Source organism: Lagopus muta, chromosome 1, assembly GCF_023343835.1.
Source record: "Lagopus muta isolate bLagMut1 chromosome 1, bLagMut1 primary, whole genome shotgun sequence".
Lineage (NCBI taxonomy): Eukaryota > Metazoa > Chordata > Aves > Galliformes > Phasianidae > Lagopus > Lagopus muta.
The window spans coordinates 77,082,918-77,139,407 of NC_064433.1; the positions used below are offsets into that span (position 1 = coordinate 77,082,918).

General features: G+C 49.7%; 3 protein-coding genes and 1 non-coding gene across 14 annotated transcripts; all 4 read right to left on the reverse strand.

Moving 5' to 3' along the window:
- Positions 1-263: 263 nt before the first annotated feature.
- Positions 264-9,512, reverse strand: IFFO1 (intermediate filament family orphan 1). Of its 4 annotated transcripts, none has more exons than XM_048963756.1 (9): positions 8,737-9,512; positions 4,988-5,048; positions 4,810-4,905; positions 4,541-4,681; positions 3,467-3,627; positions 2,464-2,584; positions 1,785-1,877; positions 1,479-1,609; positions 264-1,254 (listed from the first exon to the last, which is right to left on the reverse strand). In XM_048963756.1, the coding sequence occupies exons 1-9, from the start codon at positions 9,450-9,452 to the stop codon at positions 1,152-1,154; spliced, it is 1,623 nt and encodes a 540-aa protein (XP_048819713.1). In that variant the 5' UTR covers positions 9,453-9,512; the 3' UTR covers positions 264-1,151. The 4 variants fall into 4 exon arrangements, with proteins under 4 accessions (XP_048819713.1, XP_048819693.1, XP_048819703.1 ...); XM_048963736.1 differs by having other exon boundaries at positions 3,467-3,651; XM_048963746.1 differs by having other exon boundaries at positions 1,785-1,880; positions 8,737-9,510.
- Positions 9,513-15,890: 6,378 nt separating this feature from the next.
- On the reverse strand, positions 15,891-21,536 carry NOP2 (NOP2 nucleolar protein). Of its 2 annotated transcripts, none has more exons than XM_048929182.1 (16): positions 21,369-21,536; positions 21,244-21,289; positions 21,101-21,165; positions 20,644-20,912; positions 20,316-20,356; positions 19,989-20,146; positions 19,085-19,284; positions 18,900-18,989; positions 18,732-18,819; positions 18,479-18,619; positions 18,179-18,318; positions 17,845-17,934; positions 17,426-17,548; positions 17,255-17,352; positions 17,033-17,163; positions 15,891-16,922 (listed from the first exon to the last, which is right to left on the reverse strand). In XM_048929182.1, the coding sequence occupies exons 1-16, from the start codon at positions 21,472-21,474 to the stop codon at positions 16,669-16,671; spliced, it is 2,040 nt and encodes a 679-aa protein (XP_048785139.1). In that variant the 5' UTR covers positions 21,475-21,536; the 3' UTR covers positions 15,891-16,668. The 2 variants fall into 2 exon arrangements, with proteins under 2 accessions (XP_048785139.1, XP_048785129.1); XM_048929172.1 differs by having other exon boundaries at positions 19,989-20,149.
- A 329-nt stretch (positions 21,537-21,865) lies between these two features.
- Positions 21,866-44,512, reverse strand: CHD4 (chromodomain helicase DNA binding protein 4). Of its 7 annotated transcripts, none has more exons than XM_048945878.1 (40): positions 44,441-44,512; positions 43,424-43,566; positions 41,368-41,495; positions 40,989-41,180; positions 40,489-40,607; positions 39,782-40,023; positions 39,571-39,698; positions 39,316-39,451; positions 38,735-38,916; positions 38,365-38,604; positions 37,296-37,499; positions 37,003-37,208; positions 36,587-36,718; positions 36,237-36,333; positions 35,668-35,859; positions 35,372-35,572; positions 34,397-34,534; positions 31,697-31,818; positions 31,400-31,573; positions 30,933-31,074; positions 30,125-30,256; positions 29,914-30,031; positions 29,581-29,705; positions 28,069-28,306; positions 27,737-27,909; positions 27,409-27,589; positions 27,223-27,333; positions 26,967-27,052; positions 26,743-26,876; positions 26,347-26,491; positions 25,990-26,155; positions 25,516-25,625; positions 25,214-25,346; positions 24,892-24,969; positions 24,632-24,769; positions 24,429-24,537; positions 23,979-24,111; positions 22,821-23,016; positions 22,571-22,714; positions 21,866-22,438 (listed from the first exon to the last, which is right to left on the reverse strand). In XM_048945878.1, exons 2-40 carry the CDS (start codon positions 43,518-43,520, stop codon positions 22,377-22,379), a joined length of 5,784 nt encoding a protein of 1,927 aa, XP_048801835.1. In that variant the 5' UTR covers positions 43,521-43,566; positions 44,441-44,512; the 3' UTR covers positions 21,866-22,376. The 7 variants fall into 7 exon arrangements, with proteins under 7 accessions (XP_048801835.1, XP_048801879.1, XP_048801830.1 ...); XM_048945922.1 differs by having other exon boundaries at positions 22,539-22,714; XM_048945873.1 differs by having other exon boundaries at positions 26,967-27,055.
- Positions 25,822-25,962, reverse strand: LOC125688529 (small Cajal body-specific RNA 11). Its single transcript, XR_007374787.1, has one exon. It is a non-coding gene; the product is annotated as a small Cajal body-specific RNA 11 (non-coding RNA).
- Positions 44,513-56,490: the final 11,978 nt, after the last annotated feature.

Sequence of the window (56,490 nt, forward strand, 5' to 3'; positions counted from 1 at the left end):
GTCAGAAACCAAGCTCTTAGACAGGAAGGTCTCTAGGCACAAACCACGTTCAGCTTAGTTTCCTCTAGGAACTGAAATTGTCCCAATATCACAGCGCTGCTTAGTCATTCCCCCATCAACTAATCTCAGCCTGTTAACCAAACTTTTTCTGCAGTTGGGTTTTTTTGATATTTTAAAATGCAAAGCAGGAGAAAGCTTGAGTGAGAATGCTGGCCTGCAGTGAAGGGGTGCAGACACATTGAAGGAAAGTGCCGTAGCGTCAGTGCAGATAAAACAATTGGGTTCACGTTTATTTTTAGCCCGGAGCTTGGCCCACGCAGTACCAGCATTACATGCAGCCCTTTGAGGGCCTGTAACTGCCAGAAGAGGAATCTCACCACCAGCACCTTCTGAGGGATGGAGCACCCTGCAGGCCACGCTGCAGCGGGCCTGGTGTGGGGATGGGCAGTGGAGCCCTGCTTCCAGCAGTATAGCCCAACACCTGCTGCAGCCCAGTGAGAGCCCACACCTGTAGGAGCTGTAGAAAAGGCATCAGTCCCGTTTAATGATTCCTGGTCTCTGTAACAAATGTGCTGCTGACGCGCAGCAAAGCAAAGTGCATGGTGAGCGGGACTTGGTCCCTGCTCCGAAGGAGGGGAGAGTGGTGGGGCCTGGCACAGCTCCAGGGCCACCCCAGTGCCTGGGGAGCAGCAAGGATGGGAAGAGCCCCAGGCTCGGTCCAGTTGGCACCAGGGTCAGGTCCAGTTTGCAGGGAGGTACAGCTCGAGTTCGACTTCTGCATGGCGTGAGGAGGGCCAGGGGCAGGTCGGATATGCCAGGACAGAGTCTGGAGGAGGTTGTGTTTGGAGGACCTAGGACAGCCCCTGGAGAACACTGCTGTGGCAAGTTTGGGACCATCCTGCCTGAACCATGGTTAAACCAAAGCAGGGGAGAGGAACAGAGAAGGGGCCGGAGGTGAGCAGCCCGGACAGGTTTACCTAGCCATTTGCAAGACACCTGGTAGCAGGGGATCTGCCAGATGCCCCGAGGTGGGGGTGGGCCTGGCAACAAATGGTTACCAGCTGCTCCACATCCCTGACAGTCTCTCCCAGCTGCAGCTCAGACACCTCTCAGCCAGGAGTGGGGCGCTGAGGGAACAGGGCCTCCCCTCATTATCTGATGGAAGCATCGCTAGGGGGGTCACGATCCGACTCCTCACTCTCCTCATTGGGGGCTGACTCGCTGGTGGAGGCTGGGGTGAAGGCAGGAGACTTCCTGTAGAGAAGAATAAAGGCAGCAGTCACGGCACTGCTGAGGGGAAGGACAGAACACATCTGGTGGGCAGGGGGAAGAAGCTAAAATACCCACCCTGTCTGGTCTGTGATCTGTCTCCTCCCCACATCACACCAGGACAGGGAGTACTGCTTCAGCTCCCACTCACCACCACACTGGCTCCAGGCCCTGCTCAGCACACAGGAGTCCTGGTCCTCCAAGCTCACCTGTCCCCAGACTGGGTGATGAGCCGCCGGCAGGTCTCCATCTGCACATCCAGACCTCGTTTCATGCTGCACATCTCCATGTACTCATGCAGGTGCCGGTTCATATCATTCTTGGCCGTGGCCAGCTCCAGCTGCCAAAGGAGAGCAATGTAGAGATGAGCCTAAAGCATACTGCAATGCAGAGCATGGGGCACAGCCAGATATGAGGCTGCCATCCCACTGCTAACAAAACAACTGCACAACAGTTGGTTTCTCCCACCTGCAGGAACCCACTCCCCCATTTCCCACCCTTCCTCCTTCCTGCACCTCTATTTGGTCGATGGTTTCCTGGTACTCCTTCTCACGGCTCTTGAACAACGACTCTGTGTCTTTGATCACCTTCTCCAGGCTGTCATCCTGCTGCTGAGGAGAACAGACAGCATGTTTAGAGGCAGAGAGGTATCCAACATGTGGAGCCAGAGGAAAGAGAGACAAATCAGAGAGAGAACTGGCAGCACTGAATTAAGAGGAAAAAGCTCACGAGCAGTATGGCCAGATGACAGACATGAGTCAGCCCTGCAAACACGAAGCAGAGAGATCTGAGATGTACCATACTGGACAGTCAGCACGACAGCCCAGAAAAATCCCAGAAAAACCCAATAACTTCAGAGAGAACAACTAATATCCTGCACATAGTGTTCAAGCACATGTTCCCAGAGGACCAACAAGGTCCAAAGGTGAAGACAGCAGAGCCTTTGGCCAGACTTTGTGGCCTCAGTTTGGGCAGTTGCTGCCCCAGCAGTGGGCAAGGGCCATGAGAGCCCAGGGTGGCCAGAAGAGCCAGCTGGGTCTGGGAAACACATGAGAATGGGCCCAGGAGGGAGGAAAGGACTCTGAAGCTCAGCCACTGAACAAACACCTCCCAGGGCTCAAGCAGAACTGAGCACCCCAAACATCAAGTGCAAGCCCCGGGCTGAAACCAGAGAAAGCATGGCTCCACTGTTACCTCCCCCTGCACCTCTGCAGCTGCAATGGCGTATCCAGAGAAATCCTCCCAGAGGAGCAGTGTCTCTTCTGTTTCCTCCCACGTGAGGCTGTCACAGTCATCTTCAAAATCATATTCCCTCCTAGGGGCAAGGGGACAAGCATGTCAGCACAATGCAGAAAAACTTTTGCCATGAGGACAGGCACAGCCCTGCCAAAGACCCTGCCCTGGCTTGCAGGGCACTACAGCCCTCTGATGTCTGTTCCTAGGTGAGCTCAGGCATGCCCCAAACCAACAGCTGATGGGGAGGGGGCCAGCTTTATGGTCAGAAGCCCCAAACTGAGGTAGTGACTCACAGAATCCAGGAGCAGTGGTGAGAAGAGGAACATGGCAGAGGGAAGATGGCTCAGCACTGCTCTTAGTGGCACAAGCCACCTGGGAGGGCATTACCATGCAAGTGAGAGCACAGTGGAACTGAAACAAGCCCTCTGGAGAAATACATCATCCCTCCTGTCCTTCAGAGGCTATGGGGTGGGAAGCAGGTTGGGAATACCCCAGGACAAGAGGGCAGGGCTACAGACAGCACTCAAGCACCAAAAGCAGCATCCTCCCCAAGGCCATGGAGGGCTCAGGTGCTGGTCAGTTTCTCCTCAGCATAGCCACAGAGCACAGGGCATAAAGAGCAGCCCTGAAGGAGCTGCCACCTCAGCATTGCCCAGAAAGGAAAAGCAGCAGACTTCTCCCACCCCTTACTCCCCATCCACCAGCCTGCACAGCCAGGGCAACCAAGGAGAAGACCGGTGCCTGGCAGGGTGGAGAAAGCCAGAATGACCCACACCATCAGAAGGCCTGGTCAGGAGGACAGCCCACAGATATGGCATTGTTTTATAGCTAACAGCACAAAGCCACAGCCTGCAGCCAGGCTGGCCACACATTCACTTGTGTGGCAGAGCTCAGCGCTCTGCTGCTTGAGGTGGTGTGGGGCTGCAAGGGGTCAGCTGGAGTGAGGCTAGGCCACACTCACAGCTGGTTCAGCATCCTCTGCATTTCCTCATTGATACTCATGGCTGTGGTCTCGTCCTCTTCTTCCTCATCAGGCTTTCTGGAGGCATCGCTCTCTGACAGTGAAGTATCTTCATCGCTGACCTGCTTCCGCTCCCGCTTCCGCCCCATCGAGGCTGGGACCTTAACGGGAGACAAGTGCAGAGACTACAGAAACGAGGCCGGGTCCGAGGTCAGGAGTAGGCAGTTGAGAGGAGATGGAGGGAGAAGGAATGACGGGGGACAGACGGACGGGGAATGAGAGAAAGAAAGAGAGGAAGGAAGAAAGAAAGAAAAGCGAGAGAGAGAGAGACGGGCTTATTATGATCAGGTTAAAGATGGTGCAATGGATAAAATATGGTTTTAGCGTTTTTCTAAAATTAAAACTAAGCAACTAAAGATGGACTCTATGAATCTGATGAAAAAAAACAATGTGATTTTATTGCAGAACTCAAATCACCCACCACCCCAGACCAGAGACAGAGGGAAACACAGAGACAGGAAAAAAGAGACAGTCTAAAAAAAGTGAAGTATGTCAATATTTACAGTCCAGCCTCATAGAAAGTTTATAATTTGTACAGTTTCTCAACTGAATGAAACTAACCAGTTGCTTCTGTAGGAAACAAATTAAGACAGAAATGCAGCAACATTCAGAAAGAGGAAAGAGACAGAGACAGAGAAGAGTGACAGAGAAGATGATGGAGAGGGGAAGGGGAAGGAAAGAGATGGAGTTAGAGACAGACACTGGAGCCACTTGTCTCCCTCCTGCAGCTGCTGCCCTACCGCTGTGGCATCCCAGGGCCCAATACTACACATCAGCAAGAGGTTGAAGGGACATGATGCCCAAAGCAACACTTGGAGCTTTCCACTCTGCCTTTTCACCTGATGCTTCCAAAGGGCATCATTCAAGAGGAGACAGAGAGCAAGGGACCATAAGGAGCAAAGGGCAGGTGATAAATTGCCTCTCCTAGAGGGGTTATGTTGCTGCCTCTTCTACCTCCTTTGGGAACTCTCCTCCCCAGAGCTAGCTGCTGAGACTGGGACGGGTGCATCTCACCTGAAACATCTTGATCATGTCCTCGCAGTTCCGCTGCTGTGCCACATCACATAGCTTGGCAGTGATATCAATGCGCCGGCAGATGTCCATGTCCACCTTCATGGCCTTCTCCTGGATCTTGGTGTCCAGCTCTGTGATGTTCTGAACCCACAGTGGCCAGCACAGTGCCACAGAAAGGGGATAAAGGAGGAGCATTAGGCAAGGCACATGACACCAAAGCTCCCTTGTTCCCTTGGTAAAATAACTGCCTCCCAGGGCTATGGACTCACATTGCTCATCAGTCCCTTGAAGACAACAAGCTCTGCCTTAAGTTGTTCCACCTTCATGGCCAGTTCCTCCTGGCATGCTTCAGCCTCCTGGGCTTCCTGCTCCAGGGCAGAGGAAGGTGCACACATTAGCCCCAGCAAGGGGCAACAGGGAGCAGGGGAAGAGTGCAAGAGTGCTCACCTCCTGCAGCTCTGTGACTCGGTCCTGAAGTTGGACACGAACTGTGTACTCCTCTTCCCACCTAGGGAGAGAAATGCACTGCTCAGATCTTGTGCCACAGGCTGCTGGAGAGAACAGACCAGCAGCTGCTCACTCCACAGCAACCCCAGAGGGAGCAAGGATGGCAGCAGTGCAGAAGGCAGAATGTGTCTGGGAATATATTGCCATTTGTTTCTAGTTGGCCACAACTGCTAAACGCCCATCAGCCCTCCTGGTCACAAACGCAGTCCCACAATGCTCTCTACCAACCTTGCTTGAGGCCAGCCATGTCTCCCTGCTTTGTGGTAGGGGGAGCTGGGGACACCAACACAGCCCTGCACAGCAGCTGCTCTGCATGCCCTGCAGCCCACCAGCTGCTTTGGCCACCCACAGCCCCTTGGTCTTGGGTTATGTTCAGCCACAACACGTAGGAACGGGCTTTGGGTTTCTCTGCATACAGCAGAGCTGCACCCATCTACATTGTATTTGTGCAGTTCAGGTCGCCCAGAAGCATGGAACTCTATCTAATATCACGTTACATGGCCGTGCTGTACACTTCAATGTGAAGGTCAGAATGAAAAATATTGTTTTGTCCTGCAAGGAAGCGTGACAGGTCATGCCTTTATATGCCAGCTTGCAGCATATTAGCCCACAGATAGATTGGAATGGATGGTGGGTGCTGCATTAGCCTATGCAGCTCTGCAGCAAGCCCACACCAGTCTGCCTGTGCAGTCTGTCCAGATACATCGCCCCACAGTGGACCACACCATATTTCCCAGCCATGAGCTCATCACCTTGGGTTATGCTGCGGTGTTGGCCCAGCCCCTGTTTGGCTGGGAGGCCACCAGCTGCACAGCCGTTTGCTAAATGTTTGCTAAATGATGATCGCAGAGAGCAAATGGGCTGGTACGTGCCCCACACCCATGGCTGTCCCACACAGTGCAGGACACTGCAGGACCACTGTGGTGCTGCTTCAGGCTCCTTGGAAAAGCAGAATGTCTCTGATAGAATAAAATTTGTCTGGAAAAGCAACAAGGGCCAGACCCTGCCTGTGCTGGGATCCCTGGTTTCTGTTTAAAGCTTGCAAGCACCACTGACTCCAGCTTTTAAGGTTGTACAAGGACATGTAGAACTTCTCTCGCTTACAAGTGTGAAAAATAAATCCCAATGACTGGGAAACCAGAGAGCTCCTGAAAAGCCCTCACTCTCATCATTTCAAGGTATGAAGATGATGCCATGATTTGGAGAGTCCTGAAGCAGGCATTTTTAAGCTCTTATAGCTGGCAATGCTTCTCCTTATTCAGACAAGGAGAAAGCGTGCAGTCCTATCGTTGTGGGTTTCATCCCACAGCTTCAGAGGGGGAAGCAAAAGGGTTTTGCACCCCTTTGTGGGAAGAAAAAGACGAAGAGCGGGAAGGAGAAAGTTAAAAGGTGGGATTTTCCTTATATGGGAACCTCTCAAAAAAGGCCTCTGTCCCTGGGGAGAAGATGCATTCCACCACTGAAAAAAACTGTCAGCGTCTTTCAGCATGGAGCTTACTCGCTCTGTTGGTCTCCACCTTCTTCTGGGCTCCGTACTGCCCAATCTGCCAAAGCTTTGGGAGAATTCATGCTACAAAAGACCAGTAGAGATCATGTAAATGCTGACTTAATGCCAAAAAGTAAGAAGGATTCACGCTGTAAAAGATAAATAAGCACATCCATCCCTTACAAACCTCATTCTCTCAGGCTCATCTCCTGCCTGGCTCCGTTTCCCTGCTCCATCCTGCAATGCACCACTCCTAATTATAACCTGGCTGCATCACTGCACCCAGCCTGGAGAAGCCAGCAGTCTGCCAGGCTGATGCCACCTGGACCAAAGCTTTGCTGTTTGACGCCAGCTTGCAGCCACCCCACCCTGTCACCACAACGATGCCTGTCCCTCCCATGCCACCAGTCTGCCCAGAGGGAGAGGGCAGAGAGCACATTTCAGCAGCAGGCAAAGCCAGCTCCCCCCTACTCTCCTTCCCCCCCCCCCGCTAACCTCAGGCCACCAAAGTTGGGGACGTGACAAGTTCCTTTGCCAGAGCCACCTCTGCTCTCACACAGCAAAGGGGACGTCAGTGCTGGCCCATGGTGCGGGTACAGCACGGAAACGGGATCCTCCTCTGCCATCCCCCATTTGGGACCCAGTGTAGGAGGGGGTCTGGGGGTGGGATCTGCTTTCTCCTGCCCCTAGTAACACTGTCCAAAAATAGATCCCCTCCAGTAACATTGGCCCGTGGCCTTCCTCACTGCCTGTCCCCAGCCAGCAGGATGCACCACAACCCACTCTCTCTTCTGCCCAGGCTTCAGCAGCACCAGCAGACTGCAGTCAGACACCCCAGCTAACATGCTCACAAACCCAAGAGGTGGTGGCATCCTAGTTGGGTATCTGACTACTGTCTCCCATCCTTCTTCAGAGCTCTCTGCTTTTCCCCTCCCAAAAGGTGGCCCCACTCTCTGCTCAGGTTGCCCTGACACGGCACTAGCTCCCTGCTATCTGATCTAAAAACACTGAGAAAGGAGAGTTGCCTGCCTTGCGGAAGGAACCCAAGCCGTGCTCAGTGAAAAGCCCTTAGGTGCACAGAAAAGCAGCGGCAATTAGGAAAAAAATGAGATGTCAACTCCCTTCTCATATGCCTCACTTGGTGCTTCAGAGCATCAGCTGTGCAGCAGGAGCATCTGCCCAGACAAAGCCTTACCAAGCCAGAAATGGAAGGTGTCATATTGGGTCCCAAGCCCCGACTTTAGCACCAGATCTCACAGCTCCAAGGCACAGGGCACTAGTATGCTTCAAGTGCAACATTTTGCTCCTTCAGTTATTTAACAACGTACTTTACAAGTGTCCTACAACTTCACAGAGTGATCTCTCTCATCCCAAGTCGGTGAGCAGCCAGCAACCCACCCGCACTGCCCCAGGCCTTGCTCCAGCTGCTGACTGGTCCCATCCTGTGTGCCGCTCTTCAGACAGCCTCACCAGCCAGCTTGGAGCAGAGTGCTCCAGGCAAGGCACAGAGGATGCTCAGCCACAAGATCAGCGCGCCGGCACTGTGCCCTGCTCCAGAAGCGTGCCGTGCTGCAGCTATGGTATTGCAGAACCCTGAAGAACAGGGTGCTCCTGTACCCATTGCCACCTGTGGCAGAGCCCTGGCAACGATTTCTGGGTTGCGAAAGTGAGGGAAGAAGGAGAGGGCCTGGGGAGCCAGACCCCTGCATGCTGCCAGCTCCTCAGCACATCTGCACACACCTAGAGACCTCCTGGTGCCCTGACCCGTTCCGCTTCCTCACCACTGCACCCTCACCTTTCTCACCCACTTGCCAGCTGCTCCTCTTTCCCCAGCGCTTCCAGATGCCTTCCCTTTCAAAACCCTGGCTCCCAGCATCCTGCTATTTCTTCACACTCTGAGCCCCAGCCTGGAAAAGCACTCCTGGTCCTCATGCCAGGCTGAGAAGCCAGAAGGCACAAGGTCAGCATCCCAAGAGGTCTCAAGAGGCAGAAGGTGAGCAACGGCCCGACTAGCGCAGGACTGGACCAGACCTCAACCACCGACCGTGTGAACCTGAGGAGACCCAAACGCAGAGGGCTGCTCTCTGGGAGCACAATGACTCTCCACGCTCACGCCTTCCAGGGTCCGCGCTTGCGAGGCGAAGCCCGAGGTCCCGCTGCCAGCGCTTCCCCACGCGGAGCCCGCGGCCCGTCCCCAGCTCACCTGCGCTTGTACTCGTCGCGCTCCCGCTTCACCTTGGCCAGCACGTTATAGAGGGCGCGGATCTCAGGGGTGATGGTATCGATCTGCACGCCCACCCCGTCCGGGTGGATCCACGAGACCCCCGGCCCCTGCACCAGCGTGGTCTCCGGCCCCGGGCCCAGCCGCCGGGCCTGCGAGAAGGACCAGATGGTGCCGGGCATGAAGCGGGAGTTGGCCGCGAAGGGCGGCGGCTGGGCGGGGGCGCCGGGGTGGCAGCCCGGGGAGCCCAGCGGGCGGGCGGGCCCGCAGAGCGCGGCGGGGCGGCCGGCGGCCAGCGCCAGCCCCAGCGGGCGGATGGGCCCCACCAGGCCGGTCTGCACCGCCTGGTCGCGGCGCGGGGGACCGCGGGCCCGGCCGCCCTCCTCCAGCGCCTGCTGCAGCTGCTTCTCCAGCTGCCGGTTGCGCCGCTCCAGCTCGTGGACCTTGGCCAGGAAGCAGCGGAACCGCAGGTTCAGCGTCTTCAGCACGCTGATGTTGGAACCCAGGTCATTGCGGAGGGCCATGGCGGCAGGCGGCGCGGGGAAGGGGCCGGCAGCGGCCGGCGGCGGCGGCGGCGGGGGGGGGCCGCGCTCGGCCGCGAAGGGCTCTGCGGGCCGCGGGGCGGGCGGCTCGGCGCCGGGCAGCCCCTGCTGCTCCTGCGGCAGTAAGAAGAGGTTGGGGCCGAAGAGCGGGTTCATGGCTGCGGCGGGCCGGGCGCGGGGCGCGGGGGGAGCCGGGGCCGCCGGCGCCAATCGGGGCTCGGCGGCAGCGGGGGCCGGGCCCGGCGGCGGGGGCGCGGCTTCCGCTGCGGATGGGATGCGGCGGGAGCGGGGCGGCCCCGGGCCGGGCGGATGCTGCCGCGTGCCCTCCTTCGAGCCGGCCCGGGGAAGGCGGCTCCCCGCCCGGCAGTGGCTCTCGGGGCTTCCCCTAAAGCGCTCTGCTGGAGCCTCTCGCTGCCCCGCCAGCAGCTCGCGCTCGAGAAGTCGCCGCCCCGCGAGGGTACGGGAGGTCGTGCGGGGGCGCCCGGGCTCTGAAACGCGCTGTCTTGTGACCTCCTTGTTGCTTACCGAGTGGAATTAGTTCTGCCCGCAGTCTGAGCCCTCCTCGGGTTTTCTGCAGTCTTCCCCCAGCCCCAGCTCAGGGCTTGGACGATGGTCCCTTACGCCAATAGCGGAGGGAGGAACACACGCCGTGACTTGGGGTCCTCACACCCCCGAGGATGGCCGGCTGCGCTAGCCCAGCCACACTCTTCGCAGCCAGGCCTAGCTGGCAGTCCATCCCAGAGGCACCGAGGGTGGCACTGCTGCTTGTGTCCCATCACCTGCCATCAGCTTCCTTCAGTGCTTCTCTTCACAGGACTGGTCTCTGCTGCCGAACTCCAGCTGCCTGCATGTGCAGGGCTCCTCTTACAGCTAGAACCAACGTGAGAATAGGCACTTATCGACAGATGTGCTGATGTTTTTTTACACCCACGGATTCTAAGGCCAAGAGAGGACCACTGCATTTTCTGATCCCATGCAAAATAAAATCAGTGCAAATTTCTGTTGCTCGCTCAGGTGCTGGTGGGTGACTGTGTCTGTAGTTGCTGACAGCAAGATAGAAAGAGATCAGCGCTCTGCTGTAATCCATCATAGGCAAATCGAGGTGGATTCCCCAGGTGGATAGTCACATATTGAATTCAAGTGCCCTGCCTTGCTTTAACTTTCACTACCCATTTGAGATGCTCCTGTTCTCCCAGCTCACAGAGCCTTTTACTGGCTAATGCATGCTCCTACGCAGGCACTTAATAGATGAAACCCATCACTCAGTTATTCAGAGTGGCTCCACGGCTTTCCAAAAGGCTGCTATTTCAAGGCACAGGTAAACACCAGTGTCTGTAATACCCCATACAACCCAGTCCTCCTTCCCTAGCATAACACTCTCCTTGCACCATGCTCTGCTGGAATAATTCAACGTAAACTCTCCAAGTCTTGCTGCTTCCAGGACATGTTACTGTAGCCCACTCCTAGAATTAATTGCTCCTATCCATTCCCAGAGTTGGGTGCTGCTGTGGGCACCATTCATACCAGCAAAGCCAGCAGCCCAGATCTGCGTGCAAATGGGGAGTCACTGAAACACTTCTGGATTCAGCCCCTGCAAGCGTATGCATCTGTGTGGTTATATGCAATGAGATCTAGTACTCCAGGACCTAAATTTTGTACCCATATTTCTGAAATGTGCAATGCAGTATTTCAGTCCCATCCTCTGGATGTAGCCTGCCCATCCCCACCTCTGCAGCACACATCACTGCCAGCAGCGACAGCCTATATTGCTGTATTGCTGTTAGATTCTCTTCTGTTTCCATTACTTCTTCAGTGTTGTCCTCAGCCTCCTCCCCAGAAGTCTGTTTTCCTTATTTTGCCAGTAAGCAGTGCTGCATTTCCGCTTAATTTAAGATCTTACAAGTATGACGCTGCTCCTGTCACACTGGTGGTCACGCACCAGCTCATCTCTTCTATTTTCCAGGTTTGTTTTGCAACTTCTGGCCTTGTTTCTAGCCTAAATAATTTCACAGCATGTGTCAGCTGTGTTACAGAACTGCTTACTCTTTTTTTTTTTTTCTTTTTTTTTTCTCTTCAAGCTGTTAAATACCACCCAGTAAGATTTGCATGTAATACAGTGGAATAGATACCAAGACATATTGCACCAGTTTTCTCTCATTCAGCTTTTAATTTATGACAGTGTTTTTATACCCCAGCTCTGTTTCCAACCCTCAGTCCAGTTTCTCAGTTCTGAGACAGGGTGGTTGGAACTTGATGATCCTTGAGGTCCCTTCCAACCCGAGCCATTCTATGATTCTTGCTTTCCTCTGCCCCAGCTCTTGCTTTGGCAAGTTGTGTTACCAGCAGTTTTCAGACATTCAAATACACTAACAGAGGGCTCCAAAACGTGATCTAGCAGTTATGTTTTCCAAAATTCTTAGCTTTATGGTCATAATTCCCAGTGTAACAAGGAAATGCAAGCCAGGTGACCAGCTACAGCCCTGTTCAGGCAGCCTTACAACAGAGCACAGGGGCAAACAGCCTGCCTCTATTCCCCAGCTAGCTGAATACGGAGTGCTTCTTCCATGGCTTTGTGTTGGTATTTCAGAGCCACCTCATGTTATCCATCTGAGCAGTGATAACTGCTATGGCTTATGTAAAGATCAGAATGGGAGCAAACCACCTAAGAAAAGTGCAAGTTTCTTTCATCTTCCCTCAGCTACAGAAAAAGCTCACAGGCAAGCAAAACAGGAGAAATTACACTTGCGAAGAGACTGGTTTTACTCAAGAGATGAAGACAACAAGCATTCTCATCTTTCAGAGGAACCTGACATGACTTGGAGATTCACTGTTATGCTGGGATCCAAACCAAGTCCTTTCTACCCCTGCCACTAGGTATCAAGACAGAGGGGCTGTCAAGCCAGGATGCTACATGCTAGTGTAGGGACTGCAGCACACAGCAACACATCAGAACAGGTTAGTGTCACTGCCAGAAGGACAGGCACTGCTTCATGGGATCACAGAGTGGCTTGGGCTGGAAGGGACCTTAAAGCCAATCTAGTTCCAACCCGTAGGCAGGTCTGCCACCCATCAGAGCAGGTTGCGTAGGGCTCCATCCAACCAAGCCCTGAACACCTCCAGGGGTGGGACACCCACAGCTCCACTGGGCAGCCTGTGCCAGTGCCTCCTTGCCCTCTGAGTAAAGAATTTCTTCCTAGTAGAATTCCCAGCCTCACTAAACAAAAGCCACCCTGTATCTGGGATGTTTTAAATCTTCATAAGCTTCCACAGCTCTCTACACCTTGGGTGACTTAGATAGGCCCTATGATGTTATTATTGCTGGAAAACAGCAAACATCTGTTTCCTGTTCATTTTCTCAGTGTTGCTCACAATTTTATGCACCATTGTATCATTTATTTCCCCATAGTCTCTTCTCCATGCTTAAAAAGACCCGCTCTCCCACTGCCCCTCTTGCAGAAGCCATCCCATAGTTTTGGATGTATCTGTTCTCCTCTGAACATATTTTAGTTCAACGATCTTTTTTTTTTTTTTTCTTTTTTCCCTTGATAGACGACATTTGAAATGCAGAACTGAAGAAGTGTTATTTTATACAAGGAGGTAATTTTCTCTGCTTTGCAATCTAATAATTCTTTTCATATCAGTGCCTAGCATTGATTAATTTTTCTGAAAAGCCTTGGGAAAGCCTAGGGTCCTGTATGTCAGACAATCCAGAGACTTCACCACATAAGCTTGAAGTGAGACAGGTGCATTCAGAGGCCTCATAATTTGCTGTGAAACAGGGAAAAGTAATTTCCACCTCTAAGGGTATCTGGCTAACAACCAGTCAGCACAAAATGTCCAAGGAAAAAAAACCCAAACAAACCTAGAAGAAACAGAGATGTAATAAATTAAAAGCTAACAAGAAGATAACAGAGGCTGTAACAAAGACCAGAACTCCCAAGACACTGACAGACTGAACCATTGCAGGTATCACACAAGTGCATCCTTGAAAAGGTTCAGCCAGAAACTTCGTTAACTGATAAGAAAACTAAGATCGTGAGGTTTTAGAGGAAAATTTATTATGGGATGTTTGAAAACTGTTGCACTTTGTAAAAATTACTGTATGATGTTAAGGAGCAAAACTTGCTATGGAATTTTGATAGGAAGGATCAAATCTGGGGAAAAGGGGGTATCAAGATAAACCAGGGAGAAATAAAAAGGAGTAAACGGAGAAGTGGAGTGAGTACCAGAGACTAGTCTCAAGGAAACTCTCTGTTTAGTATGCCTGTCCAGCTGAGCTATGCACCCAATTACCACCAGCCAGGCTATCTCCATAGTAAGCTATTTGTGCTACCTTGGCAAGCATGTGTGTTTGGAAAAAAAAAAGTCTAACTTCAAGCTGGAATAACCAGTAAGTAGAATCAAGGGCCTGAAGGTATTGGCAGACCACAAGTCTGATGACCAGCAACCAGAGATCCATGAAAGCGTGCATATACAAGGTCCACTAGCATGCTCAAGGTATGATAAGCCTGTAAAAACAGGATTGGGCCATATTTGCCATTTCCATTTTGAGCACTCTTTGTATTTTCCTGAGCACCTACCACAGCACTTGTTTCTTATTTCTGCTGATTTCTCCATGGCTGGTCATATCTATCACATGTGTGTGTATTTCTGAAGTTCATGCTCAGCCTCACTGCTTGCTGAATGTGTTAACAGTACCTAGCTCCTTTAGCTTGCTGCATTCATCTGTCCTTAACATCATGCAAAAAATACTGTAATGGAATAATGGAATTATAGAATCATAGAATGGGTTGAAATGGGCCTCAAAAATCACCCAGTTTGAACCCTCTACCATGGGCAGGGTTGCCACCCACCAAATCAGGCTGCCCAGGGCTGCATCTACCCTGGCCTTGAACACCTCCAAGGAGGGGGCATCCACAATTTCTCTGTGCCAGTACCTCACCACCCTCTGAGTAAGGAATTTCACCCTAACATCTAACATAAATCTTCCCTCTCTTAGTTAAAAATTGTTTTTCCTTGTCCTAGCTTTATAAAACAGTCTAAGTCAGTCTCCATCCTGCTTATAAGCTCCTTTTGAGCACTGGAAGGCTGCAATGAGGTCTCCCTGGAGCATTTTCCAGGCTGAACAAGCGCATCTCAGTCTTTCTTCATAGGAGGGGTGCTGCAGGCCTTTGATAATCTCTGTGGCCTCCTCTGGACCCACACCAACAGCCCGATGTTTTTCTTGTACTGGGGGCTCTAGGCCTGGATGCAGTATTCCAGATGGGGCCTCACAAGGGCAAAGCAGAGGGGGACAATCATCTCCCTCTCCCTTCTAGCCACCCCTCTTTTGATGTAGCCCATGATGCAATCAGCCTTCTAGGCTGCACATGCACACTGTTGGCTCGCACCAAGCTTTTCCTCTGCTAGACCCCCCAAGTCCTTCTCCACGGGGCTGTTCTCAATGAGTTCTTCTCCCAGTTTATGCACATATCTGGGATTGCCTTAACCCAAGTGCAACATCTTGCACTTGGCCTTGTTAAACCTCATTAGGTTCTTAAGTGCTCACTTTTTGAGCACTTTGATTGTGTCAGCTGCACCACTCATCTTGGTGTCTTCAGCAAACTTGCTGAGTGCACTCAATCCCACTGTCTATGTCACTGACAAAGATTTTGAAGACAACTAGTCCCAAGACAGACCCCTGAGGAACACCACTTGTCACTGACCTCCACCTGGGTGTAGAGCTATTGACTACAACCTTCTGGCTGTGACATTCAAACCAATTCCTTATCCACTGAATACTCCTATCCTTCAAATCCATATCTCCAATTTAGAGATAAGGATGTGGTGTGGGACCGTATCAGTGGCATTACAGAAATCCAGGTAGATGTAATCACTTTATTTCTTTTGTCCTTCAGTGCCATCACTCCATTGTAGAAGGCCAGGCCAATATTCCACAAGATCACAAACCTCAACCAGGGCATGGGCACTACAGCCCAGACTACCTCTAATCTTAATTTCTTTAAATGACTTCCTCTGCAATGGTGAGTACCAGGTCCAGTAACAGTCTCTGGCTGGTTTGTCCAATACTTGACGTTATCCTCAACAGACTCCAGGGGTCTCCTGGATTGCCTACAACTTGCCATGTTGCTTTTCAACCACCCAAATGTCTGCTGGGAATCCCCCCAACAGAATGAAGGCCTGCAAATGCAATGGTTTTTGTAACTAAAGCAAGAATGCCTCGTCAGCCTGTTCCCCTTATCAGGCAGCCTGTAGTAGACCCTGACTCCACATGTCCTTCATTGGTCTGGTCCCTAATTTTAACACAAAACCTCTCAACCTGATTGTGTCTCTCATAGACAGCTCTTCACAATCCATTCACTTCCTAGTCAGTCCCTCCTGCCCTATCCCTTCTTAAAACTTGCAGTACATCAAGCTAATAGTACATCAAGTTCTCCCACAGAGCACGGGGAGAAAAACCAAGGCAAAGCCCCTGTGAGGTGAGCTAGCAAGACAAGTGTAGACACAAAAGTGAGACCTCAAGTACCCCAGCACCAGAACACTGGTGGAGTGGACACTTGAGAACAAATCTTATTAGAAAGCTTACTTATAGTCTCTAGAAAAAATATTTATTCACTGGGGAGCAGAACCAAAGAAGAGAACACAAGGTCACATTCCGGGCTGCCACAGAAATAGACATTACTGCTTGCTTTGTCACAAGAAAAAGTAACCACATCTGAACAAGCAAAAAGAGTATGACTGCACAGCACCTGGAGCAGCAGGAATTGCAGCTGCAGTCTGGAAGGCCAAGAAACAGGAGATGAATGTAGGCCAATTAACAGAGCATCATAAAAAGTTGCCCAGGGAATTTATGCAGCCCCTCTTTAGGGATCTTCAAAACCCACCTGGACGTGTCCCTGCCTGAGCACACGAGTAGGACCAGATGAACCCAGAGGTCCACGCCAACCTGAGCCATGCTGTAGTCCTGTGACAAGCACAGGGAAGAAGAGAGGACAATCACACACTCACAGAAAGTGACAAACAACAGCAGTAAGAACGAACACTGAAAACATCAGGACATCAGAAGAGAGTGGAAGGGGGTTCAGTTGCAAAGCAGTAGGGGGACACTGGCAAAATTCTGTATTCAATACTCAAGGGAAAAAGACAAAGTTTGAGCAAAAATATAAAACTTTTAATAAGTGGTGTGTCAGTCCTTGATGCAGAGGAAGGAAAGGAGTAAAAGGGGCTATGGCTGTCCTGGGTGCTCAGTACTGCAGCGATTATATGCAAAGAGCAGGAAAAACAGCACAATACAGCACAGTACAACACAGCCAGGGCAGCCCTAGCCTTTGCTCCCTAAGGAGGGAAACAGCACCTGGAAAAGCAGTTCCTCTCACTGTCCATTCTGTTTCACCTTATGCTTCTTTCTGTTAGGGACTTGAGCACAGGACTTATGGGGAGAAAGCCGGACAGCCTTCAAGGGCCTCCTCTGACCCTGCAGAGTACGTCTATTCTTCAAAGCAGGCTGTGGCTTCTTCTGTGCTTGGGCAATTTTTGACGACTCAAGTTTCTTCTTTTTTGCCTGTGGCTCCATGACTGTCTCAGGGCCAGTGGACGGATTTGCTGCTTCTGCAGCAAGCTCTTCGTCTGAAACAAAAGACAAAAGTGCTGTAGGAGGAACCCATGTGTTTTTTGCATGGGAAGCAGCCTGTGAGAGCAGGCTCAGGCAGCTCAGCAGAGCTTCCATACTAGGTTACCTTTCTGCGTCTTGGGGATGGAATTAGAGAATTTCTTTAACTTGGCAATGAAGAACCCATCCATATTATGGGTGTGGGGATAGAAACGCCGTGTAGACTTAAGAGAGGGATGGAAACGACGGTCCTTAAACCTGGAAGAGGAAGTGAGGTGAAAAATGCCTCTGCTGAAACTCTGGCAGCAAGGAACGGAGCCACCTATGCGACCTGTGGCTTAGCACACACCTGGTGAAGCCTTCCTTGCCAAAGTCCAGTCCTGTGGCCACCAAACGAACATTGCGTTTCTTCAGGGCGTAATCCACAACCCACTCATTCTCTTCCACCTACCAGAGGTTAAACGTTAGGATCCAAACTCACCATTCCTAAAGAGATAACCACGACAGAGCACAGACTTACTGTAATGGAGCACGTGCAGTAGACAACATAGCCCCCCGTCTCTGAGGTGGCATTGACTGAATCTATAGCACTGAGAAGCAGCTCCTTCTGCAAGTGAGCGCAGCGCAGGATGTCTTTCTCATCCTGTTAGTAAAAGACAGGTTAAGGGGTCAGAGACACAGGGAACAGCCCAGGCCTCTGAAACTGTTGCAAATGGAGAGATAACTGAACAAGGGACAAGATATGGGACTGGGTTTTTCTGCAGAACTAACATAAAAAAAACTAGTTTTAGCATAACACAGAAAATGGGCAAGAGCACAAAAATCCATTTCCCCTCTACAGAGGTTTGCCAAAAATGCAGTTGCCGTGAAGTCGAGAATCATCCATCCTCTCATAACTCACACCAGATCCCCCATCTGTTATCTGTACTCATCACTCACCTTATTGGTTTTGATAGCAGGATCCTTAGAAATGACACCTGTTCCGCTACAGGGAGCATCAAGCAACACACGGTCAAACCCTCCAAGTACCTACAGACAGAGATGAATTTAAAGTTATGCTGAGAACAAGACCGAGACTAAAAATGGAAACATGACTGGGGAGGCAGGAGATAGCTCATTCTTTCCCATCCACCTTCCTGTTTTCACACCAATTAACAAGCATAATTCCCAGTAGCTCTGCTTATCTTCCTATGACTTCACAGAACGTATCTTGCTAAAGGGACAGCACCAGGTAAGGATGGTAAGAACATCCCAGAGCAGACAGGGAACACACCTTGGGAAACTGGCGTCCATCGCAGTTACTCACTACTGTATTGGTGACACCCAGCCGATGCAAATTCCCCACCACACTACGCAGCCGCTCAGCATTGCTGTCATTGGCCAAGATCATCCCTGTATTCTTCATAAGTTGAGCTGCCAGAAGGCAAAACAGATCAGCAAGGGACTAAAAATTTCCTATGCTTTTACCCAGACACCTTTTCCTGAATTCAGTCCCATTCCATTTCCTCCTTCTACACAGATCAGTTCTAAGAGCATCCCTCCTGAGCCTCCCACCATGGCTTCAGGGTGGTACCTATGTAGCTGGTTTTGCCACCCGGGGCACAGCACATATCCAGGATGCGCTCATTCTCCTGTGGAGCCAGAGCCATAACAGGGAGGAGACTGGAAGCTCCTTGCAGCATGTAGTGTCCAGCCAAGTATTCAGGGGTGGCACCTGTGCAGGGATGGCAAAACAAAGAGAAAAAAAAAACACAACAACAAACAAATGAAATAAAGGGAACAGAGGGAAGATCAGCTAAACCTTGCAACAGGAAGGGTGATCTCACCAATGGGCACGGAGGAGTCATAAATAACAAGTCCAGTTTTTGACCACTTCCCCAAGGGGTCGAGATTCACACCACGGTTGATGAGAGCCTACAAGACAAGGAGATGGGGCTGAGTCACAATTCAAGTGTGATGGGCAGCACAGGAGACTGCCACAGGTTTCTGCTCACCTGCGCTAGGTCCCGTCGTCGCGTCTTGAGTGTGTTGGTGCGAATGGTCACGGGACGGGGAACCTCGTTGGCTTCCAGAAAGTTGATTAGCTAGATAAGAGACAAAAGGAAGGAGGTAAAAATGAAGTAGGGACGTTGCCAAATCCTCATCGGTCAGCCAAGACACAGAGCAGGCAGAACCCTACCTCAGGGAGTGGGAAGATATCCATGAGCATCTTGAGCAAGAAGTCACTGTAGGAGTAGTAAGCAGCCATATCCCGGCGCAACAGTGCAAGGTACTCTTGTCGTGTGCGTCCTTCTTCCCGCTTCACCCCAAAGTCCTGCAGCACCTCCATGTTGCTCTTGATGCGTTGGTGAATGACATGCAGGTCTGGTGGCTCAGCAGGTAGAAAGGCCATTAAGGGAACATGAACAGTGCATGAACTTGCACATTAAGTCCTTCATACGCACAGCCAGTCGCGCACGAGTCCTGAATCACCACATCACAAGAAAGGCCACGCTAGAGCACACACACATGCAGAGCTCAGTATTTACACTTCCAACAGAGCTCAGCAGAAGCAGGATTCAAAGGATAGATCTGAGCGGAAAAGCTCACTTTAGATAAGCATGAAAAAAAAAGGAAGAAGATAACAATGAGAAAGGTCTTTCAATGCTGAAAACACCATTTATACCAAAAAGGAGACCAGAAGTTCCCCAAAGGCAACTGGGGAACAGAGGAGAAAGAGACAAGATTAAATCGCATAGAGGACAGTAAATGAAAATCACTGTGTATGCTGGAATCGCTGTTAGGCAAAAACCCTACAAACTGGCTGGATACAGGCCTGCTAGGAAAATTAGGGCAGAGGATGATAAACGATGCTTTAAGACCAGAAAGACTGGGGGAGGCTCTGGGCTCTGTACAGGTTGTAACATACTTCTTAACTGTGCTGTACACTGTTATGATAGCTCATCTAAAAATGCCTCATTAGACACAGAGCACTTGTGCTAAAACAATACTCGTAATGAAATAAAGCAAATCTCTTCAGTTGTATCTAGGCTCAATACTGCTGCCTACATACAGCTTATGGATGTTACAGATGAAAAGGATATTCTCTTTCTCAATCTGTTCATCAGTTGGCAATTTGAATTCTTCATCTATCTCCACGTTGAGCTGCAGATCTGCATCTTCTTTTTCCTTCTGTCCTGTTTTCTGCCTGCTGGTCTCCTCGGCCACCTCATCTTCCTCACTATCATCTTCACTGAGATCTCTGCTAAGTGTAAAGAAAAGAAGGAATGTTTCAGACAAAACAGTGCTGCACAGATACTTCACAATTATTGTCTTGTTAGTACAAGAGAATGAAAAAGAACAAAAGCAAGTCGGGCTTCTCACCCATCCAGGAAAGGCTCCACTAACTCACAATGTGGAAAAATACTTACTCAGCCTTTTGCTTCAGGGCGGCTTTCTCAATGGGCAGCAACTAAACAGAGAAAGAAAAGGTTAATGAAGCAATGTCATTGGGTGCCCCCTTTATCCTCTGCCCCCTATAATTTTTTTCTGCTCTGTTTAAAATGGATAATAAGAGACTTGGTGTCATACTGGGTCCAGCTGCCAAACCTGAATTTGCTCTGATGGGGTGGGGAAGGCTCTCCAGCACCCTCACCCCAGCTCCTATAGTCAGGTTGCCTTTTTCCCCCAAGCCTGCTGAGCCCCTGCAGCCAGAAAAGCCGAGGATTCCTTGCAAAATTAAAGCCGAAGAGCTCTTACTTCTTCCTCATCAGAAGATGAGGCACCATAGTCATCCATCAACTCCTCGCTGCTCCCATCCTCTTCCTCCTCCTCCATCTCCCAGCTGTCCTCTTCCACCTCGCCATTGCTGGATAACTCCACGCTGGTTCTCTTGGAGAGGCTCTTCTTGCCTTTGGCTGGGGTCAGCCATTTTGCGTTATCATCTTTGAAGCCAGACTGGCGCTGAGGGGCATGTCCCACTGCCTTTATGGGACTAACCTCCTTCTGAGAATCCCCCTGCTCTTTAACTGCAGCGGAACAAAAGGTTAGAAGGTAGGCAGCGTTCCAAAGAGCAGCTGCCCCACGCCGTCAGCTCTGTGCGCACCTAAGGCCCCCCGCCCGGTCCCGAGCACCGGCCGAGGGAAGAGCCGACGGGAGCAGCCGAGTACACGCTTCTGCGGGACGCACCGCAGGGCGCGATGCCCCCGCCACTCACCCACGGGCCGCCGACCTCCTCCCGGCGCCGTCCGCCCCGCCACCCCCAGTCGTCTCTTGGCGGCCCTGCAGCGGAGGGAAGCGGTCGTGAGACCTCAGACCAGCCCCGGTCAGGAACCGCGCACCGGGCCGGGCAGCCCTCACCTCCTCCGCGCGTGGCTGGACAGCTTCTTCCGGCCGCTCTCCGCCTCTGCGGAAATAGAAGCGGCACTCAGGCGGCACGCTCCGAGGCACCGCCAAGGCCCCGCGCCGGCTCGGGCCGCACTTACCGGGCGGCAGGAAGCGGGCCAGTTCCACCTCAGCTCCCCGCTGCTTGCGGGCCTTGCGCCCGGGGCCGCGCTTCTCTTTCCTGCTCGGGTCCAGCTTCCGCCCCATGGCTCCGGTACCGCCGGGACCGCCGCGGCCCCACGTGCGGGCCTGCCCTCCGCGCACGCGCACGGCCGCCGGCCCGCCCCCGGCCCGCCATTGGCTGCGGGCAGGAACGTCACGAGCCGGCGCGAGAGCCGCGGCCCGGCATGCGGCAGGGCGGAGAGCCTGGGGCCGCTGCAGGCCGCCGGGACGGGCGTCCTCCACGACCCGTCCTGCGAGGCGGAAACGTAGGAAAAGCAGAAGGCGGGCGGCAGCGCAGGGCTTAAGGCCCAGGAAAAGAATTACTATTGCACCGTAAATGTAATAACGAGCTCTGGGTGCTTAACACTAGGGGAAAAATCCAGCTCCTCCTCCCAGCACTACAGCAAGGTTCAAGGGAAACAACGAAGTAAAATACAAGGAAACTTTATTTTTTCAGTTCTACCAAGATTTTGCTCTGCTTTTGTCCTTTTTTTTTTTTGTTGGTTTTTTTTTTTTTTTTTCTCCAAGCTGCTTAATTAGCGGACAAGTCCTGTCAGTTTCTGTATTAAAAAGGATCTTGATGGAGGTAGCTTTGTCTCTGTCCTGGCTTCTGCTTGATCTCGCCTGTGCAGTCACCTCGGTAAACAAACCCAAAATAAAATTAGAAAACTGAAAATCTGGAATTCCAGGCGGAGGCAGCGAGCAACGCAGCCAGGTTCTCCATGTAACAGACATGGCACCGTGGCCTTCAGTCACTATGTACAGAGTCCATCATCCATCCATCCCCCTCTCTCCTAAGCACACTCCTCGCTCCAGCGGGCTGGCCGCAGTGGAAGGAGGTTCTCCTCCTCCCAGAGACTTGCACAGCAGCTTCCACGGAGGGAAACAGCACCCAGTCAGGAATGTCAGGCAGAGGGGCAGAGTGTGAAGGGGTGGGGTGGGGAGGGTCACTTCGGCTTGGCCAAAAGATTGACAGCACTGGGCTGGAGACTCACTGCTGCTGCGCCACCTGTAGGGCAAGAGAACAGCTGCTAGACTCCATGGTACGGGGGCTATTTCCCCACATAGCCCCGAGACACCCCCGCCTGCAAAGCAGGGAGGGCACATACTTGTTGGGGAGGGGGCGGTGGAGGGGGCTCACTGCTGCGGTTGGCGAGCCTGCTGAGGATGTTGCGTTCTGACATCTGCAGGCGCACTGCCACCGGCGGGATACGGGCAATAGTGGCAGGCAAGCGTGTCACATCTGCCTTCATGTCACTCAGAAGTTCCTCTAGCTGCTTCAGAACTAGAAGAGAAAGGGATGAGTATTCAGGGGAGAGAAGGAGAAAAAAAAAGACCGTGGGGGACAGTGATGCTCAACACATCCACTTTTGCTCAGCCCATAGCATCACCTTTGTGCAGCACAGCATTGGCAGGCTTATTCCCAGCCATTGACTCCTTGGATAGATGCTGGTGACTCTCAGCCAGGCACTCCACCTCTGCAAAACGTGTGTTCAGAGCCATTGAGGGATGAGAGGGGTCTTCTGACATATTCAGATAGGCAGCTCGCCGCAACTGCTCCTCAATCACCAGTGCCTGCTCCAGGAGCTGAAAGAGGGAGCAGTCATTAGAGAAGCCTTCCAGCAGCTGCCTGAAAAAGCAGCCTGCTTGCACGTCCCCCTGCACTCCCCATCACAGTCTCTTCCTGATCAAGTTGTCGGCTGTCACAAGGTAAGACCCTGAAACTCCTTTCACCAGCTTCTGTTTAGCTTGGTCTAAATATCAAGAAACAAAGTGTTTCATTAGGCCAGGCTCGGTATACAAGAAAACCAACTTATGACCAGTCTAAAATAAGTACTGTGAAGAGATTCCTATTCCTCTGCCTTCTTAAAGGACTTCTGAAGTAAATCTTTGTTGTTTGGTCTTTTTGCATGAAGCACATGAGATGAAGCTTTTTTTTTTTTTTAACCTGAGGAGTATCCAATGCTACTTACAGGAAGAATTTAAAGAAAAACTGTTAAACATGTCAGAGATATCCGAAGAAATCAATCTGAATTCTATTACAGCAGATCCAATCAGCAAAACTGCATTAATTTAATGTTTAGTTCCACGACTCAGAATTACATAGCCTAACTTGGGTTGGTCTTAGCTTCCAGAGCTAAATCATAGTCCCTCCCAAGTAGAATCAGATGGTTTAAAAGCTACTGTTTCACCAATTCACCACTACACGATGTTTGAGTTCCCCCTAGACACAAGGAATGGTTTGCAACCAAGTAAAAGCTGTAATGGAAACAGACACTTGAAGCCTCCTGCATGCCAGTTGCTGAAGAAACATTTGGAGAGAAAACAGTCAAGCACCCCAACACCAATTCTAAAGGAAAGGATATTATTATGAAATTACTGCCTAACTTTGAGAAACGTTCAGGTTGTGAGGGGGGAAAAAAAGAAAAGAACTGCAGAAGCCTTCACTTTCAGTGGAAGTGTCAAAACAGCAACCTTAGCAAGGCAACCATCTTGTTCTTAAATGCTCGTTTTGCTGAAAGGCACTTGTCACACTGAAGGCACCTTACCTTGAATCTCCTTGCCAAGAATTTGTTCTTTATTTCCAGGAAGTTACCCCTGTTCATCTCCCCCTTGAAGGGTTCATTGAGGATGGCGTAACGCGGATCATTCTGAATATCTTGCCAACGGGCATAGCCATGACTGAGATGGGATGAGCTCAGGCAAACAAAGGCAGTGAGAACATGGGAATACACAGTTCAGGCAGACAGTTCTCGAGAAGGGTCGGGAAAGGGGATACAGAGAGGGGAGGAACAGGAGCCGAGAGAGAGGAATGAAAACTATTTCCTGCTAGGTCTTGACTACACAAACACTAAAACCCTCCTCCCACCATTTCTTTCACTCTACTGAATGATAAAAGCACTCTCACTGAAAGTGTTCTAGTCAGGCCCAAAACGGTCACCTTCACAACAAGATTTAGAGCACAAGGGGAGAGAACTGGTTTCTCAGGGTAAGGATACTTGATAATTCCAGCGAGCAGCCAGTAGTCATGACGCCGATGCCAGATCTCATATGTCTTCTTTGTGACAGTTGCAGCCCGCTCTTCATTCTGCCAAAGGGAGTGTAATTCTGGAAAGGCAAGATACACAAAGATAACGAAAGTTACCTCATGAACGAGAACGGGGGAATATAAATAAGTTAAAATATAAAAGATTTCACAGACCTGTGAAGCCACCATCAGCTATGTTGAACATGAACCGTTGCTTTACTGCCTTTTTGTGCCTTTCATCTGCTGACTCTTTCAGCATCTCTCCATTCTGCAGCATCACCACGTCTCTCTTATCATCATCCTTTTTCTCATCTGTACACGCAGGAAGTCATTAGAAAGAACATGGCAGATAGCACAGCAAGGTGGACCCACAAGAAGTCCTTGCAGGAGAGGGAGTCAGGAACGGGATCAGAAATGGAATTATCACAACTCACCTTTCTCATCCAAGGTGATTATAGGAGGTTCAGAGGTATTCTCAGTAGGTGTTCTGTCTTCTACTTTCTCCACATCAGCTGCAAGAGAGAAAGGGAGTATGAGATATAGCTGGTGAGTCCAAGGTTTTGTTCCTCAGTCAGTGAAACCTAAGTGTTCCCTGACTCCCTGCCCAAAGTCTTGGAACAGTCCCCACCAATTATCTACATTTATGTCTGCTTCAAGAACTCAGGCAAAGATGATGCAGCTTTAGAAAGATACTGATGTTTGGTTTTTTGTCCACTTGTTTGTGTTCAAGGTATTAAACAACCTCCCCAGAGATACCTTTGCTTTCCACTTCCATTGGCTCATCTGTTCTTTCCTTCACCTCTGGTTCTTCTTTCTTCTCATCTGCTTCTGTGGAGTTCACTGGGGATTTTGCTTCCTGTGGTGCAGCCTCCGCAGGCTGGGCACACTGCTGAGGACAGATCAACGAGCAGTGAAACAAAGCAGCGTATGCAAACAAGACAGTCAGATCAGTTTGGAAAGCAAAGATGCACAAAACTGTTACACTGATTGTGAGAACATGAGGAGAATCATCTCTAAGTAAAAGACTGCATGAGGCAAAGTAGGATCCCAATACCCACCTCCATAGGGACCTCTGCATCATTAGCAGAGGCACTGATTTCTTTCTCTGGTTCAGCAGATTCTCCTTGCTCCTTGTTACTGGCTCCTTCTTCTGCCTTTATTCCCTCTTCTGTGTATTCCCCAACCGAGAGCGGCACATCAGATAAAAGAAGGAAAGAAGCCATCAGTGATGTGTTTCCCCCACTGTAACCAAGCGTATAACTCCTCTGCTCCTAGAGATTATGCCATTCAAGCAGGAACAATATTGCTCTAGACGAACCCACAGATTTCCTACCAACCACAAACACAGGATGTTTATTCTCACTGATGTCCTCTCTTGCCTTTAAGGGTTTGCAAACATCTTCAGCAACCCTCCTAACTTGAGAGGGTAAGTTAATCTGTGTCCACCCCCAGACCCCACCACCACAGCTTCGGTGAGGGGAAGAGCCAGAATGAGGTCAGGACACAGGACTGTGCAAGGGGGAAGCTCTCACCAGGAGGAGGGGCAGGGGCAGGTGTATTTGGCTGAGTATCCCCTGGTGTTGAAGGAGTCGGTGTTTTGGGAGAGGGTGAGCTTGGCTGAGAAAGTTTCTTGTTCTCCTCTATCTCTGCCAGTTCTGGCATACTCCAGCGGCCATTCACATGCTCAAACTCCTGCACCTGCACGAGAGGGAGAGAAAGATGTGTTAACTAGAGGAGTCATATAAACCCTCATCCTCAAACCAGAAGTTACAGATCACTCCACACACAAAGAAACACGTGAAGGAGAGAGTACTCTCTAGTTCAGCACCCCAATGACTTAGAGAAGCTGTACAGAAAGAGAAGGTTACATTGCTTGGCCATGCACCCACCTTTTTGCGTATGAGTGACATGACCCCAATTCGAGTAAGGACATGCTGTCGAGAAAGACCTTCCCGTGGGACCCCATCTGCAAACGTCTCTGCACCATCAGCTCCAGGTTCACATAAATGGCGCATGAACAGTGAGACATAGGCCCTGGCACAATTAAGAGACAAGCAGTTAGATAAATAAAGAAAAAAAACACTGCTCAGGAGAAAGTGAACAGCCCTGGAGGTTTTCAAGAAAAGGATGATGTGGCACCTCAGAACACAGTTAATGGGCACGGTGACGACAGGCCAACAGTTGGACAAGACGATCTTAATAGTCTTTTCCAACCTCAATGATTCTGTAGTTTTAAAGGGGCTAGATGTTATCCATTTTCTAGCCCTACCTAATTACCTACTTACTTGAACTCTTTCTCTGACTTGCCACGGAGATCCCGAACAAGCCACTGAGTGGTGAATGCATCCTGAGGTGGCATTCCATAGCGCATGATAGCATTGAGAAAGGCTTTTCTCTGGCGGGCATTGAAACCCAAGACCTAGAGTAAGAGAAAGAAAGATATAGGAAGAGCCATACCAAAGTAGCTTGAATGCTACTTTGGACTAATGTCTATCCTAGTACTACTTACTTCAATGTTCCCTCCCACTCGGGCAAGTAAAGGAGGCAGGGGCTTATCCTTATCATTTCTCAGGCCTTTGCGGCTAGGCCGACGAGCTGCTGAAGAGAGAGATGCAACTGAGGAGGACAGACAATGCACAGTATATTGTTGTGTGAATATTTCCCTTGCAGAAGGGCACCACAAATGTACCAAGCATCCAAATCAAGTCCCAGACATTTTCACACACAGAAAGTGAACCAGGAATTCTGGCTTCACCAGAGCTTACCTTCAGATCTCTCATCAAAGTCCTCATCCCCTTCTTCAGAAGCAACTGAATAGTCTGACTGATTATCTGACTGGTCGTCTTGCCAGTCTGAAAGAAAAACAGCACGTGAGCCTGAGACACTACTCCGTTATTCTTCCAGTAACACATGCTTACACCCATTTCCCCCAGTTTGCCCCAGGTTTGTACCTCTATCCTCCTGTGAGCCATCATTGTAGTTAACTTGCTTGCGAATACGTTTGCCCTTGCCCAGATTCCTAGCCAGATCCTCCTGCTGCTGCTCATAATGGTGGCGGAGCAGTTTCTCCCAGTAATCAGGATCCACTGACTCTTCCTGCTTAATAATCTCCCGTTCCACTTCTTCTTCCTCCTGCCACACAGAGGTGAAAAATAAATTAGGAACCGCATGTTCCAAACCCCAGTGTTTGAGCAGATGCCTACTTGCCCTTAAAAGCAACAGCGCTTAACTGAACATCTGTCAGCAGAAGACTCTAGCTGATCTACACCTCATACTCACCCCCATCTCCTCTTCACGAACCACATACTGGGCCACTTTGAAAGAGCTGAGATACTCATTCATGCCCTGAAGTTCTGTGTCTTCCGTTTCATCCTGGTTCCGATCCAAAAGACGCTCAATTGCTTTGTCATCATAGTGGATAACACTGCTATCTTCACCTTCTTTGTTATCCCCTGAGGAAGCAAGCACAGACATTTAATCACATGGATCTTAAGGGACCAGGAAAGGATATGGCACCCAGACCTCTTTGTAGAGCTACGAAGAGCACTGTAACTATAGTTTCTTGCTAAATACAGTCCTCCCCATCTCCATTATCACTTTCAAGCACTCACCCCCCTCAGTAGCCTCATCCTTGAAGAGCTCTTCAGTGCCAAATTTGAGAATGTCATCAAGTTCCTGTTTGGACATGGAGCCTGTCTTGGAGCCCAACCCTGGTCTCACTACCAGATGAGTTAGCATCATTTTCTTCTTGGCCACCTGAGTGATGCGCTCCTCCACTGATGCTCTTGTCACAAAGCGGTATATCATTACTTTCTTGTTCTGTCCAATCCTATGCGCACGGCTGAAGGCCTAGAAAAGAGATGTGCTCAGAACAGCCTGGAGCTATATAAGCATTAGCCTGCTACACCCCCACCTACCTCCACAGAAGTTCCCCAGTTGCTTTCATACTTGCTCTTAACATTAGTTAAGATGTGCCTTGGAAGAACACTTCACTTGTTTACTTCCCACCTCTACCCATCCTTATTGCTCTAATTTTTCTAATAATCTCAGGGAGATTACAAGGGAGTAGCTAAGGTATGCAGGGAGGAAGTTAGGAAGGCAAAAGCCCAACTTGAACTCTGATTGGCCATTGCAGTAAAAGACAATAAAAAATCCTTTTATAAATATATCAACAGCAAAAGAACCAAAGATAATTCTCATCCTGTACTTGATGCAGCAGGGAATGTGGCCACTAAGGACAAGCAGAAGGCTGAGGTACTCAACGCCTTCTTTACATCTGCCTTTAATAGCCAGATCAGTTATAGCCTTGGAGACAAGTGGCTGGATGATTGTGAAGAGGAAAGAGACCGGGGGTGTTGGTTGATGCTCGGCTGAACATGAGCCAACAGTGTGCCCAGGTGGCCAAGAGGGCCAACAGCATCCTGGCCTGCATTAGAAATGGTGTGGCTAGCAGAAGCAGGGAGGTGCTCTACTCGACACTAGTGAGGCCACACCTCGAGTGCTGTGTTCAGTTTTGGGCCCCTCACTGCAGGAAAGACGTTGAGGCCCTGGAACGTGTCCAGAGAAGGGCAACGAAACTGGTGAGGGGTCTGGAGCACAAATCTTATGAGGGGTGGCTGAGGGAGCTGGGATTGTTCAGTCTGGAGAAGAGGAGGCTCAGGGGAGACCTCACTGCACTCTACAACTTCCTGAAGGGAGGTTGTGATGAGGAGGGATTTGGCCTCTTCTCCCAGGCAACAAACAGGACCCAGAGAAATGGCTACAAGTTGTACCAGAGGAGGTTTAGGTTGGACATGAGGAAGAACTTTTCTCTCTCAGAGTGGTCAGGCACTGGAATGGCTGCCCAGGGAGGTCGTGGAGTCACTGTCCCTGGCAGTGTTCAAGAGGCATCTGGATGAGGAGCTGCGAGATATGGGTTAGTGCTTGTGGTAGCAGTGTAACGAGAAGGCAGTTGGACTAGATGACCTTATAGGTCATTTCCAACCTTGTGATTCTATGATTCTGTGATTCTATGAATTTTGCATGTTTCTAGAAGGAAGTCATATTCCTTCACTACTCCTGATACATTCACGTCCCTCTTCCTCACAAGGGCTCCCATAGCAGGTAAACTCACTCAAACTTACCTGGATATCGTTGTGTGGGTTCCAGTCTGAGTCATAAATAATCACAGTATCTGCTGTGGCCAAGTTAATACCAAGACCCCCAGCTCGAGTTGAAAGCAGAAAGCAGAACTGCTGAGCACCAGGAGCTTAGATAAAAGAAGATAACAAAATTAATCAAGCAGGAGTACATCACTGAAGGATTTTTACTCACCCCGCATAACCTCAGAGGAATCACTACTAATTTAAGATTCCAGGACAGCAATGGAAGACAGGCTACATTCAATCCCATATTGACCACTAACCACATACAAGACAATCATTTTCATTTCATGTCTGAAGGAGGAGAATCCTTACCATTAAATCGATCAATAGCCTCTTGACGCATGTTTCCTGTGATTCCTCCATCAATCCGCTCATATTTGTACCCTTCATGTTCCAGAAAGTCTTCCAGAAGGTCTAACATTTTAGTCATCTGTATATCAAAAAATCACCAGAAAAAAAGTGAGGGACAAGGAGACACCAGACGAACAAGTTCCCTTCCTCAAAGACAGAACTTCCCATATACCTGAGAGAATATGAGCACTCTGTGACCTCCTTCCTTGAGATTCTTTAACATCTTCTGGAGCAGCAACAACTTTCCAGATGCTCGAATAAGAGCACTACCATCATACATGCCATTTGGCATTTTTGGAGCTTCCTGAAAAGAAAGAGTAGGGGTGAGAAAGAAAACTGTTAGAATTGAGTCAGAAGAGGTTTAGGTTAGGTATTAGGAGGAATTTTTTCACTCAGAGGGTGGTGATGCACTGGAACAGGTTGCCCAAGGATGTTGTGGATGCCCCATCCCTGGAGGCATTCAAGGCCTGGCTGGATGTGGCTCTGGGCAGCCTGGCCTGGTGGTTGGCAACCCTGCACACAGCAGGGGGGTTGGAACTAGATGATCATTGTGGTCCCTTTCAACTCAGGTCATTCTGTGACTCTACAAACGTATCTTGACATTAGTTCTTTCTTGTGTTCATCACAAGCTGACTCATTCAAGTCAACTGGACACAATGAGCACTGCTCATACAAAACAATGTCACCCCATGCATTTTCTCTCAGTTTGTTTCCTAGATCTCCTCTTTCTAATTCAGTCCCTACTCTGCCTCCTCCATTCTGCAAGGATCACAAGGTAACCCCAATATAAAAATATAAAGATACTGAAAAAGGAGAGGACCTCCAGTCCACAACAGTAACACAAAGAAAAACTGAAAAACAGACAAGCGTAAGAACAGAAAAGAGAATCCCTCCAAAACTTCACAGGGAGCTCAACGGCTCCCCAGTAGCAGCCAGCTGGGAATTCGTTTATGTAAGAATAAGTAAGCAACAGCACATACCATAGCAGCCACAGGAAAGAGGTAGGGGTGGTTACAGCACTTCTTCAGATCCATAACAACGTTGAGTAATGAAACTTGGTTACCACCACCACGTGCATTCAGCGCCTCAAAGTTCCTTGTCAAAATATATTTATAGTATTTCCTGAAAATAACAAAATAAATGAAAACCACAACTCAAACATCTTTCACGAGAATGACTAACACACACTTGCTCATGTCTGAACGGTTCCTGGCATTACCTGCCAGCCACCTAGACTGCTCTGCCAGTGGCAGTTACTACCCATTTCAGCCCTCTCTATCAGAGCATAGGATTACTCCTCCCCTCTGCAGCAACACAACATCTTCCTTCTATCCACTGTGCAGAAAGCCCTACAGTAAGGATGAGTCTATTTCAACATCCTCTTTAGAACAGCAGAACAAAACAGTAGTCATTCAACAGCTGGTGATCCCTCCATTCTCACACTCACTTCTGCATAGGACTCAACTCCACTCTGACAATAAGTTCAGTCTTAGATGGCATGTTCTTGAAAACATCAGCTTTGAGGCGTCTCAGCATATGTGGGCCCAGCATGTCATGTAGCTTCTTGATCTGATCTTCCTTGGCAATATCTGCAAACTCTTCTAAGAAGCCCTCCAAGTTACTGTGGAGAAACAGACACTAAGCAAAAGCCACTAAAGAAAACATCACTAAAAAAAAAAAACACCAGGGAGATAGGAGTGACAAGAAAGGCAAGTTTAGCCTGGATTTGCACTGCAAGACTTACTGGAATCTCTCTGGTGTCAGGAAGTTCAGCAGGTGAAACAGTTCTTCCAGGTTGTTCTGCAGGGGAGTGCCTGTAAGCAGCAGCTTATGCTGGAGGGAATAACCATTCAGCACACGAAAGAACTGTAGAGAGCAGGTAAGGAATGAAAAGGAAAAAAACACCGAGGCTTAGAAGTCAGTCACAGTCCTAGTAAAAAAATACTCTTAAAAAAAATAAAAAAAACAACAAAAACAGCAAGCTGCAGTTTAGATTTAGATTCCCATCAGCTGTTTGCAGAAGTGCTCCTAGTAGTTGCCACTCCAATCAGCATCACTAGACTGATCTTATTCGGATCACTGTTCTGCATAATTGAAACATGACTGTGACAAGTCCTATAAGTCATCAGGTACTAAAAGGTTTCCTTTGCTTTTTTAAGTTACAAGCTTTCAAACCACCAATCATTTCCAGATCACTATACTGCATACTTTTTCCTCCTAAATTAGCATTCTATGTTTTTACTTCTCTGCCTCAAGACTTCTAGAAATAACTAAGTCACTCTTCCTATTCACATCAATCCTGGCAGCATTTCAGAATTCTGAACAAGCAGAGGAGAAAGAGTCAAGGGTTTGCCAATATATCTTTAAAGTAATTTGTGCTAGCTTTCACAACAATGAAGTCATTCTAGACAGAGCTAGCGAGCAGTTACAGTACGGCACTGAAAAGCACAAGTATACCATGTTCACTAGCACAAAGTGACAATGAAGTAGTAATTTATGGACTTGTTTTATACTTAACATGATACAATGTCAAACTGAATGAGAATAGCTTGTATGTAGATTGCTCCAGAAGTAACGCCTCCTATTTACTTCCATGGAAACTACAACAGATACAAAGAGCACAACATTATCTTACAGAGCAAATTCTCAGCTACAAAGTGCTATTTTTTCATCTCAGTCACCACTATTAGCTATGCATTTTCACCAGTGATGAACAAAAGCCTGCATTACACTGGCTGTATACGGCTATCCAGAATTGTGGCTTGTCTTCAACATCATTGTCACCACTGCTGAAACATGCTACCCACTGCCTCACTGCGCTCACATCCACTGTCTGGCCTGCATAAACATTCAGCAAGCATCAATGGATGTCAACGGGTGCCATTTTGTCCACGTGGAGGAATTCAGCAACACCTCTGCTTCACATGCACTTTCATGTCAGGTGCCATTTTGTCAGACTGCTCCTCTGCCTCCATCTGTCACACAGCAACAAAATCTTTCAATACTGGTAGAAGATTGAACCTCTACTGTCATATCACCAAGATCCACATTTGATGTTGTGAGCCAATATAATAAAATAGGAGGTGTTACTTTTGGAGCAGCTCTCAGATGACAAATATTAGAAGAAATATACCACCACTTATTTTGCTAATCATACCAGAAGGATTTCTTCTAGTGCCTTCCATTAGGATTGCTTTATGTAGTTACAGCCAACAACATTCTCATCTTGGAATAAAATATGGGAATTACTCACTGTAACTGTAAAACACACTATTTGGCAGGTAACCAACACTGTCTGTCAAGAGCTGTCTTGCATACAAATACCTAAAGCTGCCCTTAAGGGATACAAGACTCCTTTAGAAAAAGGAAAATTTAACAGTCTTGGTGGATAACCAATCGTTACTTAGTCATAGTGTAACACTGAGCTTTTATATCCTCTTTCAGCTCATGAATATAAACATGAATAGTAAGTGTTCAATACTGTTTCCAATAATTCCAATTCTAAGCACAGAACAGCACCCAATCTTAGTGAAAACAATAGAAATAACTCAAAACTGGACTGCAAGCACAGCTGATAGAGAGATATCACAAGGTACCACACTCAGATCTGAAGAGCTGAATCTACGTTTTCTCTTCCCCACTCCCCTCTCATCCCCTACACAGAGGCAACTTGGTCTTACAACCTGCAAGAAACTACAAAACCAGATTCCCATTAGCAGTTGCTTTTAGAGTACTAAGCCTTAGAACCTAGCTGAAGACAGACAATCAATCAGATTTAAAACACAAGAGCTTAGGGAGGGGTTGGATTAAGAAAGTACAGTCAATTCTACTGAATTAAAACAAGCCTGGTAAAGGTGCAGCCTCATATGATTGCAGCTCTATGGCTTTCAGCATTCACCCAGGCATTGTTGAACACTCCTGCCCACCTCTCCCATTTCTATAACATCTAATTAGCTCTGCTAGAGCTAGATGAATGCAGAAGGCAAAATTCCTCTGGAAGCAGAATAACTGCAACCCATGCAGCTTTTTTATACTCAATATGATTAGCCCCTCCAGAACAGAGATGATCCAGATGTATGCTCTACTTCCAGAGAAACCCATTTCTGAGAATGGCAGCACCCAGGTTTTTCTGTTTTCTAGTATACATCAATTGCCTATTCACCTAGAGAGGAAGTTATTTTACTAGTGAAACATACTAGTGAAGCTGTTACCAATGATAATCAATACCCAAATGAAAGGTTTCTCTCTTCTGTTTAAAATAATGAGGGTTGTTCCTCATCAACCTCCCCCCCCCCCCCCTCCCAGTGCATTAAATTTGCTAATGAACACACAAGTAAGAGCTGGCAGACAAACTTACTTGTTCAGGATCAGCTATCTAATCTTCTGAACACCTTCTGCAACATATGTAATGCTTACAGACCTTATTACCTATTCTTTCCTGTACCTTAGACTGATTGTTCTTCAGTCGATGAGCTTCATCTACAATGAGACATGCCCAGTCAATAGATCCCAATATGGCCATATCAATTGTGATCAACTCATAAGACGTGAGAAGGACATGGAACTTCACAGCTGCCTCCTTCTGCAAAGGAAGAAGAAAACACAGTAATGACATAAGGGAATGTCACAGGACAGAGGAGATACAGAGTCTCTCCAACAAGTTGTCCCTACAAGACATAGTCAAACAGCACAACAAAACAGTTCTTCATACCTGTAGTTTTCTGTCACAATATCCAAAATACTACCCAACACATTCTAGTTTTTCAATCTCTTATTACTTGTTTTACACATGTAAGCCTCCTCAACCTCCTGCTACTACAGCATAGCTGCCAGTTCTCATAACAGAATTAAGCAGCAAATAGAGGCATGTTATGGAAAGAGACCAGGAATAGTGCCTCATCAAAATGAGAATTAGAGGATAAACAGTTTATCCAAGTTACTGTCAGTAGATCCTGAAGTTAAAGTAAGGGAAAACGAGCAGTTGTATTTAACCCTACTGAGAAAATTTTAGTGGTTTTTCTTTTTCTTTTTTTTTTTTAAACTAGGAAGAGTGAGGTTCTATTACAAAATACCTCCATCAGGTCTGTATCAGGTCATACTTATGCAGGCTGGCAATTCTGTAGGAAGTACGATGCACAGCTTGACAGATTAAGCAAAAAAACAAAAGAACTTGCCGATGGTCAGTATTGCCTTAGTTGATTCCCTTTTTCTGGAGCACTGTAAAAATTCAGACTGCCAGAAATGCTTAAAAGCAATCTACAGTAAGAGCCTAACAAAATATCCACTTAGTCATCAACTTGCAGTTATTTCCCCTTGGAAACAAAAGTATTATCAGCTCCCACAGACTCCAGAGCACTCGAATCTCAGTTGCTGAAAGCCATTCTAGTGTACCTCCTCTTCCAGTTCAGGCTTGCATTACCTTCATTCTGGATGCTTTTTTGCCTCCACGTATGGCATTATCCTCAAAAGTGAACTCATTCTCACGGATGATTGCTCGACTGTCTTTGTCCCCAACGTAGGTCACTACATACATATCTGGTGCCCACATCTCAAATTCTCGTTCCCAGTTGATGATTGTGGAGAGGGGGGCACTCACCAAGAAGGGCCCCTTTGAGTGGCCCTACGAGCAGAATCAGTAAGAGCATTAGATGCTGCTTAAGTGAGCAGATGCGTTAATCTCTCCAGATAGCGTTCTAGCAACATTTTGCCTCTCACCTCTTTGTATAGGGAATACAGGAACACAGCTGTCTGCACAGTCTTTCCCAGACCCATTTCATCAGCTAAGATTGTATCTGTGCCCTGGGCCCAAGAGAATCGCAGCCAGTTCAGTCCTTCCAGTTGGTAAGGATGCAAGGTTCCCCCTGTTACATCAAGGTACTCTGGCTGCCGGTCATACTTCACCGTCGGCTACATTGGAAAGAAGGAAGAGTTAAGATCATTTACCTTACCTATGGAACTATCAAGACTCCTTCTCCAGTCACTCATATTCCCTACTGTAGACTGACATTCCACAGAAATCAGATTAATTCTAGTGCCAAATCCCTAACAGGCCAAAAGGTGTCCAAAATCTTCTATCAAGAGCCAGCCAAGCCAGCCTCTTCCCAATGTACAAAAGATGGGTCTGAATCTGAAGGTTCTATAACCTATCCACTTTTCAGGCCAGGAAGAAACTGTAAGCCATGTGCTCCTCACCCTTCAAGTTCTCTATACAGCCCACAAGTCCCAGCCCCACTCAAAATAATCAGTAGTATCAGGTAGTGCCTAAGCAGTAAACAGCAACTTACATCTACTGTGGGAGTTTCAGGGGGCCTTTCCAGTTTCCGCATCTTCACTTTCTTTAGCTTCTTACCAGGCCTTCCTTCTTCACCCCTCATCAGCTCCCTATGAGGAGACAGCCCCATGAATACAAAAATGCAACAATTTTTGTAACAGACCAAGGGAAAACTATTGCAAAGAGCAGTGGGTAAACAAGCAATTCAAATATGCTCAAGAGAACAGAGGGAAAAGCCCTCCAACCAAAGGAATAAGGAATCAACAAGACACTTCCTTTCTATCTCCATGCATCCAGACGGGTCCTGACACACTCAAATACTTTCCTCAAGGGAAAAGAACTTTACCTTGATATTTCTCCTACCTGTGATTCCAGTAGGCTTGCTTGTAAAGGTCATAATCTTGGATATCCACATCCTCACTTTCCCATGATGCCTGGTCATAGGGTAGATCTCTCCATTTAATCAAATAGTGGACGTTCCCCTTCTTATCCACACTGAGGGGGACAAAACAATAAGTGTTAAGGACAGTGAAAAGACAGCATTTCTCGCCCCATTCAAATAGGAAAGGAGAAAAGGAAACTTTGAAGAAGCTACAGAAACAATATTTTTCATAAACAGAACTCTCACTTTTTCCTCTCAGTTACGACATGCTTCAGTTCATCACCCCTCTCAGTCCTGTCTATAGCTATCGTTAAAAAATCGTCTTGCTCTTCCACTGGGACAGGTATTTTGATAAAAAAAAAAGACACAGCAAAACCACCTTTGCTTCTTCCCCTACCTATGATTAAGGATTCTATGGATCATCATCCACTCTGGTTTGATCCCATATCGATAGAAGCGCTCCTCCATTTCAGCATATTTGGGGTCCTTGTTTTTTCTCTTACGACTTTTCTCCTCTTCTCCTCCAAAGTCCCCTGAAGGTGGCTCATCCATATCATTCTTGCGTTGGTAGTTTCGAAACATTACCTGACAGTGCAGCTCCAGCTGGAATTGGGACAGAAGTTAGACTGTAATAATCTCTCCCCAGAAATATCTAACCACTCATGATAGGGTTAAGATTCTTAAACTCACCTGCAATTCTGACACCCAAGAGCAGTGCCAGTAGGACATGCCCTGCCATTTGACAAAGAACTGCCTTTCAGGTCGACCCTCCAGAGGCTTAGGGGGAGGAGCATTAGGATCTGCATCAGGTGGACGTGGAGGTGCAGGGCCAACTGGGGGCTGACCCCATTTCCAGATCAAGATCTTCTGAACCTTTCCTTTCAGAGCTGGGCACTGAAAAGGTAGAGAGCTTGTCACATCAGACTGCAAGTATTCTAACATCAAGTGCTGAGGAGCAGAGACTGTAACAAAGAGTTACAGTTTTCTTCTTTAGTTAGCAGCTTTACTACACAGGTAGGATTTTCTCTTTGGGCTTAGAAATGTTCACTCTCTTATTTCTAGAACTTTAGAGCTTCTTCCAGTTTGCCTTTTTTCCAGGACTAGCAAAACAGCAAGCTGAATTCAGTCTCTTAAATTCAGTCATCTCTCCAGGGTCCCAAAAATTCAGTCTACCGAATTCCAGTGAAAGTTCACACAGAAAATGTGTTCCTGTAAAACTACCAGTCCAGCACAGGGACATACTCTGAAGCAGACTGCATTTTGTTCATTATCTGAGAAGTCCTTATCATCTAATGAATGCACATAACAATTTACAATACTTCATTTTAATGACATCATGTAAGTGTGAAATTTCCCTCAACTATCAACTAAGAGAGGGCTTGGCATTACAGAGACTGCAGCACAAAAGCCATTTAGCTCATTGGTTTAGAATATTTTAAGTGCTCAGTTTTCTTGCATTCATATAATTGCTTCTCCATACAAAATATAATCCAAGGAAATTGAGCTTCAGCATGGTCGTAAGCCCATCCTCCCTGCCCTCCAGGGGAAAGAAAAAGCAACCAAGCTGCAAGGTTCAATCCAACCACAGACAACCAGGTCTCAGTAAATTATAACAAAAACAAAAAACAAACAAACAAACAAAGCCCAGAACAATAGTCTTCTCTAAGGACTTAACACTTATAGGAAAATGTGATGATTTAATAGAATTAGATCCATCCTTTCTTTAAACAACAGAAGAACAGTAGTAGCAGAAACTCACAGTGCAGCGTGGACACAGCCACTCCCCATTGGGAATCTCTGGCAATGGGGGATTCAGACAGTGAATGTGATAGGATGAAGGACATGCATCACAGCACAGCAGCTCTCCTCCATCCTTGCAGACTCTACAGAACTCCATATGGTGGTCGTCTTCCTCTTCAGCATCCCCCACAACATCTTCCAGGATCTCTTCACCTTCAGAGTTATCCTCCTTTGCTTCCCACTGAATGCCCTCTTTTTCCTACAGGAGCAAGAGATCAGAAAAGTCACGCTGACACATTCATGACTTTATTTTGTACAGAACAGCATTAAGTCACTTGACCTCCCCTCTTCATAATCACTTGCACAGTTTGGGATAATCCAATACTCACGCAGTGTGGGCAGCTCCATTTGCCCTCTGGGGCTTTCTCCATGTCTGGGTCCAGGCAAACCATATGGTAGGCACGAGGACAGGTGTCACACAGTATGATTTCTCCTCCCTGCTGGCACACCTCACAGTAGTCCTGGTGATCAGTCTCATAGCCATCCACAGCCACTGTGGAGTCCTCCTCACCTGCAGAGGGTGAAGAAGAGTTAGAGCAGTGCAAGGCACAGATAAAGGCTTTCTACAGCAAGGAAGCGTATTCCCCCAACAGCAACAGCCTCTGTAATTACAGAGATCCAGAATTCAAAACTCTAAGTGCATTCATGTAGTAAATGGAGCAAGGAGGTCCACTCATGAAATTAAAGGTGTAGTTTAGGCTAGGAAAACTCAGTATTGTATCTGTTCCTCTACCAAGATGATGAAAGATTTCCTGAGCAGCTTCTCCTTCTCAGGAATAATATCAGGTTCTTTCTCCATTAATTTACCTCCCTCAAGTATGCTGTTAAGCATCCAAATGCTACAGACATTCCTCTCATCTCTCTACACAATTAACTGCAGTTCTGTCTCCAGCTGACAATGGAGCAATACCTTTCTTTTTCTTTTTTCCAGCTTTGAGTTTTTTACGACTGCGGCTACTGCGACTTGTAGATCCATCTGAAACAGAGTAGCTGTTGATGCTGGCATCATCAAAGTCTGACTCCACATCCAGGTCATCATCTTCACTCTGAGGTAGGTAAGAAGGAAGCTATGCTGTCCAGGCATGTATGCCATGGACAGCAATCACGCACCGATCCCAGCATTTCTAGCATGCCATCAGAACGTCAAGAAAAGAGGGTCACTTACTGATGACCTTTTGCGCTTGGAACCAAATCCTCCCAGTTTGATTTTCAAAGGTGCCACTTTCTTTGTTTTAGGTTTCTTGATATCAGGAATACGAGGACTGCCCTTTGGCTTTCGTCGGGCATTGGGGCCTGGGAACAGAGAAGCCTGTGAGTCAGAAGTACTACTGTCTCAACACCACTCATCAACACCCTGACAGGTTTTTTAATCTCACCTTTGCCTTCCTTCGTCTTGGCTTTCCTGAGTGGCACATCTACAGGGGGCTGCGGCAGCACAGCATCCACGTTTGTCACCATACTCTCCACTACTGCAACAGCTGCAGCTGCAGCAGCAGCCACAGATGCACCTGAACTTCCCTTGAAGGGGTTATTTGTGCTAAACTCCCTCCACTTGGCTCCCAGTACCATCATCATCTTCGACACAGCTATTTTAGGGTTCTTGGCTGCAATAAGTGGTCTGTATACAGTTAAGGAAAAGAAGAGTTACCAAAGCAGTTTCTTGGTCATTTCTCTTTCCTCACCCTCATCAGTCCTTCTCTCTTAAAATATATTCCTTTCTAGTCTCCAATCTCAACAGCAATGAAGCTCTACTTCCACTCTTCACACAGCACGGACACAAATGCTCCATGATTTTGAAAGCAAAATGGAACTAAGCATATTAGGGAAGAAAGCAGACCAAGAGCAAGGACTTGCATCATCTTGACTGCTAAAAACAAGATATGTGAATCAAATATTTCAGTGTTGCTTCAGGTGTTTGTTCTAGGTGGGGAGCTAGTGTCCCTGACACGTCTCGAGGATCCAAAACAACAACAACAAAAAAACACAACAAAAAAAACCAACCCAAGACCTAGTTCTTGTCCCCCTCCCTTTTTTTTATTCCTTCTTCAAAAGTCCTTCCAAATGCTAAAGACTTGCAATTCACCTAACAAACTGGCTGAAAGCTTTGTAGTTGGTGAGAGTGCGGTAATCCTCCTCTGTGAAGATATGATCAATATCCTCCATGCCCCAGTCCTCCAGGAGCTGAGCAGATGACTTTGGCTCCTGTCAAAAAACAATTGTGGCCTCTTTGAGCAAAAGCACACATTCCAGAAAATAGTACTTCCACACACCTATATCATACACACATCTTCCATCTACAGATGACCCACTGGGTCAAGACTGGGGGATTGCCACCAGCCGCTCTCCACTTGTCACTGCCATAGGACACAGCCTCACTAGAACATCAGAGGTAGGAAAATCCTTTGGATTCAGTATTTAAGGTAGGAAAGGGAAAGGCATGCAGTGAGGGAAACGGTCAGGTCAGGCTGTTCAGAGAAAAAAGGAGACTAAACTGTTCCCCACTCCATATGCTGTCAGAGACTAATCCCCCAAGTCCACATGGAACTGAGAAATAAGGAGTAAGCCAGATGGGTCGCTTCTCACCTTGGAGTCATCATCTTCTTCCTCCTCCTCTTCTTCCTCCTTGCGCTTTGCTTTGCTTTTCTTTTCCTTCTTCGGTCCTAATTTCTTCTTTTTCTTCTTTCCAGGAGTGTAGTCACTGCCTTCACTATCAGAGCGCAGAACCTCCTCCTCTTCCTCCACAAACTCATTGCCCTCACCAGAACTGTCCCCAAGCTGGGGAAGGAGGGAGAGAGAAGATCAGGCAGCTGTGAGAAAATACCCTGGATAAGCACTAAATACCATACTACCCAAGCTCTAAAGGATTCATACAGATGTTTGCTGTCAAAAGTCAACAACAAAGCAAGCCTCCTCTCCCCACAGCAATATTTTAGAGCATGATTTGAGACATCCTTTCCCTTACCTCCTTCTTCTGACGCTTGCTGAGTTTGGGCACTTTGGGTTCCTTTAGCTTCTTGGGTTTCTTCTTCTTTTTGATTTTGAGTGTCTCAGCCTCCGACAGAAGCTCTTCTTCTGGCTCCTCTTCATGTTCTGGAGGGGAAGAGGTGACATCCCACTCAAAGTCCATTTGCACACTACAGCCCAGCCCAGCCCACTTTTCACAGACATCACTGAATCTGTCTGCTTCTTGCTACATACTTACAAACACAGAAGTACTTGCTTACCCTATTATTGTTCGTACCTTGTTACTGTTCACAACATTTACTAGTCAATCATACGGCAAATACTACCACACACCCCTTCCTCCCTCCAACAAGGCCCACTTCCACAATATTCCTTCTCCAAGCAAAGCAGCTCTTAGGCACCAGAAGTGTGCCCTAACTGAAAAACAAGGGCACAGAGTAGATTACCATATCTAAAGGAATTAAAACAGCGATTACATTTAGAAAGTACGTTTGAGAACCTGAAGATAACGTTTCAGACCTCTAGAATAAAAAAGTATTTAACTTTTTTCATCTGAATAGAACATCCTACTGCTTACAGGTATTAAAATACATTCAAAACACAGTCCAGCAAGTCACTACTTGTCCTCCATAGGTAGACTGCTACTTAGCAACTCAATTCTAATCCAGACTTGACATAGCTTTCTCTCCACCCCTTCCCTCTTTGTCATCAGCTAGCAAGCAAGCTCCCAGTGCAGGGACAAGCAGTCAACTCCCTACCACCATCACTTCCATCTGTGCCCCTACCTCTCCCGACCCCGGGGAGAGCCAGGCAACCCTTTCCTTTGTGGCAAGCTCTGAGAGCAGCCCAGCCATTCGCTCTCTCCTGCTGCCCCGCCCATTGCACACAGCCAGAGTCACTCCTTCTCCCTCCAAGGGAAAATGGCCTCCTGACCACAGGAGCTGGGCAGGATGGAGGAAGCCACAGGTCAGGGAGCTGCAGCAGGCAGATGAAGCAGAAGAAGTAGAGCTCTTGGAACTTGGGGTCTTGCAGTCCTGCCACTGTGCCAACTAATTAGCAAGTCTTTGCTCACACAGTCCTACAACACCAGCTCCTATGAGGATTCCACATCTTCTCCAGCTAGTTTTTTCACAGAGCCTAAGTATCCCACCCTTTCCATTGCTTTTCCCTAAAGCTCTCAAGTCTGCAGCGATTTTAACAGTTATTTTTCCCAACAAGATTTTCCTCACAAGGCTTCAAGACCATCTCCCCTCCACCTAAGAGGTACCAAATGCAGCTGGAGTCAAAACTCTAGAAAAAAGCCAAGCAAACAAAAAACCCAAGCCTTCAACATTTTGCCTCTCCACCTGCAACGTTTTCTCATTTGATACTACAACAGGTATGGCTTGGTGGGAAAACTCAAATTTGCCTTACAGCCCAGCACATCAGGATACATTCGATCCCTTTTTGCAAGGAAGCAGAGAAGCCAGATGTTGATGGCTTGCTTTGTACACACATCAATAACATTCAAAACAGAAGAGTACCCAGAGCTCTAACCCCAGTCTCATGTAGATGAGGATGCATGCAAAATGGACAAGGCAAGGTACAAAGACTACCTGAAAAGCAAAGGTGAGTAGGTAGTACAAAAAATGAGCCACCAGAAGCCTCAATAATTGGGTGTGGCAAAGAAAAAGTGGGTCATGCAAGAGCCCAGGGCAGTATGCTCTGGACAGCAGCAAGCCTGAGATCCCAGATGAAGCAGCCAGACATCCTTTCACATACACAGCTCCCCCTCAGCCCCCCCATTCAGTGAATGTGAAACTCACGGACATTTTGGTGAAAATTGGACATACCACTGACTGCTCACTCCCCCAAAGCATGAGACCCTGACAACCTGCGACATCCTGGAACAAAGTCTGCTCCACTACTGGAACTAGGATTCCAGTAGTAAAAATCAAAAACGTATGCCAACTCCTAGTCAAAGGGACATTCCTTCATGGAGCATTTATTTCACATATCCAATTCAAGGACAGCATCACCCTACCTCACACACATGCCCTGCAGGCCCTCAATACCTGGATGCTGGGGGATAGCACTGTTCAGCAGAATCTCCATCTCATCATCATCACTGCCCCCTGAGCACGGCGACGGAGATCCGATGCCTGATGCCATATCCTCTGAACCAGGGGAGGCCCGGGCTCACAGAAGTGCTGCCTTCCTGCCAGCAAAGCCAGTACTTCATTGAAAAGAATCAAGAGAAAGTTACAGCAGACACAAAACCCGGTTTCCCAAGCAGTAGTGCAACCAAGAGGATTCTCGAAAAAAAGCTTAGATAGTGATTTCATCGCACTGGGAGCCGATGGACAACACGCACTCCAGCAGCAGGTATCGCATCAGAGTTGTAATGAAGCAGGCTTTAAGACAGCAGACGTTAAACTGAGTCAGCAACTCATTCCTCGCAGGGAGCCAAAACAGCTGTCCTATAGGAAGATCCTCCTGGCTCCCGCAGCCGGTGCCAGACCGGAATGAGCGCCCTAGGTTATTTCTACCTTGGCCTTGGAGAAGGCGGGGAGGGGAGCCGGCCTTCCCACGGGGACCTTGAGCCGCCCGGCGCTCCGTCAGGGCGGCGTCCAGCGTTCCCTCACGGCGGCAGAGCCCTCCCGCAAGAACTCGGCGGGCCGCCTGCCGCGTTGCCCCCAGGACCCACACAAAAGACACCACGGCCGCCACCTCGCCCGGAGCGGGGCCGCAGGACGGGCGACGGCTCGGCGGGGGCACGGTGCCCGGCGGGCGGGGGCGCGGGGCGGGGCCGGGAAAGTCCGGCCGGCGGGCGGCACGGGGTCGGCTCTCCCCACGGCCGGGCGGTAGGACCGGGCCCGGCGGGGCGGCCGCTCGCCAGGGCCGCGCCGGGAGGCGGGGCGGGGAGCGTCCCGCAGCCGCCGCGCAGGGGACGGCGCGGTCCCGAGGCGAGCCGCGACCGAAGAGCGGGAGGGTGAAGGGGCGCCGGCGAGAACCCGTGGGGCGGCGGGCGGACCGCGACAGACGGCAGTGAGGCCGCGCCCGCCCACCCTCATTTCCTCCCGGATCCTCACCCGGCTCCAGACGGCAGCTCCGCTCCCCCACCGCCGCTGCTGAAGGGAAAATGGCTCCGGACCCGGCACCGCCTCTTAAAGGGGGAAAAAAAAAAAAAAAAAAAAAAAAAAAAAAAGCAAAAAAAAAAAAAAAAAAAAGCTCCGCCCCGCTCCCGCCTCCATCCCATAATATGCCTCGTGAACCTGGCAACAGACCCCGCCCCCGTATCCCCGGCAACATCCCCCCCCAGCCGAGACATCCCATAATACTCAGTCTCCCCTCAGAACTTCCCACTCGCCGCCCGGCCCAGCATCCCATAATACTCGTCCTCCCCCCCGCCTCCGGTCCTCCCCTCCCCCCCACCGGGAACATCCCATAATAGTCCCCACCTCTAACCCCTCGCTTCGGCATCCCCTAATACCCGCACCGGATCTCCCGGCGGAGCGCCCCCCTGGACCTGGGCGCCCCCCGCCGCGCGGCCCTCCCCCGCACGCGCCCCTCCCGCCGCGGGCATCTCCCGGGGGTTTACGCCGCCGATCCCCTCAACATCCCATAATAGTCACACCCCGGGCACACATCCCATAATAGTTATCCCCTCCCCCTGCGCGGGCAAGCATCCCATAATAGTCGCCGGGAGCCACCGGCCAGCCTGCCATCCCATAATACCCGCGGCCGCCCTCCGCGGGGCTCCGCCGCCGCCCCGCCCGCCGCGGGACGGGCCCTCGGGACCGTGCACACGGAGACCGGCGGCACCGCCCTGCTCTCGCGGGCACCGCAGGTCCACGGCCCACCCCGGTCCGCCCGCCCTCCCATCTCAGGTGGCCGAGCCTCGACGCCTGTCTCACGCAGGGCACGGTCCTCTGGGTGAAACAGCCACCAGCTGCTGCAGCGAGCGTCTCTGGGTCTCACGGTGGCCTCTGCCACTGCTTGACCGTATGTTGGGCCGTAATGCGAGGCACGCAACGTGCTAGCACTGGTGCACAGCCATAAAGCTCTCTCTATCCTAAAAGAATGTGGGGCCATCCCTGCTCTACACCCTGCTGCTTCTCTCCACCTGACACCATCACTTCATGGGGACACTGGCAGCCCATATGCACAAGCAGATCCTAATTGCACACACGTTGCTGTGCCATTAAAGGTCAGCTGTGGCACTGCTTGCCCCATGGCACCTCTGTTACCTCCCCAGGTACCCAGCCTTGCCCACCTCACCCCATAAGCACAATGGCTGTCAGTGACTGCTGGCTCCTCCCCTGGAGCACCGCTGCAGCATCCCGCGCTGCCCATGCACGCAGCTGCCCCACAACAACCTTTCCTCCATACACAACCCTGTTCTGCTAGCACAGATGGGCTGGGCATTGTGGAGCCCAACCACATTGTCTTCCTTCGTGTGCTTATAGAGCCCTGCTATAGAACCCTGCCTACAGAGCCCTCTGACCTCCTGCCTTATCCATGTGCTGCCCTGGCGTTTGTCCCTTCACTGCGGTGATGTTGCTGGTTCTCTCAACCCTGTGGAGGACAGGCAGCAGGAAAGGGCCGTGCTGTGCTGTGCACACCGGCTCTCCTGTGCACAGGTAGGTACAACAGAACAGTGTTGCAGTGGTGCACGGGCTGGGAGCTCTCCCACCAGGCTCACACAGACCCCTCTAGAACTCCTCTCTCCATTCTGTGCACTGACAGTCGCAATCCCGTGAGACACAGCTGCGTGGGCTGCTATGCTAGTTCCCATACTCAGCAGACCACACCCGTGGGCCACCCCTCCTGGGATGTGGTGCTGCTAAGAGCCACACTGCTGGTGTGCCCCTGCACAGGAGCGACTTGGGCGAGCTGTGCATGCACCCAATGGAACCTGTGCTAGTGCAGCTGTGGCTCTGAGAGCTGCTGTCACTGTGTGCTCCCCAGCTTCAGGCATGCACCTTCCCACCAACCCCTGTGCTGGAGTCTCTGCTGCTCCCTGCCGCATCTGTTCGTTTCTCTTCATAGTCCAAAGTTCTCAGTCAGCAAAAATCTTCATTTTCACTCTAAGAATCCCATGCAGGGGATGAGTCATTACGACTGAGGCGATTTTAGTGCCTGTGAGGGCCATCTAAATTGAACATTTAAAAAATCGGTCTCCTGAACACGCAGCCCCACAGGTTAGCTGCAGGCTGCACCCAGCTGGCCCCACCCTAGGGAGCTTGCAGTACTTCATGAGAAACAGTTATCGTAGGATTCCTACTACTGGAACTCACCTTGCTGCTGGTCCTGTGTACACTGAACTCTCCTGAATGCCCCTTCACTAGGCCAGGGAACCCAAAGGCATCACAGGACACACCAGCCCAGCCCAGCCCAGCTCCCAAGGGCACCCTCTTGCTCAGCCCCCAGGACCAGCCTTTATTAGCCCCCAGTCTTGCTGGACTGCACAGACATCTCCCTCCAGGTTACGCTCAGATTTAAGCACATTGCACTATGGTCCTTGCAGGGTGCCTCACTGCTATGAGCACCAGCAGCCCTTCAGAGCCACTCACTGAGGCAAGTAGAGAGGAGAGGGCACCCCAGGCCTGCTCTCCTGTGCAGGGCACAAATAAGGCACCATGACAACAGCTTGCTAGTGGTGCAATAGTGCACTTGTGGAGGTCAGTTTGTTGGCTGCTGGCTGTTTGCTGTTAGTGTCTCTCGCACCCAGTAAACAAAGCACAAATGTTAATAGTTTCAAGCGCTGAATGCTGCCAGGCCATCTCATCACTGCTTCAATGGGTCCTGGGAAATTAATCCACTTGTCCTGGTCCTCTGAGAGTTGCTCTAACCTGTAACATTCACTTTCCTAGTCAGCTTAAATACAACCAACCAACAACATTATCTATCAGGATCTTTGTAAAACCAGTATCATCCGATGTTTCCATAAATGTGATGCTGTTCCTGAATTACAGCAGGTGCATTTCCCTTCCTTCCTTACCTGTTCCATGCACGTCTGCATCAATGTGAACTCACTGACAGTGAGCTCTCTGTTCTGCAGCCATGCAGGTTCTCCCTGTCAGACTGCTGATGCTGTAACTCCGAGCCAAGGCCTTGCAGTCTCTGCCCACAACCCTGAGCATCTCAGGGCTTTCGAGAAGCCTTACCTTTGTTTTTCTTGGGTGATCAGAGAATTTTGCCCCAGATCATCCTGAGAGGGGAGGGTGTCAAAGTCTCAGGTTCAACTTTTACTTTGAAATTGGTAAGAAACCAGCTCAACTTTTCACTCAGTATTCAGTTATTATCCCAAAGTCTGTCTCTTCATACAACCTGGTGTCCTCAACATTGGCCAAAGGAATTATCCCAAGTTCCTCAAGCCTTCTCCAACACAGCAGAGCTCTTCTCTCTTCCAGATTTCTGTAGTCTCCATGGCAAGCTAGTGCAATTGAAATTATCTATTTTCATTGCTGCTTTCCCCTTTGTTCCCCCTCTTCCCCCCCATCAATTTGTTTGTTTGTTTGTTTTAAAAAAAGAAGCATGAACTTATTTGTTGAACACAATAGAAGTAGCTTTGGTGTCAGAAATGGAAGTACAGGACATTGTCTCCTCTTCTTGTGGAGAAGCAGCAACCACTCCCCCTGCCATACCCAAGGGGCTGCTCCTGCAAAAGCATATGCTGTTGGAATGAGAGGCAGAGACACACTTGCACACAGAAAATTTGGTAACATGCATCAACACAAGATAGATCGAATAGCCCACTTGTGTTTCTTTTTTGAGAACAACACACCAGTGTCACTGGAGGACCCTGTCTCAGTAATGGCCACCTCACCGAGGACTGCTTGCAAACCAGCATGACTCTGCGTGTATTCTGCTGCTGGGAGAACAGCCGTTCAGACGTCACTCTGCACTGCTCCTGAGTACTGCTGCCAGAAGGAGGAGGGGGCAGGGTGTATGGCACAGCCCTGCAGCCAGCACACCGTGCCAGGGGAGTACACATGCTGCATGGAGCAGTGCTCATGGCGAGATATGAGGCGGGGGGCAGAGGGACAGAGGAGGGGATATTGCTCAGCACCCTGTAAATCCAAAATGCTGATCTCTATCTCTGCACACCGTGCTTGCCTGCTCACTATAACGAACACTGCGGATATACTTGGTGCTGACACCTATAGTGAGGGTTGCTCAGTATTTTCCATCACAACTCTCTTTTCAGTTACTCTGTTGATATTCAGATTTGAATTTTCCATGTTTATTTTCACTCTTTATTTTCTGAAGTCAGAAGCACTAAGTAAGATGGAAAAAATAAATGTTTCGCAATTGTAAAAATATGACTTTGCAACACTACTCATCTTTTAACTTATTGTGTATGCAGTGAATAATGAAAACTGGAAGCAAGACCCAAAGCTGCTTATTAATATCAGTCTTACGTGCCCATTTCCCTAAAACGCCTTACATCGAGGCCCCACTCAGCTCTTCCTGAAGCAAAGTGTAGGATCCACTGTCAGAGCATGCAAGGACGGTCTCAGTGGGACTGCAGCACCGGCCTGCTGCTCAGAGCTGCCCGGACTGCAGTTCTGAGATACACGTTTCTGTGTCCTGTATGGAAGTTTGCACGTGCTGTCAAAACCCAGCTCCGCACAGCTGGGAGCGACGCAGGTGAGCCTGGAGGCTGCACACCCACAGGACTCTGTGCAAGCCCCACTGCCAGCAAGCAGAGCCAGTAGGCTCGGGCTGGTTTGAGGGATGTGAGAGACTCAAACCCCGATGGTGGGGAGAGGCATTACATTTCCCTGTAATTCTCATCGACACCGAGCCGCTGAGTGATGCTGCGAACCACGTTCAGCTCAAAGGCAGCCAGAGCTCTGTACAGCCACAGAGTGCCATGAGAGGACCGCTCCCGTCCCGTGGCAGGCAGCGACAGCCACGACCACGGCCGAGTCGTGCTCCAAGGCAAGCTGCCCACGGAGGGTCCTGCCCTGCGGCACTAGCAAGCACGGCTCGCTTGCAAAGTTGCCGGCTCCTAGCTCTGTGACGCACGGACTGTGAGTTCTTTGCTTCAAGACAGATATACTGGGATCGGCGCTTAAGCGCCTCTCTCATTTCGCACGACGTTCCATCACCGTGCAGGGCTGCCTCCTCCTTCTCACCCTTCCCAGCTGCAAGAGGTACAAGGCGCCCCTGCAGGCGGGCTGCCCGACGGCTGCCCCGATGCGGTGCCCACGTTCCCGGCCGGGGTCCGTCCTCGCCGGGCAGCGCCTCGCGCCCCCCGCAGCCCTCCTGGGCAGCCCCACCCTGCGGCAACGGACACATCCCATAATAGTCCACAAAGGCGAGTCCATCCCATAATAGCCACCTACGGGAAATGCTCCATGGCAACCGCCCCCCCACGCCCGCACCCCCGCACGGGGGGAGCGGCCATCCCATAATACCCCGCCGGCGCTACGGGCTGGGAATTGCTGGGGGGCCGAGGAGGGGGCGAGGGGCCCCGCGGTGGGACGGGACGGGGGCCGGCGGGAACCGGGGGTACCCTGCGAACCCTGCGTACCCTGCACGGCGGCCGGAGCTGCGGCCCCCCTCCCCGCCCCGTGCTGCGCCGGCATCCCATAATAGCACTCCCCTCCCCCTGCCCGCCGCATCCCATAATATTTCGCAGTGAGGCAGTAGGTACAGCGCCATCCCATAATAGCCGCCCGGGCACACGCGCTGGGAATTGTGCCACCCCATAATACTCCACTCGCTCTGGCTGCAAAGGGCCCTGCCATCCCATAATAGCCGCATCCTCCCACCCCCACTTCCAACCCCCCCCCCCCCCCCGTTGCCGCTGCCTCGTGGGGCACCCCTATCCCATAATATTACCCCACCACCCCACCCCCCCCCGCCGCAGAAGGGCTTGCCATCCCATAATACTCCTGCCACCCACCTGCCCCCCTCCGGTGGCGGAAGGCCTCGCCATCCCATAATAGTCGCGGCTCTCCCTTCCCTCCCCCGCCGCAGAAGGCCTCACCATCCCATAATACCCACTGCCTGCCCTCCCCTCCCCCCCTTCCCCCCCCCTTCCCCCGGGCCTCGCCATCCCATAATAGCCGCGGTAGGAGCGCGACCTCGCTCGGCTCGGCTCGGCCCGGCCCGGCCTAGTTCCCTCACCCTGCCGCTGCCTTCCGAGCCGGCCCAGCCCTGTCCTTGCCGGGCTGCTTTTGGCCAGAGCCCCCCTGGCCGCCTCTGGCAACCACAGAGCCTGCTTGCCAGGCCCTCAGTGCGGGGCCCTCCCCGCAAACCCACCCAGCCCGTGGCCTCCTCCACCCAGCCACAGAAAAGCACAGTGCCAGAGCAGTGCCATTCCCTTGCACCTGGCCCGGTTGGAGCCTCCGCTGAGCCCCATCCCGCTGCCCTGCCACCATTTTGGCTCTGTGGTGGGCTTGTGGGAGCTGTGCTGGCAGCAGTCGGCCTGCTCATGCCCGTGCCGTTGTGCGCCTGCTGCCAGAGATAACTTCTGAGCTACCCTCTGCTCACACGGATGAGTTTTTTTTCAGAATGTGATTATCACCATCTTTGGGGTTGGCTTCCAGGCTCATTGCTGTGCTTCTGTTGTGTTGAGCGCTTGTTATCGGCTCATGGTCATGCCGTCAGCTCCTCAGTGGCTGTTCGGGCTGTGCTCGCTGCCTGTTCAGGAAGGCCGAGGGAGCTGAGATTGTTCAGTCTACAGAGGTGAGGGCTCCAGGAGCCTGCCTCACTGTGGCCTTCAGAACTTGGAGGGGCTTATAAACAGGAGGGAGACTGACTTTCCACGGACTAACAGTGGCAGGACAAAGGGGGAATGTCTTTAGACTAAAAGAAAGGAGATTTAGGTTAGGTGTTAATGGGAAGCTCTTCGCTCAGAGTGTGGTGAGACACTGGAACAAGGAAGCTGTGGAGGCCCTATCCCTGGGGATGGTCGAGGCCGGGCTGTGTGGGGCTGTGGGCAGCCTGATGTGGTAGGTGGCAGCCCTGCCCACGGCAGGGGGTTGGAACTGTATGTGTTTTGAGGTCCCTTCCAACCCAACCCATTTGTGATTCTTTGGTTTCCTCACCAGAAGGCCACTACCACCGCCCCATTCTGCAGTGGCCTCATCCGTGCTTCATCCAGGTGGGCCGAGCCCTGCCACGAGCACGGCACCAGCGCTGGGTCCCACAGTGTCCATATTGCAAGGCCCTGTGAGGCCCTTTATCTGGTAGCTGTGCCCCCCAGCTCTGTGTTTTGCACAGCCAGTCATGGCAGATCTACACTGGCAGGAGGTGTCTGCAGGGCAGTGTGGTGTTGCAGTGGATGCAGCCAGCGGAGGGCTGCCTCCGCTTTGTCAAAGTCTTTGTCAAAGGGGGTTATGTCAAACTGAGTGAACACAGGTTGGGTTTGCACAGTACATTTTTGAACCATTGCCTGTGATGCAGCTAATCAATGTTACATCTATTAGTGAATTACTGTGAACACCCAATGCAGAGGAGGAACTTGCTCTGTTCCACGCCTGGATTAATTGCTTAGATCTGTGGTCTGAGCACATAATTGCTTAGCCAAAGCCTGCTGCTATTCAGGCATTCCTGTCCCCTGGCTGCCCACTGCTGACCTGCAGCAGCAGCAGCAACAGCAGCAACAGCAGCAGCAGCAGCAGCAGCAGCAGCTTCTATGTTCATGCGTGCAGGCGCATGTGCTGTGCTTCTGTTCCATGCAGAGCCCAGCACCCTGCAGCATGAGAAATGCAGCAGGGCTGAGCAAGGGAAGAGGCCCAGACCCAGGGCCCCGACTACGCGTCCTGCCAGGACTGCTCTCTGCTCTCTTCTGCTCCTGGGAAGCAGGAGTGCTGCCTCGGTGGGGCAGCAGCCACAGCTCAGCAGCTCCATGCTGTCACTGGGTACAGTGTGTCAGGCACCTGGCCACACCGCTTCACGGGCTGTCACCCTGATTACACTCTGTGAGCAAGCATCTGATGCATTGGTGTCAGAACTCACCAAATTTAATGGAAGCTGGAGTAGGCAGTATGAGGGGACGGCAAGTCTGAGATGTGAAGCATGAAGAAGGGATGTGGTCAAGGAGCTCCATGATGGCATAGGGCTTAGGAAGAGGTCTGGAACCAGATGATCTTTAAGGATCCATCTCGTGGGCAAGAGATCATCCCTTCCTGCGTCCGTGTTCTCATCCAGTTCCTTCCTAGGCTCCTTGGTGATGTCACAGAGAAACTGAACCAAATAGATCAAGAATCATCTGTTTTAAAGGCTTTGGTTATCAGATCCTACAGATCCCTTTTTTGGGGGGAGTAGAGTGACAATGCAGAGGGGAGGATGGGGAAGAGAGACCAAAAAGAGTGCCTTCTGTGCAAAAAAGGGGAAGGTACTCCTGGGGTCTGTGCTGCATCTCTTCCTAATTCCTTCATGCTCTGCCCACTCGATGGGAGCAGCCATAAAAGTGACTTGGGTATAATGGGAAAACACACAGAAGTGAATGTCTGTCAAGATGGAAACTGCTGGTCTAGGAGTCAGGAGCACCCTTGGGAATCACAGTGGGCATTCCTGAAGTGCAGCCAGTACTGACACATGCTGACATACCCTAGATAAGTTAAAAAAAAAAAAAAGCCCACCACAGCCAAACAAAAAAGCCCTAACAAAACTCATCCACAAAACAAAACAAAAATAAAAGGTGACAACAAACTTATCTGGAAATGTGGAGAAGTAGTCTGGAAAGATGAAAAACAGCCTGATAAAGTAGGAAACATACATGAGAAATAGAAAAACAGTCTATCTTGAAAAATAGAAAAACAGTCTGGGAAAGTAAAAGCTAGCCTGAGAAAATGAAAAACAGCATCATCTATTGGCTGTTCCAGGTAAAAACAGAAACCGGCAGCATCTGCTAGCTGTTCCAGGTGGCGTTGTCCTGTGCCCCCTTACGTCCTTCACACACACAGAAAAACTTGCTTTCTACACAAAATGGAGCCTCACTCAGAGCTTCCTCTGCAGGGACTTTTGCACTCCAGATCTCCTGTACAGCGCAGACCCTCACCAACAACACCTGTCTGACTGCAGGCTCATATGTAAGTATAAAGACTATATAGATATATACAGACATGAATGTAAGTTGTAAGTATAGTTGCTTTACTGTTGGTAATTTTTGTAACTTGTAGTACCTGCTTGTTTCAATAGTAGTAATTTTTAGTAATCTGTGATAAAGAAATTTAACAAACAAAATATCTGTGTCGCTGTGTGTTACAGACTCCGACGAGCCCATTGCTGCAATCCTTACACACCTGCAAGCTGACTGTGGCATGACTTCCTGTGACAGTTCTGTACCAGCTCACCTGCTGCCTAGATTGTAGGAGGTTCACCAGAACTGCTAGGGAGGCAGTGCTTGGGGTGCCAGAACTGGAGGAGGTCCATCTGAAACCTGATACAGGCCCTGGTTCTTCTCCCTTGCCCACCCTCCTATAATACTGCAATCCATGGAGGACAAAGTGGGAAAAGCTGAGGGAGGCTGAGCTCTACCAGGTGTGCCAATCCCTGGCACGCTCTCTCCCTACAACACCTGGTATGTTGGCTGACAGATGCAGTCACCCAGACGAAGTAGAATCAAAGATGGCATTAGGAAATCCCCAGAAGCTGCACATAGGAACGATGTCAGATGTTGAAATCAATCTTCAAGTCTTCTTTAAACGAATCCTCCCTTCAACAGCTAAATAAACTCCACCAGCCAGCCAGAGCAAGGGCAATGCACTTTACTAGCAATTTTTCCAGTTTGTCCTGCAGTAGTTCCATGTAGACCCTAGTGAAATCTCATTTTCTGTAGTCTCCCACTTTTTCTAAGCCTCTCCCCTCCCCACCTCTCCCCTCCTCTGCTCTTCTCTCCTCTTCTACCCCTTCCTACTCCCTTTTCCCCCCATCTGCTCCCCTATCCGCCCCTTCCCCTTTCCCTTCTCCTCTCTTTTCATGGAGAAGCCATGGAAGCAACACCGTTTGAACAACACTCTCAGAGATATAAGCTTTGACGTTTGAGTGGTGTTGTGTGGAGTTGGATTGGACCTGAGAATTCTTTTGGATTAATTCCAACGTGAGATATTGTTTAGTTTCATAATTCTATGATTCTAACAGGGTGTAGAAAGATGCTAGCCTTCCTTGGCCATCTGTCTCTTCAAAATGGTAGCCTTGGAACCACTCTTTGTGTTATCTGGGGAAGGAACATGGGGTGGATTTGATGCAGGTTTGGTTCAGGCCAGGGAGCAGCAATAGGTGCTTGTGAGCTTTTCTGGATGGTGAAGCTGTAAGCTCCATGGTTCAGCTATAAGCAGGTTCAGCCATAAGCAAAGGCCCTATTTCAGATTCCAAAAGCATCCATTGCTGTGGCATGAATCCAAGGAAACAAAGCAAAACATCATTTTGGACATTTTGCCTAGCATCAAAGCATGGAAACAGCACTATGAAGACACTATGTTCTTGCTAGGGTCACTTCTGTTACCATCTCAAAACACTCCTCTAGTGAGGAGCACAAGCATCTTCTCAAGCAGTTCACAGAGCTTTTGCCTGCCTGTTTCAGACTATTTTTTTTTCCCCGGGGTCTGCATGCTCACAGACAAAATTGCCAATTCACAACACTAACCAAGACAAGTCCCCTGCACAACACTGAGCCACAAGCAAAAATTCTGAGGTCCCCACCCACCACCCTGCTTGGCCCTGCAGGCAGAAAAAGCAGCACAAAGCTCAGCGAGATCCAGCTGTCAGCTCTGAGGAAGTTGTTTCTCAAGACCACTAAAACCATCTCCATGCTAAATCCAAGCCAGAAGGAAACTAATTTTTTTTAATTTTAATTTTAAATGTGTGAAGGCTACCCCCTATGGAGAACTGCAGAACTCAATCCAAGGACAGAGTGAGACATGAAAAAGAAGAGTACCATCAGCTTCACCCCATGTGTTTGTGTTCCTGGGAAGCCAATTTATGTTCCTGGCAAAAATCGCCTTTGGTTTTTGGAAAAAAAAATTTCTCAGTACTTTCAGACTGCATGTATAGACAGTGACAAGAGCAAGGACAATATGGAGGGAAGCAAGTAGCTCAAGAGTGGGTTTGAAAAGAGCAAAACAGAGAACTGTATGTGTGATGAGGCCCTCCCAAGCTTCAGAAGTGACTCAAGATTACACAAAGGAATCCATCCATTTCCTTCTGAAGAGTCCTGGTGACAATGATCTACTAATCAGATCGAGGATATATTGCTGCTGGCAGTTACTCTGAAACAGCTGAAGTCAATAAAAGCCAATTGTAAATGAAGTAGCCATAGAATTTTCCTGTTGCTTCATATCTATCTAATTCTTCCTTGTAAGCCATGGTGTCTCACCCAGCTTTTTCCCAACCTCAGAAGGTACAAAATGCAGCATGAGACAGAGGCACCCGTCATGCCTTTTTCCTCTCATGCTTCTACATTCAAAGTATTGCTTTTGCATGGATTACAACTTCAGCTAGCTGACAAACTTCACCTAACCAGCTACCACAGCAGCTCCCTGCGCTCAACAGCTGTACAGCAGCCCTGCACACAGCTGTATGTCCACTGCCCCACACACTGCAGCATGCTTCTCTGAAACTTTTTTTATACACCTCTGTTCCTTCTGCACAGGCTGTAACCAGAGACTCTAGGATTGCAATCATGCAAATTGTCCAAAAATCGTGTTTTTTTGTCATGTTAATTATATTAAATGGATGCTCATCAATGAGGACGCCTCACTCCCCTTGCTCATTATCAGGATTTTGCACTTTGATACAGAAACATTTGAAGAATTCATCCCCTCCCACCATGATGTTTGTGACCTCCTTGCCAGCACCCCAGCAGCCCCTGCCACTGCCAAGGAGCCCCAGGCGACAGCAGCACCAGCAGGTTGGCAGAGCTGTATTCCTGAGAGCCACCGCTCTCCTGACCCTTCTGATAGCAGCTCTCCACTTGAAGACTTGGAGTTTGGTTTTCTGCATGGCTTGTGTCCTGTATTTGTTGCTGGAATCTGTAGGAGCTGTACAGATGTATATGTGCTGTATATCACTCTTACAAGGGGCATCTGAGGTATTTCAGAACATGCATTTTGGCTACCAAGCTTCCTGCTTATAAAACAGTAATAATACCACATCAGCTTATAGGCCTCTGGTGGAC

Excerpts from the sequence above, each read along its gene's own strand:
- NOP2 (XM_048929172.1), bottom strand. The coding sequence starts at position 21,474 with ATGGGGCGGAAGCTGGACCCGAGCAGGAAAGAGAAGCGCGGCCCCGGG. Across the intron at positions 19,285-19,988 it reads TGAACAGATTGAGAAAGAGA|CTGCTGAGCCACCAGACCTG; the intron begins ATATCCTTTTCA and ends TGGCCTTTCTAC. Across the intron at positions 18,319-18,478 it reads TGGCAAAACCAGCTACATAG|CTCAACTTATGAAGAATACA; the intron begins GTACCACCCTGA and ends GCCTTCTGGCAG.
- IFFO1 (XM_048963726.1), bottom strand. The coding sequence starts at position 9,452 with ATGAACCCGCTCTTCGGCCCCAACCTCTTCTTACTGCCGCAGGAGCAG. Across the intron at positions 5,049-8,736 it reads CGCGACGAGTACAAGCGCAG|GTGGGAAGAGGAGTACACAG; the intron begins GTGAGCTGGGGA and ends TTCTCTCCCTAG. Across the intron at positions 3,652-4,540 it reads ACATGATCAAGATGTTTCAG|TCTCTGCACTTGTCTCCCGT; the intron begins GTGAGATGCACC and ends TCGTTTCTGTAG.
- CHD4 (XM_048945873.1), bottom strand. The coding sequence starts at position 43,520 with ATGGCATCAGGCATCGGATCTCCGTCGCCGTGCTCAGGGGGCAGTGAT. Across the intron at positions 37,500-38,364 it reads GGCTGTGTCCACGCTGCACT|TGCCCAGCTCTGAAAGGAAA; the intron begins GTGAGTTTCTGC and ends CTACCTTTTCAG. Across the intron at positions 26,156-26,346 it reads TGTCACTCATACGCAAAAAG|GTGCAGGAGTTTGAGCATGT; the intron begins GTGGGTGCATGG and ends CCTCTCGTGCAG.